The sequence below is a fragment of the Nelumbo nucifera genome, chromosome 7 (assembly GCF_055504915.1).
Source record: "Nelumbo nucifera cultivar China Antique chromosome 7, China Antique-T2T, whole genome shotgun sequence".
Lineage (NCBI taxonomy): Eukaryota > Viridiplantae > Streptophyta > Magnoliopsida > Proteales > Nelumbonaceae > Nelumbo > Nelumbo nucifera.
This window is the reverse complement of record NC_142655.1, coordinates 54746135-54818223: the sequence shown is the minus strand read 5'-3', so window position 1 is coordinate 54818223 and position 72089 is coordinate 54746135. Positions and strand designations below refer to the sequence as shown.

The window sequence follows — 72089 nt, the reverse complement described above, 5'->3', positions numbered from 1 at the left end:
TTTCTTCTCATTATTAAGTTATATTAATTAAATCCATACTTAATAAATTAATAATTTCAATAACATAAAAACTTACACATTTAAAATCTACCTAGCAAAAAATAGTATTTTCATTTACATGGTGGTAAGGAATTAAGTCGTTTTGGGTTAAATGGGTTAAGTCATGTTCCCACGATTAAATAATAAAATGAAAAATAAATAAAATGAAAAAATAGAAATTAAAAAATTGGGAACATTTTTAACATACATATTAAACAATAATAAGTATAATAAATAAGAAATGTTTTTATTAATGATGGAAGTGGAATGTAAAATTTAAAATCAATTAGAAATAAAAAGATTTTCCTATTCTCTCTCATTAAATCCTATATTTAAGATATATTTCTCTCATCATTAAATTATAGTAATTAAATCTATAATATTAATTTTAATAGTATAAAAATAAATATTTTGAAAAGTAATTTGAAAACAAAACCATTTTCTTCCCTCCTGGTGGTGGGCAAGCAATTCGACCATTTGGGATCAAATGTATTAATAAATAATGTCATAATGTCATAATAAAAAAATAAAATAAATAACTATAAAATGTAAGAAGTATTTTTATTAATGATGAAAATGGAATGCAAAATTCAAAATCTACCTAGAAATGAAATGATGCCATAGTCAAATAATAAATTTTTAATAATAAAAAATACAAAGAATCACAAAAAAAAGATAGAGAAAATTTTGGGCACATATCTAATGTTATATATTTATAAAAAATAAAATATTGGGTACATCTTTAATATTATGCATTCATTATATTGAACAAAAATAAGTTTTATACATAAGAAATAAATTTTATCAATGATAAAAATGTATACAAAATTTAATGCCAACCTATAAATCAAACTATTTTTCTTTTAGATGGTGGGTTAGTGGTTTTAGTCAAATGATACTATAGATAAACAAAAATTAAGTGTGATAAGTAAAAAATATTTTATATAATGTAAATGAAATATATAATTTAAAGGAAAACTTATAGTCAAAGTCGGTTGTACATTTAAAATTAGGTTGCAAGTTTGTCTAAAAACCAACAAAACTTTGACAACCAGCTCTACATTTCAAATTATAAAAACCCTTGCCATGTCATCAGAAGCTTATGTTGTTGTTGCCAACATGGAACTCTTAGTCCATGTTAGACAACAAAAAGCCTATATCAAAAATAGGTTTTCAATTCCTCTACCACTCTCTCTATCTCTCAATCTCCCTCCCTTCTCTCACTCTCACAATCATCTCTCGATCTCCCATTCCCTCCATCTCTCCAACTCTCTCAGCTTTAGTCTGTAACCAAATCATTCTCTCTCTCTCTCTCTCTTTATATATATATATCGTTCTCTCTCAATCTCTCTCATTCTTCTCCCTCACTCTCCCTCTCCGTCAATCTCCTTCCTCAATCTCTATCGTTTTTCAGTCAGTGCAAATTTCATAGCCAAGAGTTTCTTGTGATTTTTTTTTATCAAATTGGTGTAATGATTTTTGAACCATACTAAGTTGGTCTCATGTTCTTTTATATGATCTAATTAATATCATATAAGTGTGTAAGAAAATAAAAAAAGAGAGAGGGAGCGAGAGAGAAATTGAGGGAAAACGGTAAAAATTATGGGAGAATGAGAGATCAATTGAGAAAGAGAATGAGAGAGATTGAGGGAGAATGATAGGTAGAGAGAGAGAATGAGAGAGATTGAGGGATAATGATAGGTAGAGAGAGAATGAGAGAGATTGAGGGAGAATGATAGGTAGAGAGAGAGAATGAGAGAAATTGATATAGAGAATGCAAATATAGAAACCAAAAATCATTTTTATTTATTTTTAAATCACACAGCCGTTGAGTAGATAAAGATGACTCTGAGAGTGAGAGTGTGTGTGGGGGGGGAGAGAGAGAGAGAGAGACTAAAAACCTTTTTTTTCCAATCACCTAACATTAAAAGGGCAATTTCGGTATAAGTTTTTATTGTATCTAACATGGATTAAGAGTCTCATGTTGGCAATAGCCACATAAGCCTCCGATGACATGGCAAGGATTTTTATAATTTGAAATGTAGAGCCGATTGTCAAAGTTTAGTTGGTTTATGGACCAACTTGTAGCCTAATGTTAAATGTACAACTGACTCTGACTATAATTTTCCCTAATTTAAAATTAATCGAAAAGCAAAGCTATTTTTTTATCTAGATGGTGGGTCAACAATCCAACTTTTCAAAGAAACCCATTATGTCATAATTGAATAATAAATATTAAAAGAATAGAACACCAAAAATGAAAATGCATAGAATTTTGTCGAAAACATTTGAAGACATTTTTGATGTTATATATTAATCATATTAAATAAAAATAATTGTTAAAATAAAAGTTATTTTTATTTATGATAAAAATGCAATACAAAATTTAATAATAATAATAATAATAATAAGAAGAAGAAGAAGAAGAAGAAGCATTGAACAATTATTTTGTTATTTTGTTAATTTAAGTTTATTTTTAATCATATTGTTACTTTTGTTAATTTTCAATTTCTAATACGTATCGGCTGATGCAGGCCGATACGTGTCAATACTTTGAACCTTGAGCTATTCCCATTCCGTCCAGGGAGGAAGAGCTATTCCCATGGTTTAGAAACCTAACCTAAAAGGGTTCTTCACTATTAAAGCGACATGCAATCTTTTCAAGAAGGATTTAACTCTGGGTAATATGGCCATGAGACTGAGAAAGATTTGGAAGCTTAGATGCCCCCAAAGATCTAGTACTTCATATATCTAGTTTTGAAGGGTAAGATCCTAATGGGGTCTAATGAGTGATGGTAATTGCCCTTTTTAGTGGGAAGTGGAAGACATTAATCACCTATTCCTCCTATGTGAGGAATAGCACAACATTTGGTTAAATTTAAACAATATTGTTCCAATGCCTCAACAAAATGAACTCACCAACTAGTGGGTCAATATTGCAACATCAGGAGGGGAAATAAGCCAAAACCACATATTGGGAATGGTGGGGGTCACTATTTGACATATATAGGAGAGAAGAAACAAGAAAATCTTTAAAAGTAACTATATCCCATATCATGGATGAGTAGCAGTTGAAGCTATCGATGAGTGTGGAGACTGGAGAGTATATAAAAACTAGTCATCTATACATGGTTGAGAGTCATCCAGAAAACTCGAAATTTCTCATCAAATGGATTCACCGTGAAATAGGAGCAGTGAAGATTAACTTTGACGCTTCGTAGAGGACTGATGGTAAAACTGTAATTGGAGTCATTATGAGAGATGTATTTGGGAGGACAAAATGGCTTAGTTATTGGTGTATGTTCAATCAATGGAGTGGAGGCTTGGGTGGCTCTAGAAGCCTAAAGTGACAATTCAATATCTAAACTTTCAAAATATAACAATTAAGTACTCAAACTTTCAAAATGTGACAATCCAATATATGCCATTAATTAATTCATTAATCGGCCGTTAAGTGACATTTGAAAAGTTAAAAATGTCATTCGAATGTCATCTAGTTCTCTTTATCATCCATCCAAACATTGACAATAAAATGAACAGTCCCAAATTCTAGATTCTTCTAAACAGTCACCAACTTTTTTTGAATAGAAGAGGCTAAGATTTGGGATTGTTCAGTTTTTTTGTCAATGTTTGGATGGTTGTTAAAGAGAATTAGATAGCATTCGAAAGGCATTTTTGACTTTTCAAATGTCACTTAACGGCGGATTAACAGTATGGTTAACGGCAGGTACTGAATTGTCACATTTTAAAAGTTCGGGTACTGAATTGTCGCATTTTAAAGTTCGGGGACCAAATTGTCACTCAAGCCAAAGCATAAGATATTGATTAAGAATTTTTCCTTTTTTGATGAAAAATAAAAGCCCCGAGGGGGTAGCACATCCCAAGAATCAGCAAAACAAATTAGAGAGAGATTTGAAGGGAGGCTACATGGATTCAAATTAAGAAAATCCAAACTATTCTCCAAAGCTAGATGAGTGAGGAGGTTCGTCGCTAGATTTGCTTTCCGATAGACATGCTGTTATGAGATCTTCAGATTGAACTAGTCCACAAGTTCAAAAACAACTTGAAATTAAACTCCTTAATCACCATTACAGCATGGTGCTTTGCTGAAGGCAGGAGACGACCAACTTTGAGTCTCCTTCAGTGATGATGAAGCAACTGAACAATTGCCTCTCATGCATGAGGCATTGAAATTTATTTTAATGAATCCCTCCTTAGGACATTTCCAGAGAACGTATTTCCAAGACGTGCTTAGGATTTTACTTTACTTCCTCGTTATGTTGTTCCAGAATTCAGAACAACGCGCAAAGGCTCTGACGCCTTGTCGATTATTACATCAGGTGTAAGGGTGTTAATGGTATTCGAAAATCCGATTTTGAATTTGAGATTCAACATCGAATTGGATTCGGATAATTCGAATATTTAATCGGTTAAATTTGGATATTCTATTCATACCGAATAGGTAATCGGATTTGAATTAGGATACTTTCTGATTTGATTTGATAAATATTCGAATTCGACTGATTATTTAATTCTTATATATAATATATAAAATATTTAAATGTTTAATATAATTTATATATATAATAATTAAATTATATGAATAATTTATATATTTATATACTTTATATAAATAAAATATTTATTTTATATATTTATTAATTACCAAAAATAATTAATTAATCAAATCGAATCGAATATTCAAATATTTAATCAGATTCGAATTCGGATATTAATTTTCAAAATCCTTCGGATATCAAATTTTCTAATCTGATTCGAATTCAAATATTGTTTGATCCTATTTGAATTTGATCCGTTTGCACCCCTAATGGAGAGGTTTTGAAGTGTTACCAAAGGTTTTTTTATTCATGTTTTTCCAAATAACCCATAGAATAAAGGCATTCTTTTCGAGAGCTTGATTCTTAATGCAAACTTGGTACCCATTTAAGCTACACCACCATTCCCAAACACTAGATTCTGAAGTAGTGGGACTTTTAATCTCTGAGGGAACCAACCGCAATATTTGTTTAACAATCTTATACCTTCCAAATAGGCCGACTTAGATGTAAAGCATGGTTTTCAAAACCGGATTCGGCCGGATGGTCGGACTGGAAACATCGGGAACTGGTCAGGTGACTAGTTCCATTTTACTTCAGAACCGTTATTTTGCCAAAAAGTGCTTATTTGGTCAGTAAATTAGAATTAACCATCCATTCGTTTCGAAAGGTCAAATCGTTCGACCTAAAAACCAAACCCCTGACCAGTTTATTGTCCGATTCAGTTTTAAAAACCTTGGCGTAAAGTTACGGCTAGGACTGAGCCTCCAAATCACTTTGTCTTTAACAGAATTAGCTTGGATGAAGATAGTTTTAATCGAGCGCCATACTTGGGTGGGGACTAGAAGCGGATGGTGCCCTCTTTCCAGCACCCCCTTTCATGGTCACTAACATCAGCAACTCTCAAGTTAGAGTTCTAAACATCATTCCTTCGACTTGTTTTATACAATGGGCTTTCATTGGCCCAATTGTCTTTCCAAAAGCTGATATCCTCCCCATTCTCAACTATCCAACCAGTTATCTTTTTTAACAAATCCCTAGCTGAAAGGACACCTCTCCAGGCCCAAGAAATGCTTTTCTTGGCCTTAACATTCTAAAAATCCTCAATTTTCAAATATTTATCCTTTACAATTATTGCCCACAAATTGTTTTGCACATAATGAATTTTCCAACTTATTTTAGCCAAACTAGCTTCATTCCTCCATTGCAAGTTTCTAAGGCCCATATCACCCCATTTTTTGGGTACAAACCCTTTTCCAATTGATGAGGTGTATTGGCTTCTTACACTTTGAATTGGTCCACAAGAACCATTTCTTAATCCTATTAACATCTTCAATAACATTACTAGGAATTTTGAAAGATCTCATAATGAATTGAGGCATTGCAGTTATGGTTGAGCTGATCAAAGTTAGCCTACCAGCAAGCGAAAGGGAGTTTATTCCAACTTGAAAGCTTTGAAATGATTTTCTCATTTAAATTTTTAAAAGATTCCTTTGTGACCCTGCCATTAGTCACAGGGGCCCCCAGATTCTAGAGAGAATTTTTAGGAGTTTAGAAGGAATATTCTTGAAGAAGCAGACCACTGAATTTGCATAATTTGGAAATTGCTCGAAAACTCTTGCAAAACTAGAAAGAATCCCTTTGATTTTAATACAGTCCGAAATGGTTGATTTAGAGAAAATGAGACAATCATCTGCAAATTGAAGTATAGGGATAGAGGGACTTACCTTATAAATTTTATTAGCCTATGGGGTTGCCCAACTCTTCTGGCTCTCTAATCAGCTTCCTAGTGAGAGCCTCTGTTAGTATTCTAAGATCGCATTTGGCATTCCTTATTTTTTGGATAAATCAATACCTTGTATTTCGCAATGGTGAAAAATAGGTACCTTGAACTTTTAAAAACAAGCACATGAGTCCATCCATTAGTATTCCGTCAGTTAAACATCACATAATGTCAAAAATACCCTTTTCATGTATTTTTGAGATCATTCTCATGTAACCAAATCTCCTGACAATCACATTCTCACATCGATAACAAATAACATATTCAAATTTTCTTACGATGGCATTCATTGGTAATGATTTTACATTGTAGAATGATCTAAAAAATACACACAAAAGGTATTTTTGACATTATGTAATATTTAACTGATGGAATACTAACAGATGGACCTAAATGTTTATTTTTGAAAGTTTAGGATTCTCAAGTGTTGCAATTGAAAGTTGAGTACCTATCTATCACCACCCAAAGAGACAAGTCCTTAAAGTAAGCAATGTCAGCATAAAGGCGTGACTAGGGCGTAAATGGATTGAATTCGAACGAATGAGGCAATACCTAAATTTGAATCAAATTAGAAAATCTGATATCCGACGGATATTGAAAATTAATATCCACATTCGAATCTGATTAAATATTCGAATATTAGATTCGATTCGAATTCGATTAATTAATTATTTTAGATAATTAATAAATATATAAAATAAATATTTTATTGATATAAAGTATATAGATATATAAATTATTTATATAACTTAATTATTATGCATAAATTATATAAATTATTTTATATATTATATATAAAATTAAATAATCGATTGAATTCAGATATTTATCGAATCGAATCAGGTCATATCCGAAATCGAATTTGATTAACTATTCGATAAAAATAAAATATCCGAATTCAACTGATTAGATATCGAAATTATCCGAATTCAATTCGATTATGTCAAATATCAAATTTGAAATTAGATTTTTGAATACGGTTGATACCCCTAAGCGTGCTGAATTCCTCACGGCTGGATACCATGTTTTGTTCGCACACCTTTTTGCTTTCCGAAGGTATCTCCTACCCACACAGTCTTCTCACAGCCCTAGACACTGTAGGTGAGTATTAGACCTGTTCATGGGCCGGGCCGGGCCGGGCTTTTATTCATCATTAATGGAAATACGCTAGGCTCGAGCCCGAGCCCGACCCGACCAACGGGCCTTTAACTTGGGCTCGAGCCCGGCCCTGATAAAAAGCCCGAAGCCCGACCTAATAAAAAAATTACAATTTTCCCTATTCAAATTAGAATTAAAAAGTCAGATGTTTTTTTTTCCTATTTAAATGAACAATGGGCCTACAAGATGGTTTTTTTCCCTTTCTTTTACGTTTTAAAAAACAGTTTTACATTCTTAAATAAAAAAATTTATTCAAATGAACATTAATCACATAACCCATTTTAAGTCTAATTTTAGGTCGGTCCGGGCCGGGCTATTTTGACAAAACCCAAACCCAGTTCGAACTTATTGCGGACCGGGCTTTTTGGCCCGAGTTTAAGCCTGCGGGCCTATAAGGATGTTCAAGCCCGTCCGGGGGCCGGCCCGGCGGGCCACCCGGCCGATGAAGAGGTCTAGTGAGCATTGTAAATATCACTCTTCTCATCAATGCAGAGTTGTTCCAACTACACGGCGGTAGTGTCCTGTGGGCAGGGATTTGAGAAAAAGTTTGTACTTTGTAGGTCTCCTTTTATCGTTAATCGTTTTAAAACCCTACACACTCTTTCATCGTCTCTCTTGGAGCCTTGGGACTTAGGTTTATCAAACGATCAATTCTTTAAAGTTGCCGGCAAACTATCATCAACAGGAAACCCTCGAGGATTTTCCAAAATTTCAACAAAGAATGGTTGAAGAAGCAGGGACGGAAGCTCTAGTTGATGAAGATTTCCCTCTTTTCTCCCGAAATTTCACCCCCAAATCCTCTAAACAACAACCCTCTTCTGTCACCGAAAACCCTCAACTTCATTCTCACAAACTAGAGAAATCAACAAATCCCCAAAGCACTTCCTGCAGTTTCTCCGATCTGGGTCTTGCCGAATGGGCTGTTCAGACCTGCAAGGAGCTCGGGATGAAGAAACCGACTCCAGTTCAACAACACTGCATTCCTCGAATTCTCGCTGGGGAGGATGTTCTGGGTTTAGCACAGACTGGTAGTGGAAAGACGGCAGCTTTTGCATTGCCGATACTGCATCGGCTTGGAGAGGATCCGTATGGCGTGTTTGCATTGGTGCTGACGCCGACGAGGGAGCTGGCGTACCAGTTAGCCGAGCAATTTAGAGCTCTTGGGTCGTGCTTGCACCTCCGTTGTTCTGTGGTAGTTGGTGGAATGGACATGCTTAATCAGGCGCAGAAGCTGATGCAGCGGCCACATGTCGTGATTGCGACGCCGGGGAGGATTAAAGTCCTGCTTGAGGAGAATTCGGATCTTCCTGCAGTGTTCTCCAAGACCAAGGTAATGAATTGTTCTTAACTTTCTTTGCTTTCTTTAGCAGTTAATAGTTCATTGAAGGTATTATAGAAATCTTTGAATGTTTGCTTCTATTTTGATTTTCCTCAGTTTCTAGTTTTGGACGAGGCAGATAGAGTTTTGGATGTCGGTTTTGAAGAAGAATTGAAAGTGGTATTCCAATGCTTGCCCAAAGCTCGGCAGACGCTCCTGTTTTCTGCAACAATGACTAGCAACTTAGAAACATTACTGGAGGTTTCTGCAAATAAGGCATATTTTTATGAGGCATATGAGGGTTTTAAGACGGTTGAATCTCTCAAACAACAGTACTTATTTATGCCCAAAAATGTGAAAGATGTTTATCTCCTGCACATTTTGTCAAAAATGGAGGAGATGGGTATCCGTTCCGCCATCATATTTGTTTCCACCTGCAGGTACTACTAATCTTTTATAGTTTAATATTAATATTAATGCTAGTTCTAGTTTCTGCTGCTGTTGCTGTTGTTGTCATTGTTTAAACATTTTGTTCTACCATTTATGTTGTCTAAATCATGTCTTAATGCTTATAATGATAAATCTTATTTGTGGCTCTTGATATGATTGAATATTACACCTAGGTTTTTCCACCTTCGCCTTCCATTCTGGGGGCCATTATTTTACTCTTTTGGAGGATAAGTTGGTCCTTGGCAAGAACTCTAACTTCATGCATTAGTGATGTACTTTCATGTTTTATACCCATTGACATGTTGTTTAATGATGTGAACAAGTTCACCACGAAGACATGGAATAAGATAGTCTCTATATACATGAGGAGAACATGATAACAAACTGCTTCTATGATTATTAGCTTCATGCCATGCAATCTTAGTATCCCCAAAAACAAAGGACTCTAGACAACACTTAATCTGCAGAATTTGTACTCATACTTTCCATAACAATGTCTTCAATGATCTTACTCAAATTGGAGTAGATTACCACTTCCTAATGTTATGCTTTTTTCCAGATGAAACAATTCAGAATGGTTTTTCAGCCTGTATGTATTCTGATTTCTGAAAACTCTCCCATTTAATTCTTGGAGATATAATTTGCAGTTTTCAGCTTCTTTATCTACTAGTAACAGTTTTTCTGTTGGTTCTGGAAATTGCAAGAAAGACAGAAACCTGAAATGTACCACCTGTGTATTGGTAACTGTAAAAAAGGGAAAATTTTATAGTATGTCTAGTTTAGAAAGAAAAAGGAAGCTGTAAACAGAAATAGGAAGTGCAGTATCATGACACCAGTATGACTTGTGTGTATGTGTGAGAGGGGAGGTTCCTTTATTATGTCAAGAAAGTGGTTGCCATCATTTAAGGGCCGTTACCCAATATTGGTCTCCCATCTGTCCAGTATCTAGGGATGGATTGGATACAGATGATAACCTTGGCATTTTCTTGCATGAAGTGACTGCTCCCAGACCCAAACCTGCATACTCACATTTGTCAGCCCAAGATATTACTATTTGCTTGGTGCAATGGCCCCTTATGTCACCATATATAAAGTAATCACACCTCGCAAATTTCAGATGATGTATTGGATGCTTGGGATGCATGTTATATTCTTTAATATTAACTTCATGTTATCATGCCAATGACCCAGTAGTCAAGATGGTCACTTGGTGTCACTCCAAGAGAGGAAACTTGTGGGCAATCCTGTGGAACTGTAGGCTCTCTCTGGCATGACCAATAGGCCTCATGTGCACACTGTTCTGTCCCCAACCAAATTCCTATAATTTGTACTGACTCAACTATTTTAATACCAAAAACAGGTCACCATAAATCCTGCTGCCGGGCTGACTTTTAGATTGAATAATTGAATGGACACAATTCTGGAATTTGCTCAGTGGTTGAGGCAGAATAAAGACACAATAAAAGTAGGCAGTATAATTGGTGAAAATAGAAGAATCTATTTGCTCAAAACATCTATTTTTGCCTTTGTTTTTGTGATAAACAGGATTGCAGTTAATTTGGTCAGGGCAATAAAAATTAGTGATAGAGTTTTAAATTGTGAAATAGTTTTAATGATAAATTTCAATTCATCATTATAATGTGTAACCAGGAGTTGTCACCTACTGAGTTTATTATTGGAAGAGCTTGAAAAGACAGCTTCAGCTTTGCATTCATTCAAGTCGCAGTCTCTAAGGCTTGCTGCACTACATAAATTCAAGTCTGGTCAGGTTCCTATTTTGCTGGCAACAGATGTAGCTAGCCGTGGTTTGGACATTCCAACAGTTGATCTTGTTATCAACTATGATATTCCAAGGTTTTATCTTCTAATAGGCCTTTTTTTTAGTTAAAAAATTCTTTGTAAAGATGATTCTGTGATAGAACTTGTTCTTCTTTTTACTACAGGTATCCACGGGACTACATTCATCGTGTGGGACGTACTGCAAGAGCTGGCAGAGGTGGGCTAGCTGTAAGCTTTATTACTCAGGTTTGTAGAAAGAAGATGCCTGATTATATCTTTTGATGCATCCAAACATGGGAGAAGTTCCTTTTAGTATTTTTTTAGGCATTGTAAAATATGAAGAGCATTATAAGAATAAAGAGTTTTATACATTAGGGGGAAGTAAAATGGTACTTCATAGTAGTATTTGTGGATATGGGTGTACTAATATTTGCATAATTAGTATCTCACTTTTGAGACCTCTAATTTGCAGAGCGACATAGAACTTATTCATGAAATAGAGGCCGTCATTGGTAAACAACTGGAGCTGCTTGAATGTAAAGAGAATGAAGTGCTTGCTAATATCACAGAGGTAAGATCTTTACTGGATGGTAGCTAAAATATTTTCTGGAGAGTTGTTAGGTGATATTGATAAATCTTGGTCTGACTTGATTCTCTCTCTCGATCTCTTGATGAATCATGTTTTCATTAATTGTGTAACATCAAGAATATAAAGGTACAGCCCATTTATGGTAAGTAAATATGCAATGAGAAAAATATAACTTGATACATATAAACAAACTTAAAAACGTACACCAAATCAGTGATTTAAAAGGTGCGCCTAGGCGCACAGGCGAGGTGCATTTTAGGGTATGTGCCTCACCCAAGTCCTAGGTGCACCCCTTTCAAAAGGCACACGCCTGATTCAGTGATTTAAAAGGCGTGCCTAGGCACAACCCTTTCAAAAGGCGCATGCCTGGTGCCCTAGGTGTGCGCTTGATGTGCCTTGCACCTCAGCCCAGGCGTGCACCTTTTGAAAATTTCACGCTTTTTTGCTGCTTTTGAACCTAGCGGCTGGGCTGGGGGCTTTGCCCCCAGACTCCCATGCCACACTCCTCAAGGTAACGAGAACCCCCTATTTGCTAATGTTGTTCATTCATTCATTCATTGTAATAAAATATTTTCTTAAAAGGCAATTAAAGTTACAAAATCATTATTTATGGTGTGAAAACTAAGAATTTAAGACCCTAACACGGACTTGTTTGAGCTTGCTTCGAGGGGTGTGGTACAAAGGCGACTCAGAATAAAAAATGCAATATGATTTACATCACATTAGCTACTTGAAGTAATGCAATTAAGGAAAAAAGAGATTGTGGGTTTTACATGCTTAAAAAATGCTTTATATGTTTGCTTTTATTTTTAAAATTTCACTTGAATACGCTTTACATGTTATGTTTATGTATTTAATTTTAGATAATAAGTTTTTTAAAACATTTATTTTAAAATTTAAGTTTATATTTTTTATTAACATTGTGCTTTTTTTTTGCTTATTTTGTTTTTAATTTTTTTGCTTTTTTTTAATTTTCTGACATTTTTTTTTTATTTTTTTAGCGCTTTTTTTGGTATTTTTGTGCCTTTCTTCAAAAAGGCACGCGCCTCATCTTGTGCCTTGCACCTCAGGCGCAAATTGGCCCTTGCGCTTTTAAAACACTGCACCAAATACCAATAAAAAAGCCTTAAGGAAATGCATAAACAAGAAAAAAATGATAGAAGAATGCATGAACTATAAACAAATTAAAAGAAACATGCCATTCTCCTTGCAAAAAAAGAGGATCATAAATTAAATTTGATTGTTGCTCCACTCTGTTGAAGCCCATATGTATTGATAATTTGATATCCAAGAGTGCTTTGTAGCCACAATCTTCTGAAAACCAAGCCCTATGGTCAAGGCCTTTAATATGTAAGTATCCATAAATTAAATTCCTCTAATATGTCCGGCTGTTAGCATATCTATCGTTGAGCTTGGGAACACCAACTGATCGAAGATAGATTGAGTAAATAACCCTGAATTATATAGACAAAGGGACAATGCAGGAATAAATTATTTGCTGACTTGTTTGATTTTAGCAAAGCACAACATTGGTGGTCCGAATCTCCATTCCTTTCCTAATCGGATAGTCCCTGGCGAGGCATTTTCCCAGTGCAAGTATCTACTCTATAAAAGCAACTTTAGAGAGGAAGTCTGATGCTAAGCACCCAAAGGATTACAGATCTATTAGTTTAGTGACTAGTATTTATAAAATTCTAGTATCTAGCTGAAGTCTTGCCATTGAGAATTACAGTACTCCCTTATATAATCAGCCCATTTCAAGGGTCCTTTTTACAAGGCAGACAAATAACTGACCAAATTTTGATATCCAATGAATGCGTGGAAGAGATGAGGAGATCTAGGTGGGAAGGTTTTGTTTGTAAATTGGATATGTAGAAAGCCTATGACTTGGTGGTCCTTCCTAGAAGAGGTGATGAGAATGTATGGTTTTGGGGAGAGGGTGCAATTGGGTGATTTGCTGCCTTTTCTCTTGTCACTATTCTGTTTTGGTTAATGGAGTGGTTAAGGATTCCTTTCCAGCTTGTAGAGGCTTAAGGCAAGGTGACCCTCTTTTACCTTTCTTTTTCACTTTGGTAGCTGATATGCTTAGTAGATTAATCCTTAAAGCAGATAGGGAAGATGAGATAAGGGGTTGGAGAGTAGGGCAGTAGGCAGAAACAATGTTCCGGTTACCCACCTTTCAGTCTGCAGATGATAACATAATATCTTGGGGGGTGGGGAGAGATATTAGGAAGGCAAGTGAATTAAAGGAATTGATAAAAAAGTTCAAATTGATATCTTATCTGAAATCAACTTTGAAAAGAGTTGCATTGCGGGAATCAATATGGAGGAGTGTGAGATCTGTAAACCTGTTTCTCAAGGTAGGTTGGGGATCAGAAAGGTGAAGTTGTTTAACTTGGCACTTTTGGGGAGATGGTTCTGGAGATTTTTTAATGAACCACTCAACCATAGGAATTATGGAGAAGGTTAATTGCTGAAAAATATGGTTTCAGCAACAATGGATGGGATGCAGGTGGCTCACTTTGTCTCATGGATGCAGTATTTGGAAAGGCATGTACAGGGTATACCCCCATTTCATCAAAGGTATTTCTTATAAAATTGAAAATGGAAGCAGGTTGAGGTTTTGGGTCGACCCATGGTGTGATGACATTCCATTAAAAGAAAGGTTCCTTTGTTTATTATGGCCGAAGATATTCAGGCTTCTGTTGCTGATTGCTTTGTACAGGAGGGCAACAGAATAGTTTGGTCTCCTGCTTTAGGAGAAATTTCAACGATTGGGAGTTGGACCAAGTGGTAGAACCCCTTTCTTTGTTTAGGAACCAGCACCCAAACTTGAGGACTCTAGATGCTGGAAGTGGGCAAATTCTGGTAGCTTCTCAGTTAGGTCCTGCTATTTGGGTCTCCTTGTAGATGTTCAGCAGCTGTTTCCCTTCAAGGCCATATGAAGAGTATCAGCTCCCTTAAAAGTCATTTTTTTCTTGGGTGGTTACCAAGGAGAAGTGCCTCACCAAAGAGATGTTGCTGAGAAGAGGGTAAAAAAGATAGAGAAAGTGATGAGGGATTTTCTTTGGGAGCCAGAGAGGGTAAAAAAGACCTTTTAATTAAGTGGGAGTTAGTGTGCAGAAGGGGGGTGGTTTGAGTCTTGGGAATGTGGTTAATAAGAATGTTACACTTTTAGGGAAATGGCTATGGAGATGGCCTTTGGAGAGGAGTGATTGTGGCATGAGATGGTGGCAAGCATTCGTGGTATTTCTGAGAGTGGTTGGGATGTTGGTGTATAATGTTAGGCTACGTTGTAAGTACCTTGGAAGGCTATTCATGGTATTCTTCCTTAATTTCTCCACATCACCAAGTGTGATGTGCGCTTAGGAAATTCTGTTTGCTTCTAGGAGGATGTTTGGGTTTGTAATGTTGCCCTTAAGGATCTTTATCCCTCTTTGTATAAAAAAGATTGTATCTTGCTTATTAAAAAAAGGGTTGCATTTTCATTCCTCACAGTTGTTTCTCCTACAGGTTTGAATTGGGATTTTGGTTATTGCAGAGGGTTGAGGGATGAGAAGTCTGCTTCAGTGGCTGGGCTTTTGTTTACTCTTGGTAATGTTTATTTGGAGCCCCCTAAGCCAGACAGAATATTTGGTTCCTCCGCCCTAAAGGTTTCTTTTCTTGTGGCTCCCTTTTTAAGTCCCTTTGTCAGCCCCAAAATCCTTAATGTTTCCCTATTAAGGAGGTGTGGAGTAGGCCTATCCCCCCTAAAATCAATGCGTTCTGTTGGGAAGTGTCCTATAGGAAAGTAAACACCTTGGAAATGTTACAAAAGAGAAGACCGTTTCTTTGTATCTCCCTGAACTGGTGTATACTTTGCAAATCTAATGGAGATGATTGTTACCACTTACTACTCTCTTGCCCTTTTGTTGCAGCTATTTGGGATTGGTTCTTTTATTTGTTTGGATGCAGGTGGAATCTGCCAACGGAGGTAAAACTTTTATTTTACTCATCAACCTTTGTTTGGCCCAAGAAAAGAGGAAGCGTAATGTGGTGGTGTACAAGAGTAGTGGTGATTTGGACCCTTTGGGAAGAAGAAATGCAAGAATCTTCTCATAGAAGGAGAGAAGTAGAGGGGAAGTTTGGAACTGTGTAATGACAAGGGTAATATATTGGCTAAAGACTTTGGGCACTTTCACCAATTCTCATTTGATGATATTTGGAGGAAATGGTCGGTGGTGGCTGGTGGCAAGCAACTCCTCTAAAAAGGACAGGTTAAGCTTTAATGGGAGTTGTCAAGGCAACCCATGCTCCTCTAGAATTGGAGGGGTTCTTAGAATTAAGGATGGCATTTTTTTTTACCTTATTCTTGGGTCTTGTTGGAGTAGGAGATTCAATAAGGGTTGAATTACTCCCTGCAGTACAAGGAATCCAAATTGCAAATGAGCTAAGAGTAGAAAATTTGGTTATTGAAGGTGATTCTAACTTTTAAGGTGGTGGTGGTGAGATGGCTGATGGATCCTGAGTCTATCTCTTGGTTCTACAGGAATGAAATCAAGAAGTTCAAGTGGTTAACAAGAAACATGAATGTGAGATTACAATGGGTGGGGATATCAGCTAATACTATGTCTGATTACTTAGACAAGCAAGGGGCGGAAAGGGATAAGCTGTATTGGGCTCAATTGTGATTTTTTTTCTTCAGTTGTGATTTATTTTTCTGTCTCTTTATTTTCCTATTTAGGAGAGGTTGCAGCTCACGCCTCTCAAAGAGCTGTTTATAATGCTTGATTCTATTGATATTAATAAATTCCTACTTTAACTATAAAAAAGCAACTTTGTAGGGCATAAGTAATTCTAGGAACTCTTTGTAAATAAAGCTTGGGATTTTTGCATCCTAAATAATGATTTGACTGAGAGGATCCTACTTCAATTTTTATTAGTAAGTGTAAACTTTATTAATGATGATAAAAGAATGAGTTGCAAGTAGATATGTCAAGCATGAGCATCCCTCAATCTATGCTATCATCTGCCTCCTAACTGTTTGCATTACTTGTTCTTACAACCCCCCCCCCCCCCCCTCCCCAGAACAATTGATCCCTAGCTTGGGCAAAGCATTCGCCAAGAAGTTAGCTGCTCTTGGAACATAAGATGAGTTGTTGAAAGCTGAAATAGGTGTAGTACTGCAAAGGCTGAAAATGGCCATGGCACTTGGAAACTTATTGATGGAAGAGCTAGGTTCAATAGGCCAAGGTGATTTGTTGAAAGCTGGATGGTACTACAAGAGCTGAATATGGCCAAAGCGCTTAACTTGGAAAACTTTTATTGATGAAGGGAGGTTGATGGTGGGATGGATGAAGAACAACATGGAGGGAACATAGAATTACAGATGTGTAATGAGGGAGACTAGACAACTAGCAAATGGTTTGGCCAATGGTCTAGTGAAGGATCAACAGGGCAGAACTGTATTGTGCTTAGTTGTAATCTGGTTTGTTTAAAACAAAGTAAATGGGTTACGGGTGTGGACAGCCTGCTCTTAAGGGGTACTGAGTACATTATAAATATCTAATTCTTTTACTACATATTAATTAACTCTTTCAGTTATCCATATAAAATAATAAGTTGCTGGCCAGTTTCTTGCTAAGCTTCAGATTTCCTTCATGATGTATCCATCGTGCCACAATTCATCACCGTCAAAAATGGGATGGAAAAGTTTCTCCAATCTAGATGGAGTACTTTTTTCTTTGATTCAGAAGATAGTTTGATCTGTTATGATCAAGATTACCAGGGGAGGAAAAGAGGAAGAAGGTTCAAGGGAAAGGTAGTGTGTTAAAAGGAGGATCTATGAGGGTAGTTGAAAGGGTTGAGGGAACTCTGGAGTTTGTTTGCAACCAGGAGGATGTTGGTAAAGTTGAAGAGAGTAGTGCGGCAGGATACTGGGAGGACATTTCAAAAACTAAAGTGGTTGTTGGCAGGTTGGGAGTCAATCTGGGTCGGAAAAAGGAGTGTGATTTCAGATGGCTACACGGGTGAGTTAGTGCCGAAGAAAGATTGAGCTGCAAATAATTTCCAAATAGTGCATGTTACAAAAATCTACTAGAAAAAGGGAAGGAACAGTGGGAAGTGGGAACAAAATTCAGGTTCTGATCAAACATCAAAGAGACAGTTGAGGTTTGGAAGAAAAGAAACCTGGTGAGGCTATTCTAGTCACCAAAAGGGAAGTTTTGTAGAAATCTGAGAGTTTTGCTGCTAGAGATGTCAAAGTTGGCAAGAATTTAGGTTTGTTCTTTTGGGGGAGGTGTGGAGTTTGCTAAATGTACATTTGAAGCTTTTGAAAGGAGTAACGACTAATGAGGAGAGGCTAAAGAAGTTCGTAATAGGGGAAGGAGAAGAGGCATGGAATGAGGAAGAAGACGGTCAGGAAGAAGCTTTTTGAAGTAGAAGATTAATTGTTGGGGAGAAAATGAACCAAATTTTTCTTAGCAGAAAATGAACCATGACTAAAATCATAAAACCAACCCTTTTATATAAACAAGTTAAAAAAGTTTAGGTTTGGGGGGGGGGGTCCCAAAACCCCTCATGGGATATTTATATGCTTGGAATTCCACTATACTCGCAATGTCCATTTTTTATGGGTGTAGTTCTAACTGCATATTACAAGTTTTGTCTTATTGATTCACACATTGTAGTTTCATGACCTATTATTTATATTTGATTGCATTTTTGCTTCTCTTCATCCTAACTAAATGTTCCCAAGGTTTAGTTTGAATTGTTCAAGGACAGACGCAATTGCAACTGCAACTTGTTAGCATACTTAACAGTACAATCTACCTGTTGTAAAACTTTGTCTTAACCTATTTTAAATAAAATTCTTTTTTACTGATAAAAAACATACTTGACAGTACAAAATACCACACATTTTGCAGGTGTACAAAGCAAGACGTGTTGCAACAATGAAGATGATGGATGATGGGTTTGAGGAGCAGGAAAAAGCACGTAAAGCCCAAAAGCTGAAGACATTAGCTGAGAAAGGGTTATTGAAGAAAAGGAATAGGAAGAGAAAAAGGGAAAAATCTGCCAAAAGAAAGGAGTAAAAATTGGAAATTCCAGGATTAAATGAATTGCAAGATCAAGGATATTGAATGAAGAGGTAAATTTTAACCTATGAAAGAGCTTATGGGACCGCCTATAGGAGGTGAAGTTAAGCTCTGAGCCGAAGTTAACAGGAGCTATAGGATGAAAATCCTCTCGTATAGAAAGAAGTCTTCAATGCAAGACACCAAATCTATGGCAACTGTAAAGTAATGGTGAACCCTAAGCCATGATTGGATTTTTTTTTTGGGGTTGTGGCTTTGTTGGAGGGACCATGTATTTGATTCGTTGATTCTTCATGCATAAGTCTGCTGATTGTCTGCAGTCAATCAGATTATCAAGCTATTGATAAATATCTGTACATCTTGAGCTGGACATGGTCCCTATGGAGATTGAAGATCAGATAATTTGACTCTAAGACAGCAGAGTTGAGACAAGTTTATTTCACATGGACCTGTAATTGGATCGGGTGTGGGTTGAATTGAACTACAATCGACCCATTCAACCATCAACCCTTTTTACCACCTATTTGCGTATAGCCTAAATGGGTGCGATCCACTTCACTCACACTTAACCTAAATGGGTGGGGGTGGATTACGTGGATTGGGTCATAAGTTGGAATTGCTACCTTCACAATAGCTCTATTGATAATTTGATGCATCCTGTGTAATCTCAGCCGGCAAATTACTTGCTATCCAAACGGTTGGTGGCAAACTGAAATTTGAAGCACAGCCGTAGTAATGGGTAAGCCGAAGTAAGGTTCATTTACTAAAACACTCCCTATAATTTCATGTATTTATTAAAGGGTCAAAGACTTAAACCCCCATCGACTTCTCTCTTAAATACTGAAACTTTCATTCCTTCAAATTGGATTAAAACCTCCCTTGTCTGGTGTCGTCATCAAACAAATAGCTCCCCTCCAATAACCATCCATTCAGATCATTTTTACATGACCATAAGTGCCATTGAAACTTTAAAGAAAAACCCACTTTTACCCTTTTTGTGATCCTTTGCCATTACTCTTATTTGCTTGTGAAAATTTCAAACCGCATGGAACAGAATGAAAAACCAAAGAACGCCATTAGTGGAACAAAAGCCAAGTAGCCAACCGAACAGATGATCGATGACCATTGGTAGTAGTAGACTTATGTTGGGAACTTCATGATGGTAATTTGGTGAACCTGGTGAAGGTTGATTTGATGGCAGTGAGCACTTTAACAGCAAAGCTTGAAAGTGGTGCCTGTGAACAACATCAGTTGACTCAGGTCTGTATCAGTGGAAATTTGGAGTACCATTGGTGGTCTGTTGCAGCCTTGCAGGTAGGGTAGAGGTAGAGCAATCGAAAGATGATATATTAAGGTTTAGTTGCCTTGAATGGTTTTTGTGAGGTTGTGTTTTAATTTATGGGTATATTTCACTTTTTCAACTCGTTTGTTACATATAACGGTTGATGTATTTTTAGGGGGAGGTCTTGGTTCAAGTTAAAAAAAAGGGAGGTTTCAGTATTTACATTAAATTTTAAGGGAGGCTTGAGTTTTTTACCCTTTATTAAAGGGATTCTAGCGGATAAAGGGCAACTTTTGATATAATGACCAGAACAGTTTGCCTCTAACCTACAGTTTATGTTTTATTAAAATACCTCTATATTTTGCAATCAATTTATCTATTGACCTTTCATTAGATGGCAGGGGAAAATGATGGTTTTGACCCTATTGTCCATTTAATTTAATCAAAAGATAATAAAAATGATGATCATTTTTGGCCCCTAATAAAAATGACAATATCATTTTTTGTCCATTTGAATAAACAATCATGATACCATGTTCTTGAACATTGTCTACTCAGTGTAGGTGATCATGCTATTATTTTCTTAGTGAAAGGTTTTTTTTTTTTTGGTAAAATTAGTGAAAGGTTGATTAAGTAAAGAGGTTGTAAACTATAGGGGTGTATTGGTAAAGAAAAATTATAGAGTATTTTTAAGTAAATCCATGAAACTATTGTGTGTTTTGGTAAAACAAAGCTATGGGTTAGGTTTAAGTAAATCCATAAAACTATGGGGGCCGTCCTAATAAATGACCCCTAAATAAATAGAGTATGGGTCTCCTGCCTTCGAGAACTCTGCCCACGTTTATCGCAGCCACACATGGAGAACATCTCATCCTCTGCATAGTATTATGCAGGAGTAGGGGTGAGCATTCGGTTTTTTCGGTTCAAAACCAAAATTCTAAAAACCGATTTAGTTATATGATAAACTGAACCGAAACCGAAATATTTGAAAACCAAAAAAACCAAACCAATTTTTTTTCGGTTATTTCAGCTAGAACTGAAATATTTTTGTTTTGTGGTGAACTGGAGCTTGGAGCCTCAAGCCTGGAGCTAGAGGAAGATGCATTGATGCAGCGGCAGCCAGAGCAAGTCTTTTGTCAGCAGCAGAACCTGGAGCCTGGAGCAAGTCAGTCTGGCGCCTGGCGATGAAGATGGAGAACTGAAGAAGAACGACGACAACAATTCACCACTGGAAGACCAGAAGAGTGCAACGAAAGTCGGAAGTCTGAGTCTGCGACAGTTGGAAGTCTGCCTGAGTGTAGACTACAGAGTGCTTGGGGCTGGGACTGGGAGGACTCTTGACTCTGGAGTCTGGTCTCTGTCTCTGCTCTAGACTTATGGAGTCTAGAACTGGAACTCTAGAAGTGCCAAAGCGTAGCGGGCTGTGCATTGTGGAACTGGAACTCTGGAAGCGCCGAAGCGTAGCGGACTGTGCACTATGGAATTGGAACTCGGGAAGCGTCGAAGCATAGTGGACTGTGCACTGTGGAACAGACGACAAATAGTGGAAGGATCTAAAGGAAGATGAAGAGTTTTCCTATTTTGAGTGTTTTCCACTTTTCGTGTGTAATACACAAATTAGTCAAACTTTTACTTTATTACTCATTATGATTATGGGTTGGAAATTGGAATTGGATGTTCGTGTTCAATCTTCGATGTATAAAGTATAATTATTAATTAATTAATTAAATATTAATATAAAATTATAAATAATATTAAAAAATATAACTATAAAACTAAATCGGTTTTTTCAGTTAACTGATTTAACAAATTTGTTAACCGAAAATGAAACTCATAATATACAAAAACCGAATAACAAAACCAAATCTGACCGAAAAACCGATTAGACCAAACCGATAAAACCTAATGGTGCGTGATCTGGCTACTCCTAGCTGGAAGGCGATCCGAACTCCAATTGGACGGCGAGCTAGACCAATATGCAAAATAGTGGATTAGAGAACCCAGGGTAGCTAACCCGATAAGGTCACTTCGATGCTTAAGTCAGTACTTATGCTGTGAATGCGAGCTGAATGCTTGAGAGCTTGAGTGCTAGTGAGTAGAATAATCACGCGTACCTTTGCCTTGAGGTTTCATGTTTTTATATATCGGAGTAGTCGTGGGCCTTACGAAAGATCTCCGAGATCTCCGGGCTGTGTAGATAAGGTTTGTTCCATTTTTTAAGGAGAGCAGTATGTTGATAAGGTTTATCGTTTACCTCCGATTCAAGTGGTGCCAGGACAAGTTCTCATCGTGATCTCGAGAAATTTAGGATCCGTTGGGGAGACCTTTGGAGTCGGTTATATGACATTTTTGGCTCATTAGCTCTGAGCTGGCACTTCGATTCTTTATTCCCGAACTGTATTGGGTGTCGAGGTGTCTCTACGCCGAGGTGGTTTTTTAGGATGAGGTAGCTGGATACTCGAGCTCTAGATGTTGTGAACTGGGTCCACTTGGCTGAGTTGTCACTCCTCGATCAGATCGCACCTACGTATCCCCTTCTTACTAGGTCGTGCCAAATCACCCTTCATCAATTGCCCCTCACTCCTCGTGCCAGGGGTCCTAACCCAATGCGGGGAGTTCATGGTGAGTCCAGGTGGATTTGGCATGAAGTCTAGACGACTTGAAGGGTGAATCGTTGGTCGGGCCTGTTCAACCACCAAGCTCAACCATGAAATGACCTAGGTCACATCTCAATCACGCGCGGATGTCACATTGTTTATAAACTCTGCGGATGTCAAAATACGTGCTAAATTGATTTCAACCTCGGGGGGTGTGCAATCGATTTCTCTAGGAACCGTCGGATCGTGTTGATGTTGAACGTTGATTCCCGGATATACTGGCTATAAATAGGGGCCAAAGGGCCCATTTTCTTTGCCACAAGTCCGCAAATCCGCAATCTTTGAGGTCGCACTCAAGTCTTCTAGTTTGGTATCTGCCTTTTCTAGGTCCGAGGTCACCTCTTTTACTTCGGTCTTCCTTTTTGGTGAGTCCACCTTCCTTTTCTTTTTCCTTTTGATTTCGTTGTCCTTTCCTTTAATATGTCTAGCCTTAGCGTAGATAGCTTTTTAGACAGGAGCGGCGAGTCCGCTAAGGCCAATGTGGGTACCTCGGCTCAGACCGTAGTTCCTCGTCCTACCGACTGAGGACGCGGTCCTCAATCCGCCTGGGGTGAACTCACCTCGGCGAGAGCGAGAGGCCTCTGGTAACTTGGCTTCCACCACACACCAAGGTCGGCTGCCAAACAACTTCGGCCCATCGATAATGACGGCAGACAGGATCCTAGCCTTGGTAACCCGGTACAGACTCCCTAACAACCTTGTATATAGCATCCCCTTAGGCAACTTTCCTTGGGATCATGATCACAACGATATCGTGATTTTCGAGGAGCAGCTCGTAGCCGGTCTTCATCTTCCACTTAACCCTCTTATAATCGAGATCGTTAAATTCTTTAACATTACCATAGACCAGCTACACCCAAACTCTATCCGTAATATCGTTGGGACCATTTCACTTTTCCACAACTACAACCATCCCCTTGACCTCGATGTCTTCTCTTCGATCCTTTCCATTAAGAAAAATCCGTCCCGCGTTCTGCCCGAGCATAGGCGAACTTACTACTTGTCACCTCGTCCTGGATACAAAATGTTGCACAAGCTTCCTAATAAGGTCCCGACCTAGAAGAGGCGTTACTTCGTGGTCTGCAACACCGAGGGGTGACCCTTCCCGACTCATTAGAGGGCAGCCATCCAGGACCCCGATGTTAGACTGGACCTGAAGACAAGGGAGGAGGTCCGATCTTGGGTAGAGCTCGGCCTGAAGTTCGAATACTTCATGACCGAAGAGAAGCTCGTGCATGCCGGCCTAAGTCCTCCTAGTAGGTCGCTATTTGCTGTACTTTTTCTATTCGCTTTACTTTGGTACTGTATCTGACTTAGCTCATTTTTATCGCAGCTACCATGGACAACATCCCTATCGATGAGCTCTTCGGGAGCATGAAGAAGGGGAAGAAAAAGAAGAGAGCCTCCAAAAAGGCTCACGTCGAGAGTGAAGTAGCCACAACTGAGGCTGCCATTCCTAAGCTCGAGCATCCACCAATTGCTTAGTAGTCTCCCGTAATCGATCTGGTTGAGGAGGATTCGGGCAAGGCCACCCCACCCCGCATGCCCGAGGAGGCTACATCTTCAAAGCCCATCCCAACAACCACCACTTCTTCGGGCACAGATGCTCCAGTTCAGAGCATTTTGACTTCAAAGTTCGGCCTTCTCAAGAGCAAGGATGCGGTGTTCACTGAAGAGGTTGCTCGTTGGGCCGACTTGCTAGTTGACCAGCTCGGGGCCCGAGCGACCACACACTGTATGGTGGTATGTTCATGAAATTATCTTTCAAATTGTATTGTACTTAGATTTTTTGTATACTGATACTCGTTTTCTTCTCTTGGCAAGTGAACTCCTCCATCCATGCCTTGGCTTATCAGCCTGAGGTGAACCTGAAGCGGGCTCTCGAAGCCGATGAGTCTTCCCGAAATGCCCACGCTGAACTAAATTTAGCTCGCAACGAGATCAACCAACTGAAGAACGACGTGCGAGCTAAGAATGAGCTGCTAACTCTACTGATGTTAGAGAAGAAGGAGCTCGATGAGCGTGAAAGAACATTGAAGAGTGAGGTCGAGAACCTCGAGGCCCATGTGAAGGAACAAACCGAACTACTGCTTCAGGCGATGGAGGAGGCCAAGGTTAAGGCTATTGAGGTGTACAAGTCCTCAGTGAAGCTTCAGGAAAGGATGGTCGAGGCAGGGACAGTGGGTTACCGCAAGGGGTTTAAACTCAGCAAGTGGTTGACCCGACATGAATTTCCCCACCTCGACCTCAACACCATAACCATGTCGAAGATCACCAAGGAGATGGCCATCGAAGCTGCCAAAGATCCGGACTCCAAAGCAAAGAGTGATGTCGACCTGCTTGACGAGGAAGAGGAGACCGGTGCTGGTGAGGACCGTATGGAGACAGATCCTCCTGCCGAAGTCTCCAATAAGGATGAAGAGCTCCATACTGATTGAAGCCTCTTTTCTTGGACCCTCCTCTTTTTGTAATGCTCAATGTTCCGAGCCTCCGAGCTTGGTCAATTGTAATCTCTCTCTCTCTCTCTCTCTCTCTCTCTCTCTCTCTTTTGCAATCTTTGTGTGCAAACTTTTCTAAGTGTAGATTACTCCCGAGCTGGCGAACTAAACCAAATAGGAGTGAACTTTTTTCTAAGTATAAGTTACTCACGAGCTGGTGAGCTCGACACTAGTATGAATGATCTAATTGCCATTGTATGCCAGGGCGAACAGACACTATAGGGTACATACCCGATCTATCTATACTTGGGTCACTCATTTGCCTAAGTGTTGGTTATCCCTAAGTGCCGAGCTAATGAGCTTGACTCCAGGTGGGATTAACCTTACGTTGTTGTACGCCGAGGTGAATTAGACATCGTAGGGTTTGCACCCGAGTTGTCTATGCCTCATAGGCGACTAAGACTTGTCTGCTTATGCCGAAGAGGCGACTAGGACTTGTCTGCCTATGCCAGAGAGGCGATTAGGACTTGTTTGCCTATGACGGAGAGGCAACTAGGACTTGTTTGCCTATGCCAAAGAGGCGACTAGGACTTGGCTGCCTATGCCGAAGAGGTGAATAGAACTTATCGTAGTTCTGAGGCCTTCTGTCAGCTCGACACCGTAGCCCTTAGGCTTCTGGGAGTGACTCACAGTCCTTTCTCCAATCGGTCGTCTTTTTCAACCAGTTCGGTGGTCACATAGACTTAAAGAATTTTTTTCTTGGAGTTACAAGTTCATAGGTAGTACCTTCTTAGGTTATCGATATTCCATGCTCGAGGTACCTGCTTCCCTTCCAAAGTCTCGAGCTCATATGTGTCTTCCCCGAATACCCGCTTTAGTCGGTAAAGACATTCCCAATTCAATCTGAGCTTACCTACGTCGGGCTCAGGTACCATAACCTTCCTGAGAACCCGGTCGCCGACGCGGAATTGTCATTTTCTGACCCGGGCGTTATAGTACCGAGCTACTCTTTGTTGGTAAGTTGCAGTCCGAATGTAAGCCAAGTTTCGTACTTCCTCTACCAGGTCTAGGTTGGTACAGAGCTCGCCATCGTTCATTTCCTCATCATAAGCCTCCAATCGTAATGTGGAAACCTCTATTTTTGCCAGGATCACCTCTTCTGTACCATACGTGAGGTTGAAAGGGGTTTCACCCGTCGCGGTCTTAATAGTAGTTTAGTAGGCCCAAAGGACGCTGGGTAGTTCATCCACCCACAATCCCTTGGCTTGAGCTAAGCGAGCTTTCAATTTGCGAAGTATCGCTCTGTTAGTTACTTCTGCTTGCCTGTTCGCTTAGGGGTGTGCCATCGAGGCAAAATTTTGTTGAATCCCCATCTTGGCACACCGGTTTTGAAACTTAACATCTTCGAACTGCTTCCCATTGTCGGATATCAACACTCGAGGTAGTCCGAAGCGACATACTATGCTTTTCTAGAAGAAATTCTGTATATTGCGGGTTGTGATCGTTACCAAGGGTTCGACTTCCACCCACTTCGTAAAATAATCTACTGCTACAACCAAGAACCTCCTCTACTTTGTTGCTGTCGGGAAAGGACCAAGGATGTCGATTCCTCACTGTGCAAAGGGCCACGGGATGGTGAGGAATTTCAAATCAGCATCTGGTTGATGGTGAATGTTGGCATGCCTCTGACACCTGTCACACTTTTTGACGAGTTCGGGTGCACCTGCCTTCATTGTGGGCCAATAATAGCCTCGCCTTAACACTTTCTGTGCGAGAGCTCTGCCCCCCAAGTGTCCACCACACAAGCCTTCATGGGTGTCGCGAAGTACATGCCCAGCTTCTGAGGGTCGCAAGTAGCGTAGGTAAGGGAGCGTGAAGGATCTTCTGTATAACTGTCTGTCTATGAGGACGTACTTAGCTGACTGGCGCTCTACTCTTCGTGCCGCATTGCGTTCTGCAGGTAGGGTTCCATAGAATAGATAACTCATGAGTGGGTTGATCTATATCGGTTCTTCTTGTGATACGGGAACAACCTCTTCTGCCCCCCCGAGAATGCTGGAACGAGGTAAGTCCTCTATGTACACAGTTCACATGGTATTGTTGCTCTTGCTAGATAGTTGCAACAAGGTGTCAGCCTTATCTCGGGCCTTGGAATTTGTCTGATAAAACAGGAGACGAAGCTGCGCCGGATCACTCTGACTTTGGCCAAGTAAGCTGCCATAATGGGATCACGGGCTTCGTACTCACCAATGATTTGGTGAACCACTAGTTGTGAGTCGCTACATACAATGAGGTGCTTTGCTTTCATTTCCCTGGCTAAGGTTAACCCGGTGACCAACACTTCATATTCTGCCTCGTTGTTCGATGTCTCGAATCTGAACCGGAGAGCATATTCCAACTTCACCTCGCTTGGGCCGTACAATATCAGTCCTGCACCACTTCCCTGCTGGTTGGACGAGCCATCAACGTGGAGAATCCAGGGCTCCTCGTCCCAGGCCGATTCCACTCTGACTAGAACTGGCACCGCACAGGTTGATGCTCCCGTCGTGTGAGCGAGCTCGGCCAACTCGGGGGTCGCTGAGCTGAATGTGCACTCTGCTACAAAATCGGCCAAGACCCGGGCTTTGACTGCTGACCGAGGCTCATACCAGATATCGTATTCGCTCAGCTCGATGACCACTTCGTTAATCTTCCAGACACCTCGGGCTTGAGCATAATCTGCCTTATGGGTTTGTTGGTGAGAACAACAATGGTGTGGGCCTGGAAGTACAGGCGAAGTTTTCGGGCTGCTATGAACAGTGCGTATGCTAGTTTCTCGATCTCCGGATATCTAGTTTCTGCATCCTGCAAAATTTTGCTGACATAGTAGATGGGTCATTGGACCCGGTCTACTTCTTTGATCAGTATCGAACTAACCACTTCATCGTACGTAGAGAGGTATAGCTTTAACACTTTCCCTTCTTCGGGTCGAGTTAAAACAGGGGCCGTGCCTAAGTATCTTTTCAGCTCATCAAAAGCAAACTATCATTCTTCAGTCCATTCGAAGTCCTTATTCTTTTTTATAGCTTTAAAAAAGGGTAAGCACCGTTCTACCGATTTGGACATGAAGCAGCTCAGGGCAGCTATCCGGCTAATCATCCTCTGAACCTCTTTTATTTTCCGGGGTGCTCTCATATCTAGAATGGCTTTTATTTTGTCTGGGTTCTCCTCGATGCCATGTTGGTTGACTATATAGCATAGAAATTTACCCAAAGTGACTCTGAAGACACACTTATTTGGATTTAACTTCATGTTATATCTTTGTAAAATTTGAAAAACATCTTTTAAATCATTCAACAAAGAATTTGAAAACTGGGTCTTCACGACCATGTCATCAACATAACATTCTACTTTATTGCCGATTACCGACTAAAAAATTTTATTTACAAGGAATTGGAATGTTGCCCCAGTATTTTTCAATCTGAAGGGCATGACCTTGTAACAGTATAGCCCGAGCTTAGTTATGAAAGTGGTCTTCTCTTCATTAGCAGGATCCATCCTAATCTGGTTATAATTGTAATAGGCGTCTAGGAAGCTCAGCAACTCATGTCCTGAGGTCACGTCCACTAGGCGGTCGATCTTGGGTAGCGGGAAACAATCTTTCGGGCAGGCTCTATTCAGGTCAGTGTAGTCGACACACATGTGCCACTTGCCATTGGCTTTTTCACCAGAATCGGGTTAGTCACCCAGCTCGGGTAATGGAATTCCCTGATGAAGTTTGCCGCGAGAAGCTTCTCAACCTATTCATCGACTACCCTCCAACGTTTCGGGGCGAGGTTGTGTTTCTTCTGCCTTACTGGCCTGACTAAAGGGTCAGTATTAAGTTTGTGAGTTATAATGTTTGGATCAATCCCGGGCATCTCTACTGCGGACCAAGCATAAATATCTAAATTTTTAAGTAAGAAACTTACTAGCTGAGTTCGGAGTGGTTTGCTGGTCGAGGTACCGATCTAAAGGGTCTTGACTGGTTCGACGGCGGAGACTGGTATGTCGACTGTCTCTTTTTTCGGGGCAACTCATTCGTCGACACTCCACTGGTCGCTCAAGCTTGGCATCCTCTGCTAGCTTTGCATTTCCTTTTAGGGCAACCACGTAGCACTTGCATGATTCGAGCTAGTCACCTCGCACGACTTCCACTCTATAATCAGTTGGGAACTTCATCGCTAAATAGTAAGTTGATACTATCGCACGTAGAACATGTGTGATGGGCCGACCTACTATGGCGTTGTAGGGGGAGGGAGTCGCGACTACCAGGAACGTGTGCTCAAATCGCACGTTGTTTGGCCACGTGTCGAATTCCATGGGTACTGTGATTCGACCAAGAGGTCTGACCTCCTCGCCGCTAAACCCTACCAAAGGAGTATCTGTTGGTTTCAGGTCACTCTACTGTAATTGTAGTTTGTCAAAAGTCTCCTTGAAGAGTATATCTGTTGAGCTGCCTGAGTCTACCAATATGCGTTTTACCTCGAAGTCATTAATCCTTAGCTTCACCATTAAGGCATCATCGTGAGGGTACTGGATCCCGCGCGCATCGTCCTTAGTGAAATAGATCGATTCTTTGAGTCAAGGTCACTTTGGCGGGTCCTCCCCTTCATTCTCTAACTCGTGGACCGAGGTCCTCCCAGCTACTGATGTACATCCGGCGATGATGGGCCTGCCGGTGATCATGTTAATTACCCCGCGGATCAGTCTTTCCTCTAAAAGCTATCGCGGTGGCTGCTCATTCTGCCTATTGACCTCGGGGCCATTCCTCCTTTGGTCCCCCTGTCGATCTGCTTGTCGATTGGCTTGTGCCCTCTCTTCTCCCAATATGAAGTTATTTAGGTATCCGCAGCAGATAAGTTCATCGATTTCGTCACGGAGATTCCTGTAATTCTCCGTGCTGTCCATGATCTCGGTGGAAATGGCAGTAGACATTCGGGTTTCTTGTTGCCGGGTCTCCCCTTAGCCTAGGAGGTCATTTGATGAAGGAGGAGTCCTTAATAGCCTATAAGATCTCTCTTCGCTTAGCGTTCAAAGGTGTGTAGCTCGTTCTCTCCACAGGTGGGTCACCTGGCTTGCGGGTGCGCGAGGGGGACCAGCTTCTTGACTTGCTTCTTCCCCTTTTCAAGGACTTGCTTTTCTTCCTTTTCTGCCCACCATTGCTCGTTCCTTCATTCTCTCTCTTCCTCTTTTCTGGCAGTGGGTTGTCGATCTTTTGGTTGATCTCCTCCTCGGTATCGACGACTTGATCTGCTAACTTGAGAAATTTGGTGATGTCCTTTGGTTTGTTAACTACCACATGCCACTTAAACTCTTTATGGGTGATTCCTTTCTTTGCTGCAGTGAGTCGTACCGCCGGGTCGAGGTCCGATATCTGCAGGCAAGTATTGTTGAAGCGCTTTATATAACTTATGATTGATTCTCCTTCCCTCTGAACCACATTCAGAAGGCTTTCCTGCAATTTCAGACACTTCTTGTTGGTAATGAAATGCACAGTAAACAGGTCGGCAAACTAGGACCAACTTTTGATGGAGCCTGGCGCGAGGTTCCAATACCAAGTTCGGACTACCTCTTAAACGTAGTGGAGAAGGCCACACACATGCAGGACTCATTAGCCCTAGCTAGGTGCATCTGAGACTGGAAAGAGTCCACATGGTCGTTGGGGTCAAACAACCCATCATACTTGTCTAACGAGGCATCCTAAAATCTTTTGGCATTGGTGTTGCCAAGAGTTCGGGAGACAGAGGGGATGACCGGCAAAGTAGTGGAGGTGCAGTCTTCATAGCCACCGAGCTCACTTCTTCCTCTCCTTTGGCTTGCTCTTCTTGCTGGCCTGGCTTCATCGGCGGACTATCTCTGGCCGAGGGGCGGCGTGTCTTATGACGCCGCCACTGCTGCTTCTTCACTGGCTCAGCGTTGGTGCTACTGACCTCAGTCTGGTCTAGTATTTTGGCATTATCGCGAGGTAGAGCCTGATTCCTTCTTATTGGATTCTCTTGGTTGTGGGGCTCGAACTCGCTATCGCGAGGGACAGATAGGTATTGTCTCGAGTTTGCACCTCGAACTCCAAACTAGTTATTATCTGCTCGCTAGCCATCACTTTCCTGTTGGGAGTACCGAGGCGGATTGGACCTGTTGGGCTATCCCCGGACCTGTTTATGAGATTTCCTTGCAAGACTATAGGAGAGTGCTGACCATCTCTCCTCCCACGGGGCAAAATCTAACCCTTGAGAGGAATCGGTACTTGTGAGGTCTCTTCACCCCGATGGGGAGATCGACTGATGTTCTGGTTGGTTTCAGGCCAATTCGGGTTTTGGCCTTGACGGGGCCCTAGTTGCCGGTGTGGAATCGACTGCTGGTTCGGCTGTAGTGGAGGGAACTGGTGCTAATACTGCTGGTACAGGTAGTACTGCTGGTACTACTAGAACTGTAGGACCTGCTGCATCTGGATTTGAATTGCCCAGGCGCACTAAACGAGGTCATGGAACTGGGAATGCCCGATTCTGGGGGAACCACAGATGGCTCAGAGAAAGTCGTGCCTACCACTGGGGGAAGTGGAACTTTCACTTGCGTTGTGCTCTGTGGTGCGGATAGTGACGAGACTCCGGTCACTGTGAGCGGAATAGTAAACTGGTCGATGCATACCATAGGGCCTTGGGGGAAGGTTGATTGTTGAGCTTACCCCCCGGTGACGTTCATTTTGATACTTTTTCCAGTGTGGCTGGAAGATGCCATTGAGGTTGAGATTGAGTTTGAAACTGTAAAGAGATAGGGATGACCTTTCAATCGTTTCCCATAGATGGCGCCAATTGATGGTGCGCGATCTAGCTACTCCTAGCTGGAAGGCGATCCGAACTCCAATTGGGCGGCGAGCTGGACCAATCTGCAAAATAGTGGACCAGAGAACCCGGGGTAGCTAACCCGACAAGGTCGCTCTGATGCTTAAGTCAGTATTTATGCTGTGAATCCGAGCTGAATGCTTGAGAGCTTGAGTGCTAGTGAGTAGAATAATCATGCATACCTTTGCCTTGAGGTTTCATGTCTTTATATACTGGAGTAGTCGTGGGCCTTACGAAAGATCTCCGAGATCTCCGGGCTGTGTAGATAAGGTTTGTTCCGTTTTTGAAGGAGAGCAGTATGTTGATAAGGTTTAGCGTTGACCTCCGATTCAGGCGGAGCTAGGACGAGTTCCCATCATGGTCTCGAGAAATTCGGGATCCGTTGGGGAGGCCTTTGGAGTTGGTTATGTGACGTTTCGGCTCATTAGCTCCGAGTTGGCACTTCGATTCTTTATTCTCGAACTGTGTTGGGTGTCGATGTGCTTCTATGCCGATGTGGTTTTTTAGAATGAGGTGGCTGGATACCCAAGCTCTAGATGTTGCAAACTGGGTCCGCTTGGCTGAGTTGTCGCCCCTCGATTAGATCACGCCTTCGTGTCCCCTTCTTGCTAGGTCGTGCCAAATCACCCTTCATCAAAACCGAAACCAAAATTTTGGTTCGATTTTTTGATTTTAACCAAATTATGCTCACTCCTATGCAGGGGGTGATGTTCCCAATTTACCGGGGATAGTGTATTGTGGATAAGCATGGGCAGAATTCTCGTGGGCAGAAGATCCAGAGTCAAATAACAAGTATTGAAGGTATGGACAAGTGGCATGGGTGGACAGAACAATGCCGTTTAGGACCTATGAAGGTAGTTATAACAACCATTAAAAGTCTGAAAATTATAAAAAATAATTTTTATATATAAAAAACTGATTTTCATTTCAAGAAAGAACTATAATATGATCCAACATTGATTTAATAAGCTTTCTTTCAAAAAAAATCATTGATTTAAGAATAATTTATGTCAAAAATAATTTTTTCTTAAGTTTTAGAAAAAATGAAAATTAGAAAATAATTATTTTATATATTGTAAATGATTTTCATGGTAAAAGAAAACTACAAGAGGGATCTAAGCTCATTGATTTGACAATGGTTTGATTTTTATTGTCACGAATTTTTAGTAGATCGGAAGTTCAAACATTGTTTTAAATATTATGAATAAAGTATTGTATGACCTCTTCATCTTCTAAATTTTTGTTGTTGTTGATTTTATACTTTATTAAAATGTGCATTTCTTTTACATTTATACTTATTCAGTTGTTTCAACCTTAGATGTAACACTAACAATGTATTTATGGGGTTTGCAAGAGTGTGGACTCATTAACGCGTCAATGAATTGGTTAGATTCATTTGTTAGAGCAAGGATGGAAAGAGAAAACCTTGGATAGGAACCAGGCCTAGGGATTAGAGCAGCAAACCAAATATCTTGTATTATTACTACTTACTATCATGGGCAGCTTTATTTACGTTATTTTTGTTTAAGATTCAAAGTTTTGATACACCCTGAAACGGCACAAAAGATTATTGGCACTTTGAAACTTGCGTCCATTCTTTTTTATTTTTCAAAAATAGGTCAGGGGTAGGGGTGTCAATTGGACTGGATTTGGTCCAATCTGATCCAGTCCAATCCGATCTAACCAATGAATTATTTTAAACCATTTTGGACCCGTCCAATTCAAGGTCTGGACCGTCCAATTTGTTTAAATTTGTTTTAATTTAGATTGATTGTAGGGGAATCTTCAGGCAGCTCCCCCTTAGAAATCGAAATCTCGGTGTTTCATCACCAGTCTTCCTTATTTTAGATGTTGAAACATTCTCAGATCCCCCTGTGTTTTCTGATCACCGGCCATGGACGGCACTCAATGTTCACCATTCGGGGGAAGCTAGAGCGTCGGTTTACTGTTCACCATTTGTTGGAGGCACCTTGCGTTGACCGTTGAAAGGATGCTCGAAGCTTATTTTAGCGGCCGTTGGAAGGTTTCTCAAGCCCCTGCATTCAACTGCTCTAGAGGTGGTTCCCCCGTGTTTCCGGCACGCCCGCTGTGTTTTCGGTTCTTTCTGGTGGTTTAGCATTATTGGCTACCCATGCATTTGCTGATGCTGCTTAACCATAGGCAATTTACTTTGTTACATTTTTTTCCTTGGTTGATTCCGCAAGGACCTCTATAAATGAATATTTGAATGTTGCTTAGTTCAGTGCTAATGAAAATGAAGTTTTTTATGTTGATTATGATATGGATGTCGTTACCGTGGCTTATTAAACATTTGTAGGTATGAATAGCCAACGGAGTGTCAGGAATCAATCTTCGAGAAGTTTGCAGTATGATACTAAGTACTGCTATTGCAAATGGAAATGCATCTTCGAATTTCAACAACTCGAATAACCCGAAGAAGTTGTTTTATAGTTGTTGATTAAAATCTGAGATAATATTTTTAGTGGGACGATATTATTTGTTAGCATTGATATAAGGCATGTATATTGCTAGTGACATGTGTTGCACTTGCAGGAGCAGGTATTGGATAACCCAACGACTGAAAGCGATTTTGTTGGCGGTTGCAAATTTTTTGAGTGGGTGATCCCTCGATGTTAGTCGGAAGAGGTTACATCGGAAAATAGTCATGGCGATGTTCTAAGACGCCTTGGAAATGTGGAGAGAGTAGTTGATGTTTGCATAAAGCAGATTGAGTCCATGAAATCAGCCCACGAGTTAGCTACTGAAAGGATGGCTACAATTAGGCAACTTGTTTTTCTTCTTGTTGTTATTATTCTCCTTACATTGGTCTTTTGGAAATAGTTTATCATTATTGGTGAATACGTAGGTTCAGTGTTTTAACGGTTGAGTTAAAAGACTCCCCCCCCCTTTAGTTTTCATGTTGGTGAACTATTTTGGCGTCTTATTGTTAAGTTGAACTTTTAAATATAAGTATATAAACATAAATTGCTTAGAAGATATTTTTTTGTTGACGAAGAAATATTTGTAAACTCATCGAAGATACCTTCTGGTAGGAGGAAGAGAAGCCTAGGCTTATGGGGAAGGCTGACAAAGTGGCCTCTAGGTGCTGCTACCATTTCTGAGAAGCGGTCCCGGAGGGAGGGGGGCGTAGGGGTAGACGGGCGGCAGAACCACCTTCATGGGGTGGGGAGAGGTCTCTTGGATGTCCATAGAGGAGGTGAAAATTCCTCGGGCCCGGGCCATCGAGCTGATGGGAAAACGGAGGGTATTAGGATGCTTAGTGGGTCAATGGTAGTTGGAGGGTGTGGGTTTCCGTTTCCCACTGTCGGCTCGGGTTGTCAGGCCAATGGGCAACCGGAAGGTGTCAGGATGCTTGGTGGGTGAGTGGCAGTTGGAGGCAGTGGGTTTGGTGGCCATTGAACCCCTTCACACCCACCGGAACAGCCTCTGGGTGATTCTGCTAATTCCAAGAAGAGGTCCCGAAGGGGGGGCATGGGGGTAGACAGGCGGCGGAACCACCTCCACGAGGTGGGGAGAGGTCTCTTGGACGTCCCTAGAGGAGGTAGAGACTCCCCATTCGGTCCGAGACGACGGGCAACCATAAGGTGTCGGGATAATCCGTGGGTTATTTAGTGTAGACTGTCCAATGACTCGTGAACCAATAGACAAATGCATTTACTTTCATTCGACACCCATGTCAAACCATTAACCCAAGTGTACATGCAGTTGGGCCATTAGGGCATGGTACTGGCTTAAAAGCATTCCACAACAAAAAGTAAACCTAAAAAAACAATGGTTAAGGGAAATTTCTAACACTCTAGGCTTTCAACTTTGTTGGACCTACCCCTACTCAATGAGTGCCTTGCATGTGCTCCTATAGTGTCCTGTATTACCACATCTCCTGCAATGAACTTCCCTTCTCCCAATAGGCTGGGACTCAATCCGTTTGGTCCGGGGTTGGCCCGGTGGTCATTTGGTCTTCGGTGGGTGAAGTGTAGCAAATGATGAAGTATCAATATCTACACTCATAGATGATGACATGGTTGTTGAAGGCAACTCATCAGAGGACATAGGGTGTATCGATTGAGAGTATATGATCCTTTGTTTTTCAATCGTGTAGTACGGGTCAACAAATTCATACACATTCCACCCCACGTACGATATGGCCATGCATGCATGTGCACATGGGAGGCCATTCATTTGCCGCTCCTTGCACAGACACATCTGCTAGTCCAACCGGACGGTATATTGCCTTCCCCCTTCTTGACCTTGAACTCATGAACAAACGCACGGACAACCTAGAACTAGATGCTATTGCAAATTGTCACGTGCAACTTCTCTTTGATCCTTCTCCCGATCGGTGTTGTGGAGTCTCGGGATTCGCAATGTCACCTACAAAGGAGTTCCATCAATTTCAACCGAAATGTGTTTAGCATGATCATTATAGGTTGGACTCGATAATCTTCTCACAGAACCATGGAATACGTGAGTAAGAGTCACCATCGCTGCCATTGATTAGAACCTTTGCGACCTCTTTCCCACTCCACGCCTATTGATATGTTAACTGCAAGGCATAGTCATGTTTGATGTCCTTCACGATATATGTTGCTTTGTATGATGGACTATTTCATACCTTCTCAACAAAAAGATTTCCTACAAACTTATTCGACCTAGGAAGATTTACAAAGGATGATGCACCTGCGGTGTGGGAGTGTTGAGGTTGGTACTTTTGCACTCAGATCATAGGCCCTCCTCCTAATACACTAGCACAAATTTCCCACTGATAGTTGTCCATACTACATTGTGCATGAATGCGTGTCTTGTCGCTCCTTTTATATGTATAGGAAAATCTATGGGCTACGGAGTATTTAGACAGGGTGGTTCGAAATGTAGCCACGTCTTCGAACACTTGGTTGACTCCGGTTATGAGACCATGCCACATTGTTGATGCCATGCTACCGCTTTCAGATATACCATTTGAGCCAACACACATATGCATGCTTTGGTCGTCATCGGAGTCGGGTTCTCCGTAATCATTCGAGCAATTCACATCCCCCGCTGGTTCATTCAATGAGACTGTGATGTCCGAGGATATGGTGTTGTACCAAATAAGTGTATGTATGTCACGTTGGTGCTGAAGTCTTAGGGTGCATCTCTACTCACACTGGATTGTGTAATCTATCTTCGCAACGTGTGGGTCAATCCCAAAACGCCTACAGATGTTCTACATGAATGAATCTAATTCTGCGGTCTAGTTTATAATAATGCCAACTGATTCGCCATTAAAGTTGCAAATGCATAAGATTGACTTATCCACCCTAGGGTCTATATGTGTTTTTGAATGGAAGGCACACCTACAGAAAAAGATCGATACCATCAGTCATAACTATTCATGCAAAGAGAAAATGGGGGAAGAAAACATTTAGATGAACAAACACAATAGTGTATTAGCCGAAGGATATGTGGACCGCCAACAACCTTGGTGGTGAAGGGTTGTGCTTATGAGATAACTACTTCTGATGGGGGGGGGGGATTTAAATGAGAATAGGGGATGTGTAGACTTTGGTGGTATGAGGTGCAACCCAACAACCAAAGGGTAATCTGATGTAAAGGAGGAGTATTGCAGCATGATGCATGTTAGACGGTTAGTGCGATGACCCTTCGACAAACATCACCATAGGCTGGAGGTATAGACCGGACCTAGGTAGTGCTTCACCCATGACTTGGCCGCCCATGCATAGCGACCAAGGCAAACATAGCGTGATGCAGCCTAACGACCAATGGCCACTCAAGTGTAAATGTAAAGGATATTGGCGGTACGAGGTGCAGCCTAACGACCAAGGGATAATTCGATGTAAAGGAGGAGCACTATAACGTGATGCATGTCAGATGGTCAGTGCGATGACCCTTTGATAGACATCACCATAGGTTGGAGGTATAGACCAAACCAAGGTAGTGCTTCACCCATGCCTTGGCCGCCCATGCACAGGGACCAAGGCAAGCATAGAATCGGTGGGAGGGCAGTGCAAGTCAATGACCAATGGCCACTCGAGTATAAAGGAGACCGGCGGTATGAGGTGCAACCCAATGACCAAGGGATAATCCAATGTAAAGGAGGAGCACTGTAGTGTGATACATGTTAGTCGGTCAGTGTGATGACCCTTCGATAGACATCACCATAGGCTAGAGGTATAGACCCGACCTAGGTAGTGCTTCACCCATGACTTGGCCGCCCATGCATAGGGACCAAGGCAGGCATAGAATCGATGGGAGGGTGGTGCAGGTCAATAACCAATGGCCACTTGAGTGTAAAGGATATTGGCGGTACGAGGTGCAATCCAACGACCAAGGGATAATTCGATGTAAAGTAGGAGCATTGCAGCGTGATGCATGTCTATCGGTCAGTGTGGTGACCCTTCAACAACCATCACCATAGGTTGGAGGTATAGACCAGACCTAGGTAGTGCTTCACCCATGACTTGGTCGCCCATGCACGGGGACCAAGGTAGGCATAGAATTGATGGGAGGGTGATGCAGGGCAATGACCAATGGCCACTCGAGTGTAAAGGAAATCGGCGGTACGAGGTGCAACCCAACGACCAAGGGGTAATCTGATGTAAAGGAGGAGCACAACAACGTGATGCATGTCAGTCGGTCAGTGCGATGACCCTTTGATAGACAGAGTAGGCTATTAAAACATCTATAAATGGGGTGAAAATATTACTCTAATTAACATACTTCACATTCTCACTAAATGGTACTGCATTAGGGTCCAACCCATTATTTCTCAACATTCTACGAAGCCTATTAACTTCATCAGGAAGTGCCTCGTTCTACTTTCTTATCGAATCATACTCTTTGGCCTCTGTACAAAGTATTTGATATTCCATAGATTCCACACAAGATTTGCAAAATCCCTTAAAAAATCAAATTAGAAGTAGTTTAACAAATTTCAACATTAACAATAAGTTAACTTGTATATAAGTCAAAACATGTATGCTACGCTAATAATAACTTTTGCCCACACCAACCGCACCCGTGACTAGCATCCTCTCTATCAGAAAATGGTTCCTCACCCACACTATGGTCCCCTCGGTCTATAAACTACATATGAACACCAAAGGTTAATTACTACCATGTACTTGGATCACATAAAGGACTCCACTGTAAAGAAAAAAAATATCATTAATTCAACCTACACAACCCTCTGACCGAACCTTCACTAAGGCCATCTCCTTGCTAGTAGGGTTCAAAACCTCAATAACCTATAACAAGTTTATAAATCCATATGAGATCTTCATTTTCCACAAAACTAAACAAATAAAAACTATAAACACCATAAGTAAAGGAACATAAGTGAGAACCATTTCTGACCTAGCTTTCTTCAACAAATCAGCTCTCTTCAGCTTCCACTGATACCCATGCTCCCCCACTTAAATAGACAAGGACTGGCATCAGGAACTAAAGGACTGAATAGCGTTGTGTGCTTGTAAAGCCATGCCTACAAAAAAGAAACCAGCCAATAAGCGATCATTAATTGAATGAGATTAACATAAAGAGTAAATAAAAAAAGTGAATGCCATTCACACTAACCATCAACACAGCGCTGCATCCAAATAGGCAGCCGCTATACGAGGATGATCCTCCACTCGATCCAGCACCACAACGGGAAACAAACTGATCAAGACCACCGACCAAGAATTCATGTACGCGTTTACCCCAGGCATAATCACTAATACGTTGTAAATCATCAACATATCTAGCCCAGAAGGATCTCACCATCGAATTGCCTTGGGGAAACAACACATAACCGAATAAGAACAAAATAATCAGCTTCACCACCTCCTCAATGTGCTCCTCACCATCTAACAATGCAATATTTATTAGCCTACGCCACACTAGATCCAACTCTGTAGAGGTAGAGTGATTTTCATCAAAGCCAAACGATTTTTGTAACAATCCACTACCAAGAAGGCCTTCCGGTAGGGCAACTGTACTATCCGACAAGTCAAGACCCGTTATCAAGGAAACATTAGCCTCATTGAATTGCATAGTCCTTTCACCAACTATAAAGCAGTAGCTAGTCGAGTTCCACAACTTTACTAGAGAACTCAAAAGGGACATCTCTACAATCACCTATGGCAGATCCAAGAAGTGTCTAAAGGGAGTCTGTTGGAACCTTCTCTTGTGCTCCAAACTTAGAAACAAACTCTGCAACATCTTCCGAAATCATTTCGTGGAGCACCTAGTCCTAACTTTGTCACCTTACATTTTCTTGTCGGGAATTTAACACCCTAGTAACAAACTAAGCACAGTGTACCATTTAAATTTCATATAAACAATGACAAAACTCAATTATCACTCAACAAAACCAAGAAATCAACTCCCAACAACAAGCCAAGAAATCAGCAAAACCAAAATAAATGAAATATACAATTAATTCGAAATGGGGAAGACGTTGTAGCTCTAGTGATGGGAGATGAAGATCCAGTGATGAAACGACTTTGAGAAATTACCTCCGGTGATGAGAGATGAAGCTCCGATGATTAACGACTCTAAAAATGGGGAAGACACTATAGATCCGGTGATAAGAGATGAAGCTACGAAGCTCCGGTGATTAACGGCTCTGAAAATGGGGAAGACGTTGTAGCTTTGAAATGGGGAAGATGTTGTAGCTCCGGTGATGAGAGATGAAGTTCTAGTGATTAATGACTCTGAAAAATGGGGAAGATGATGTAGCTTTGGAGATGAGAGATGAACCTCTGGCGATGAGACGGCTCTGAGAAATTAGCTCCGGTGATTCGGCGATTAACAACTCTGAGAAACGGCTCTGAAAAATGAAGAAGAGGTTGTAGCTTCGAAATGCTGTAGGTTCGAAATGAGGAATAAGGCGATGAAAAGACGTTGTAGCTTTTCATGGAGCTCCGGTGATCCTGTGATTAAGGGCTCTAAGAAATGACTTTGAAAAATGGAGAAGAGGTTGTAGCTTCGAAATGCTGTAGGTTCGAAATGAGGAAGAAGACAATGAGAAGACGTTGTACCTTTTCGTAGAGTTGCGGTGATACGGTGATTAACGGCTCTGAGAAATTGCTCTAAAAATGGAGAAGAGGATATCGTAAGTTCGAAATAAGGAAGAAGACAATGACAAAGACGTAAAATTTTGTATAGGGGTATAACGGGTATAACACTAAAGTTATGATGACGTGGGGGGGGAGCCAAAACAAATTTCGGATTTGTTGGATGGGGTGGCATGGGTTTCGATTTCCATACGTCCTTAGTTGAGATTTTGATTTCTAAGGGGGAGTTGCTTGAACAAATCCCTTGATTTTAACCCAAACCTGGTCCATTGACACCTATATTCTCATCTTCTATCAATGGACCAGATATTGTCTCAATCCAATCCAACCCAATATAAATTCATTATGGATGGATCAGGTCCAATCCAATCCAATAAATATTTTGGACCATTAAGTCTGAATTGGTCCAATTCAATGTCTTATTGGTCAGTCCAATTTGTCCAAATTGTTTTTAGTTTGTATTGGATTTGAACTGAATGTAATATAAAAAATAAAACATATAAAAAATTACAAAAATATATTAAAATTAAGAAAATCTAAAAATTACAAAAATATACCCTTTTTGCATTGAAAAAACACTTTTTGTAAAAGTGCTTTGATAAAAGTACTTTCATAAAAGTGCTTTATAAAAGCACTTTCATATAAGTGCTTCTATAAAAGTATTTTCGTAAAAGTGTTTTCGTAAAATTTCTTTTGTAAAAATGCTTTAATAAAAGTACTTTCGTAGAAGTGCTTTTATAAAATCACTTTTGTAAAAATGTTTTTGTAAAAGTTCTTTCATAAAAGTGCCTTTACAAAAGTGCTTTTGTAAAAGTGCTATTATAAAAGTACTTTCATAAAAATGCTTTTGCAAAAGCACTTCTGTAAAAGTGGTTCCATAAAAATTCTTTTGTAAAAGTGATTTTATAAAAATGTTTTCATGTAAAAGTACTTTTATAAAAACACTTTCGTAAAAGTGTTTTTGTAAAAATGCTTTTATAAAATTGCTTCTATAAAAGTGCTTTCATAATAAAAGTATTTTTATAAAAGTGCTTTTGTAAAAGTACTTTTCATAAAATTATTTTTATAAATTTACTTTCATAAAAGTGATTTTTATGCTATCTTTGGTTTTGATTGATTTCAAATTAGACAAAGGTTTGGCTTGATGATCGGATTATTGAAAACTTGGTTTAAGTCCAATTCAAACTAATAAGAATATGAACAAATTTGTTTTAGATTGACCCAATCCAATAATTATAATGAACCGTTCAAATCTGATTTAATAAGATTTGGATCGAATTGGATCCAACCCCAAACCAGTTGATTAACACCCCTGAAATAGGTCCAACCCCAAACCTTTCTGACTTTAATCCACCAATGCGATACATATCGGCTAAATGATATTTTGAACCTTGTTTTTGTTCTAGCAAAACACAATATTTGCTTGCATTATAAAATGCAAGGTATGTTTTCACTATTTCTACGTTTAATTTGTTAGCATGATTGGGCACAACATATTGAGAGGTGAAGTGCAAATCCTACGTATTTTATTACTAGCATGAAAAATTAACATTGGTTCCACACAAGATTCAAAGTATCGGAAACACTATGTGTATCGGAAATGCAAATTTAAGAGATGTATCGGGATACACCTTGGATACGCATGTGTACGGACGAAAAATTAAGATACACATGAAAACACATGGAAATGCTATAGATATTCTAATAAATCATAAATAAACATTAATATCACTAAATATAACACATAAATGAGCTATTTATGCATAAAAATAACATGTTCTAATGGGTTTTATGAAGAAAGACATATTATAATCAATAAACGGGAGGTCGGGAACAAAAACATACTATCTAATTATGGACATTATAGATCAAGTAATTATTTTGCATGTTTTATTCTAAAAATTAAATTAAAATTAAGAAGAGTAAATATATAACAAAAAATTGAATGGATTTATGGATATAATAGATGAAATAATTATTTTGCATATTTTATTCTAAAAATTAAAAAAAATATATCAATGTTTTAAAACATAGAAGCATTCCACTACCTAGAAGCGTGAAGCATAGTTCAGAATGCAAGACGCGTAAGCCTCTCGAATACAAGGAGATGAAAGTTTCCTTAAGAGGAGGAAGGAGGAAGGGGGGATTTCATTTTTTTCTTTATCTTTAATAAAAATATTTTATAATAAGAACAATAAAAATGCATAACAATTGTTAAAAGAGGGATCATGCATAACAATTGGGCTACATTGAAATGGGTGATAAGGGGGTAGGGGACAAACCAAAATTGGGCTACATCGAAAAGGGGACCGCCCCCAGTCAAAGGGGCAAGGGCAAACGACTTTCTTTCCCCTTATCTTTTTTAACATTGGCTGAAAATGTAAAAAAAAAATTTGAAAAAACATATTTATTTTCGCTCTTTTTTTCACAACCTTGAAAAACTTATTGAATCTTACAAATTTATAGATGTTTTGACAAATTTTTATAAGATTTGAGTCTTTAGAAAGGTTAAAAAGCTTTTTAAAGGGTTCGGGAAAGAAATAGGACTTCTAAAATGGGTTTAAAAGCCATCTTTTGAAGAGAATTTTATTTGCGATTCCACCACAGTAAAATCGTACTATATCGGTCAATACGCTACTGTATCGGTAGCATATCAACCAATACAGTGCCGAAACGCACCGATACTCAACATTACAGGCACGATACGGCCATAACACAGCATCGATACAACGAATAGATATGGCACATTCAATTTGGTACCATATACCATGCCAAAAACTTGCCAGAACGATACATATCAACCGATACGGGTCGATACGTAACAAAATTTTGAACCTTGGTTCCACAGCATGCTGAGCACCCATCTGCGTTCAGCTAATACTTCATCCGGAAGAAAAAAGGGGCGGACCAAATTAACTGCACTCACATAGTCCCACCATAAATTGATTTTCCCAATTTTTCATACAAGTAACTTTCTCACCTAAGAAAAGTTTACCAAAACATTATTGAACAAAATTACCCTTTTTAATAATAGAATTTATGGGTAAAAATGATCAATTATTTAACTTACCTGGATAAATTTAACGATAAAAAAACACAGGTAAATGCATTTACCTACTAAACCAGAAAAAAATAAACGGAGCCTAGATATCTAATTTCTTATTGACCTTATTTGTTACCTGGATATTCTGGCGTAACTTGAAGAAGGTGATTAGATATTTAGATTACCAAGGCTTACCCAATCAGGGATTCATGAAAGGCCCACACCGTGCAGGTCTCCCAGTGTACAGCTCTCTCCTGGATCGATTAAACAGGACTTGATTCATCAATCAACAAAACTGTAGCCAATTCTGCCCAAAGCTTTCCAGAGATGGCAACAAGGGATCTTGATAACACAAAAATCAACAGGTTGATCTACAATAAACTTCTATGACCACTGATGATGTGTAGTCACATTGATAATGGATTAATACAAGTGCAATAGTTGCTCATTCTACTCTTCACGTCACTAAAAGACCATGAGAGCAGACGATATAGTTCCCCCTCCCTCCAAACTTTCTAAAATCGCCCCACTCACTTTTGATACTGTCATAAATACTAGTGATACAATTATAGTATGGTAGATACAACCAGGATTTATCAAGAACCTTTTACCATTAAATCCACAATAAAACAGTGCTAGTCAATACAGCAACCACCAGGTATTGAAACTCCCATATGACCCTTACCTTAACTTCCATCAGGCATCATTTTGCTGCTGTTGAGACTGTTGAGATTGTTGATGCTGAGGTTGAGGTTGTGGCCATGGCATGTATGCCACGGGGGGGCGAGGCTGTTGGGCAGCATAGAGTGCTGCTGCGGCTTGATCCACTGGTTTCCCCATTATCATCCCAGGGGCTCCGACCTGGTGTGGTGGAGGGACATAGTAGTATGGGATAGAGTCAGCTGGTGCACCCACTGCTGGTACAGCTGCTCGGGGGATCCCAAGGCCCTCCTCCTTTAACTCATCCCTTGGGACGATATCAACCAAAAAGTCAAATATGTCTGTCCTTGTAATGGCTGCAGCAATGTCATTCTTCTGCAGTGTCCTCCGCTTGTTCTCCTCTGTGTGGATCCATGAGCGCAATGTCAACTCCAAGATGAACATCTCACATGCTTTTGCAAATACAACTGGAGCTTCTGCTGATATCATTCGTACATCCTCATCAGCCTTCATTATCTTCTTGATCCTAGCAAGTGGAAGGCTATGGTTTTTGAAGTCGGTCGTTTGCTCAATCTCCTGGATCTGGTTCGCCCAGAAAACCTGAAGTTGCTGTTGTTGTTGCTGCTGCTGTTGGTGGTGAAAGTGCTGGGCCTGCTGGTATGCAAGCTGATGCTGGGAAGCAGAAAACGTAGTTGCTGGCTGAGTTGCTGAAGGAACAGCTACTGCAGGAGTACCAGATGCCACCATTGCAGAACTCTGGTAGGTAGGGGAAGTATAAGTTATTTGGGCTGCACTTGTTACAGCTCCAGCTGAAGGCTGCTGCTGTGACTGCTGTTGCTGTCCAGATTGATCCATGGATTACTTCTACTTCCTTTGCCCAGTTCAACTTCGCTCCCTCATCACATGACTGGAGAAATTCCACACAGTATGGGCTGAAAGAAGATACCAACATGATATATCAATATTGAAACTTAATGAGATGCCTTAACTGAGCATGCCCCTGGCATTTGTTGAGGTTGGTCAATTCAATTAAGAAACCAACCAATCAGCACCAAAACAAATTTGTTTTTGCAATCAAGCAGGACCTAAGACATATAGAACATTGCACGAATCATTGGACACTAGAGATACTTTGTATGGTAACTTTTGGACCACTTTCTTTTATGTGTAATGCTCTTCAATAACGTGGGTAACTCAGGCTTAAAGGTGGAGGTTCGAAATCCTTGATTGGATCATAGCATCCACTAAAGTTAATGATGCAATCAGCAATACAAGGATATGAAAAACCATACTCAGGAGTCAGGATTAACCGTGTAGACATAATGACCTGGTTCTGAGCAGAGATGAGGAAACATATTTCAGGTGATTATCCATTCTTTTTTGGCCATGAAAACCAGAGAAGTGTCTGGTGATCAAGAAAAATAGAGATTTCTACTTATCCCTATCGTCATTTGCCAAAAACAAAACTACTAGGTTTTTTAAGGGTCTGGTTCAAGAATAAAAAAAAGTTGGTAGAAAGAACCACGAAATAGGAATCAAAAGTATATCAGACAAGGATGAACAAGGTAATATATTCAAGGTCAAACATAATATATACGTGTACAGAGTATGTTCAATATGGGAAACATTTTTGGATTTATAAATAATAGCAATTGTTTGCTAGTCCAACAACAATGTTAAACTCATAGGCATTGACCTAACCCTTCGGCTAATAGGGTTCCCTTTTGTGTGCATACTTTTCTCTAATTCTTAAAAGAAGTTCTTGTTATTAAATGAAAAATAATTCTTGCAAATTAGCAGAGCAACTTTCAGTTAGCATTTAACCAAAGCAACGTCATGCTTTGACGTTGTGTTGTCCTTTGGTTTTTTATTGTTAATATTGGACTTTATTGTTTATGAAGGAAGAATGTTATGTACAATGCAATCGACTCCCTTTGTTGGGTTGGCCTTTACCACCTAGCCCTCCCTTTGATTTTAAAAACAACTTTTACAAATAGCTTTCATTTGTTACCTCCCAATATATTTGTTCCCTATTTGCCCCTTGTTTTGAAAGTGACTCAGCCACACAATAACCATCTTCCTTGCTGTTTCCTTGATTTCTTTGAGTGTATGCCTGTGCTGCCATGTTCCTTGAGCATCATTTTTTAACCAGCCCATTACAGTATTGGAACTTCCCTCCATGATTATATTCTTCATATTCAGTCTTTTGCCCATATTCAGTCAAGATACTGCTAGCATCTTAACTCTTCTAGATCCCCAGCACCAATGGGTACTGAAAATATTACTTATCACAACCCCATGGCTGTCTCTAAATACACCTGCAATGCCTAGATTCCTGAAACAGCACTCATCAAAATTTAGTTCAATCTGATTCCAAGCCAATGGAATCCACTCCTTCTGTATAATGGTCCTCCTAGAAGATGAACAAGCTAACTAAGGATATCGTTCTTCATGTAAGGTGCAAAGATGTCCAAGGTTTTCTATGATTGCTTCTTTTGACAGCTTCTTCTCATTAAAAATTATTGCATTTCTTTCTTCCCAAATGAACCAAACAAATCCCTGGTACACCTCCACATTATCTTTCCTCTTCTCTTGGGTGGATTAAAGAGTAACGCCAAAGAACAAAAGATGCTGTAATTGAATCCATTGCAGTAAAGATGGCACACCAGGTTAAGATATTGGACACATTATCTAACTTTCAGGTCAACAATATCATTAGAAGATGGGAGTAGGTGGCTGCTTCATCTACAACCGGGGCAAGGATTACTGTTTATTGGCATCTACCTGGAAGATACCAAATAAAGCTTACTTTGATGGGTGTGGGTAGATTTGGTATCACCCTAGCAATGTATTCTGGCCCTATAAGTGTTGGAAACTTCATTAAAGCTGAATTGCTAGTAGCATTGCAAGGCTTTAGGTTGGCAAGAACCTTAAAGAAATATGCTAGTGGGAGGGTACTCGAGAGTGGAGGTGAATTGGCTAAATGGGACAAGGACAAGAGCATAGGCAGTACTGGCAAATATTAAGGGAAATCAAGAATCTACAATCTAGAAAGGGGGAACTATCACGATTACATGGGTACAAAGATTAGCCAATGGGTTGGCTGACACTTGAGAAAAACAAGGAGTACATTGGGAGCAGTTGTTCTAGCCTTCTAGGGACTATTAAATGCAGAATGGAAGTAAAAACTAAGATTTTGTCGCTGGAGGTGCTTTAGCCATTTCTAAAAAGGGTACAGGGCAGATTGTAAATACCAACTCTTTTATTCAAATTAAATAAGACCTTCAGTTATCCATCAAAAAAACACAAATGAGGACAAAAAATGTTATTCACATCTCTGTGTGAGGACCATCTGCAATAAAAGAGAGCTAGTAACCAATCCCAAATACTGGAGGTGAGGGGCAGGATAGGAGATTAGCAGATGGAATGTAGTTTTCCCATTTGTATCATACGGAAAGAAACATCTTTGTGCTGATAGATACCAGTTAGGCCTTCTCTTTTGCAAGGCTTCACATATTTTAATTTTGAAAAGGAATACCCTCCAATATAACTCCTGAATGAAGGAGGTAGGGGGGAGTTGATCCAAGCCAGATGGATCTAATAGGAAAATCCTACGAGGAGATGGGGAAATTGAGAAGCCAAAGATCTCCTGAGTGAAGCACAAGAGAAGGAACCCAAAGAAGTGGCAGTCCAAATTTTAAAATCAGGTTTAGAGATTTTAAAATCCAGGGAAATGGATAGAAGAGAAGGAACCCAAAGAACTTTTGCACAGAGGAACTAATCATTTAAAGGTTTGTCCCCTTGCCAACATTTGCCATTATGGGATACGAACCTAACCTTTTTTTTTTTTTGCACAAAGTGGTTGCTCTCAGACTCAAACCTATTTGGTAGCAAACAGGCCCTCCCAAATTTCATTCTAAACCTACCTACCAAATTTCATTGAAAAATTCTAATCCTAGACCTGTTTTCCTCAATTTGAAGCCTTCCACAATTAGTGGACCAACCAGAACTTTTGCAATTAAGCTCTATTAACACTTCTTAGCCTAACCAATCTCTAATCTTACTACTTACATTTTTTTCCTGAACTCTATTCCAGTCAACCAATACCTTTTAGACTTGGATAATAATCATTGCCTGAATGCTAGATAAAAGAAACTACAAACCTGAGGACACCCAAAGCCCCAACTCACAACCAGCCCAATACTATCAAATATAAAATTACCATCTTGCATAATAAAAACCCAATATAATCGCTTGTCTCTCCTATTATAGCAGTATTATTCATAGCAAAGATTCTATTCTATTGTAAAAGATTTCACAAGATATTTGACCATCCTTCCAATATTGACCCCCAACCACCAATGCAAAGTACTTGCACAAGATGCACAAAAAACCTCAATTACTAGTAACAGCCTAGATGAAAAAATATTGACAAGGAGCAAGTCATCTTGGAGACCATCCCAACCAAGTTAGATCATAAATTTTGAATCTTGTAGGGCTGCAACCTGAGAAGGCCCAACCCAAGCATTTGCATGGGTTAGGGTTGAATTTTTGGGCTTACACCTTGATACTAATAACAGCCTAGATAGAGAAGATTAGACAAGATGCAAGTAATGTAGGAGCCATCCTTACCAAGTTACACACAAACACCTCAGTTACTATGGATTCAGATTGTTGACATGGAAGGGAAAGGAGATCCAAACAACAAATACTCTTCATTTATATAACATGTTCATCATCTGATGCATATATTCCACTGTAAAAGATTCAAAATACCATTACCAATATTTGCTACAATTGGAAATTCCTTCATCTCAAATTTATGCTCATACTGATCTATGTTGATATTCAACAGAATTCTCATCCTCTATTGAAAATTTCTTTCTTCCTCACTTGGTCTTGAAATATCTAGAGCTTTCATATGCATGTTTCAATTTTTTTTTCATCATTTATACTAGGGATGATCATGGACCATGCCAGGCCAGGCTTGGACCAGGTTTTTCAGGGATATAAGAGACTTTTAAGCTTTCCCAAGCCCAACCCAGCTCGTACCCTGAGCCAGGTTGGGCTTTCCATCCTAAGATCTTAGGTACCAACCCCAGCTTGCATTATGTGTGGGCTCAATGCTGACCTGGGCCAGGCTTGGAAGAAAACATTTGCCCTGGCCTAGAAATTTCCAAGACAGGCCAAGCCAAGCAATGTGGGCCCGAGCAAAAACGAGCATCCCTAATTTATATGCATGCCTCAAATTGATTGTCAAAATTGAACTGATAGTACAATTACATACAACTGGGCAAGATTGTGAGCAACTTCAATCACAAGGTTAATGTGAAAATCACCTAAAAGAGGGCTTGTAAAGGTGGAAACAATAAGACACAATAATAAAGTAATTACTTGGAACAGAGAAATACTTGATTAGGAATTTAATATAAGAATAACTTGAAGAGGAAAATCTCAAAATCTAATGCTTTTATGATGGAAAATTTACAATATAAGGAAGAGGACAACTTCAGATATGGAAAATTTGCATCTCATCTTAATTCAATAAGTTAAACAATATGACATTTTCCCCTTTAAATAACTTCAGATATGGAAAACTAAGACCTTGACTAGGATCAAGGTCTTAATGGAATCTCAGCAATAAGGATCATGGAATCAAAAAAGACAAATGAGAGTGACTCTTATAAAGAACTATTCAATTCAATAAGTTAAGCAATATGACATTTTCCCCTTTAAATAAGAATATAGACCTAGAAATCGGATCATATAGTTATCCTTGTTGGCTACAACTAATACTCCTGAAGTACAGAAAGAAGTGAAACTCATCATCATCCAAGCCTTATCCCAAGTTTATGGGGTCGGCAACATGAATCCTGCCTTGCTATTACATTCTGTTTAATGTCATATGTATTGTTAAATTATGGGCATTTAAATAATTTCTAATTACTTTGACCCATGTTCTTTTTGGTTTACTCCTAGCCCTTCTAGCCCTTTCAACTTGCAATAGATCAATTCTTCTTCTTTTTTTCCTGATCAATAACAAAAGCTTTCATTAAATTGATATAAATATTAATTACAAGGAGGAGAGATAAACTATCTTAACTCCCCGGGCAGGGTCAAGAGTCCCCAGAAAAATAATAAAACAGAATTACAAAAGAGCCCAGAACATAGATTCCCAAAGCTCCCCTTGCTTGGCCAACCCATCAGCAAAAGAGTTAGCGGATCTCTTCACCCAACTGTATGTTACTTCCATATCTTTAGCCAGGCACTTGAAGTTTTTCTTTTCATTGCTATAGTTCCACAACCCAGTTTTGTCTTATTTCAGCCACCCTACTACCACCTCCAAATCACCTTCAACCACAAGCCTCCTTATATTCAATTCCTTTGCCCTTCGGACTCCTTCCAATACTGCAAGAATCTCAGTCCTGAGGGAATCACCTACACCTATTGAGCCTGAGAACATGGCTGAAACATTCCCATTCTCATCCCTGAATACCCCTGATACCAGATTGCCCTGGGTTCCCTCTACTACTGCCATCAAGGTTCAGCTTTATATAACCAGTAGGGGGAGGGGTCCAAGAAGGACTTAGCCCAGTTCTAACCCAGGCAGAGCTAGCAATCTCTTCCCACTTTCTCAGCAATTCATCTAGAGTGAAATCAGTAAATAAAGCTGAGGACTTTAGTCAGTGTGCCGCCCTTAAGTGCAACGGATCAATTCTTCTTACAGGTCCTAACTTCTAATTTCAACTGAATACTTGTAAACTTATAACTTCTGACATACATGTAAATTAATAACAATGTAGGTTTAAGTATGACGAAAATATAAACTATTCCGACCACTTAAATAAACACATAACCTTTAGATCTTTTTTTTTTTTTTTTGATAAATGAGAGTAGTTTTATTAATTAAATTAAAGAAAGTACAATCAGCCTAGGAGGAGGCATGAGATGTTACCTCCCCCATAACCTTTAGATCTTATAAAAGAAATTTATGTTTTTTATTGGTAACAGAAAACATTTATTGATTGTGGATAAGGAATCTGTAATGTACAGAAGTATCAAACAACCCAAGATATTAGGCTGGGAAAAATCCACCTAAACCAAAATTTTAATTTACATTATAAGCAACTCCAAAACAATTGCCCATGTTTACCCCTTGCTTGCCTGTGGCTATTCCATTTACCGGTCCTTGAGTGCAAGAGAAAGTGGCATCCGTTGCATTGACCAAACTCCACATGGCTAGATATTCTTTCTTCAGCCAGCCTACAACTACCTAGCATTCCCTTCTACCATCAAATTCAAGCATTTAAATGTCCTAGACAACCTTACATTCAAGAGTTGTATATTAAAATCAGATTATGTAACCAAACGAAGGTTTCAAACTTTACATTTAATGTAAGTTTTGCCACCATGGAAGAGGAATTAGCACATTAAGATCAAAAGAAAATCTAAGGAAACATAATGGAAACACTAAAGTTTAGAATGGAATTTAAGAAAATGAAATTACCATGCATGATGTATGGCACTCAGCATTATAACTGAAAGGAAATCATTTAAATAGAACAGGATTAATAACAAGTAGCATATACTGTCATGCCTGTTTGAAATAGAGATCCATGTTATACAGAAATAAATGGTCCACAACCTGCCAAAGACTAGGACTGTATCCAGTCTACCCCTCCCAAGACCCCAGATAGATGGGACCAACATTGGGTAATAGCCTTAAATAACAAAGAAAGCCAAACTGTTAAGACACAAATAAGGGGAACAGAGGGACAAGTGTACAAGAAAAGGCAACATCAGCCTTTAAGTAATGTAACTGACAGCCAACCACTCGAACAAACTAAATAACAAACTGGACAAGTGGAGAGGCTGATATAACAGAATTGTAACGGAAGTATTGTAAATAAGGGAAGGAAGCCAGAAGAGGAGGTATTGATTTTGGGAATTCAGTCTCTCTCTCTCTCTCTCTCTCTCTCTCTCTCTCGTTTCAGGAGGCAGGCTTCCTTGAAAAGCCCTGAGTTAGGCAGTTACCTAACACACACCCTAAAACTATGAAAGTATAGCTAATAACAACTTCCAAGCAGATGATTTTACATGCTCACATAAGCCTAAAAGTCTTTACTCAAGCTTATACAAATTGACATGATATAAAGAGGATGCAAGTAACGAAGCCACACGACAATTTAGATACAAGGAGCTATAAATCATTTGTCAGATTTTCCATCAATAGATCTCTGAGAAAGAGCAGAGTTGAAATCCTTACTTCATAACCTTAAACCAATACCCATAGTTGTCAAGGCAATAGGCAATTCTAGGGGACAGTGGAAAACCTAGTTGCCTAGGCACCTAGGCAAAATGGTTTGACAAAAAAGACCACTAAATTTTAGGTCAGCTTCTCTTTCTTTCTCTCTCCCCTCAAATCCTCAGGTATTTAATGTTTTACCATAAAATAAAACATTAGTACATATATATATTAAGATTTATCAACAAACATACTAATAAGATGCACCCATGGTAATAATAACTATCCACCTTGTAATTTTTCCCATTAGGCATGTGCTTAATCATTTCAATGGGTGTTTTTTAATAAAACTCAAGGTGTTTAGACTAAGCACCCACCCCCCACAAGGCCACCTTGTCACCTAGCACCACCTTCACAACTATGCCAAACACATCAGTTGTTGTAGAGCAGATAGAGGTCACAGAAGGTTCATAGGTTGTTATTGGCTGGTTCAGAGATAATTCTAAGGGAACTTGGATGTACTGTCATCATATTATCAGAATAAAGTTATTAACACAAGTTCCATTTTCCATCCTATACATTATAAATTCATTTGATCCGGTCACTGACCAAAAGAAATTTGAGGTACTATTAATTTCACTAGAATATAATCAAACCATTTAGGACATCGTATGCATACTGATAGGTGGGATGAATCCTGACCATGGATTGATGCCAAATCAACAGGCAGGATGTGGTTTAGGGGGGGGGGGGGGGGGGGGGGGTACTAGTAGACTATGGGGGCTGTAATTTCAGAATTCTGCACTGGGCTGCAGTGTATTTCATTTTAAAGTAAGATACGTTTATGGATATTCACCATCACTTTAAAAAATCATCTAGGATGGCAGCAATAACGCTGCTAGATAGCCATAAGATTAGGAGTTGCACATAAATGGATAATATATCCCTGCATGCTTGAACAGGAACTTGAATATAATATTCTGTAGCTCTTTTCTCCATAGAAGTAAACTTTTTTTTTTATCCTTATGCGTAGAAGCAAACTTTATAGATCAACCCTTCAAAGACCTCATATAAAATCGTAGGATCATCCTTCAAGTAATCCAGCAAAATTCAAGGGGGGAAATCTTTGGTTGTTTCTAAGTTCTCTTAACCAAAAAGAAGACATTTAGTGGTTCTTGTATTAAATTAATAGAAGGAAACAAAGCAAGCAACAAAGTTCAATTAATCAACTTGGCAGAACCCTACAAAACTCAGAAAATAAAGCATGCACAGAATAATTCCACTAGAACAGGTTACAAGAGATAACATGAAAGGGTCCTAGAAAATGCTGTGTTAGAATTGAAAATAGACCTACTGATCAAAAAAAAATGAAAATAGGCCTTATGGCCTCTTGCATGCTCCCTTAGAAACCCGGCTACGACTATAGAATAAATGAGTTATATAGAAATCACCAAATAAAATAAAATTCTGTAGCTTTGAAAGTTCTCAGTTCACCACCACTAGAACCCAACTACCCCAAGCCATTACAAATCAAAACCAAGACAAGATTCAAAATAAATGACTGTCAGAGTTAAAAAAAAAAAATTAAGAGAAAAGTGGACAGGAACCATGCTGCACTCAATTTAATTAAAGTTAGAATCCAAAGCAAAGCACTGTAAACAAAACCCTAGAAAGTAGAAACACATGCACATGTGTAGTGTCAACACGTTAAAGGAAGAAAAATAAAAAAAAAAAAACAAGCCAAACCAAACACCATGCGAAATTCCAGAAACAAAAGAGTACCATGCGATATTCCATACACCATTGACTTACCGAAGCTTGCCCCGAGCTCTCCAATGGAGAAAACCCTAAGGAGAAAGAAGAGAGAGAAAGAGAGAGAGAGAGAAAGAGAGGAAGAGGTGTGGAGGGAGAGTTCTAGAGAAAGACAGAGGTGGAAAGCTTTTGAATTTAGAGTCGGACGGAGGGGAGGAGGAAGTTGCAGGGAATCGGGTACTTAGGCCACGTGTCGTATAGAGAGGAGTGCTGACAGAAGAGAGTACTGTACTAAGATTTCCACGTGGACGAATCTCAATGGCTCTTTTTCATGAAAAAAGATGCTCCGTTTTTTAGACAGGTTGCCGTAAATGTCTCTAAACATACGGAGGGGAAAAGGACATGACTCATTAGAGTTCAGTGGCATTTTGGTGAAAATGGGTAGAGCGTAAGGGTGATTTAGTCTTTCCATATCTTTGCTAGTATTACCACGTGCAAGGTGTGTGGCTCAGCTGAGCGAGACACTGCGGACTAGGCCACGTGCAAAATGTACTCTGATCTTTCTGGTATTGGGAACTGTGAGGTCCTCACATGCATATCTCACCATGCATTGGGAACATCTTCCATTCTCCCGTGTATAATAACGTATAAATACGGGCCAATGCATGGTGAGATATGTCTGTGAGTTAAGGCGCCCTGTGTCATGAGCACATCGGGTCTCATCTTTCTGTTCAATTCTGGGTCCCATGAACCACTTCACGTGGACCATACACGCGACAGCTTTAGATTCCAGCCAGGAGAAGTTCTTCAACAGCTGGACCACCGCAGGAAAAATATTTAAGAGATATTATTTTCAACGACCTTATAAATTATGATTTTGAATTCAGTATATAAATTTTTAGTTATTATTAGAGGTGTAAAGTGGGTCATGCCAAGCCGGCATGGTATGGCTCGTGGGTGGCCTATGTAAAGTGCGGGTCGTGCTGTCCTGGCCCACGGGCCATTATGGGCTAGACCCGTGGACCGAGCTTTGGGTCAGGTTGGACTGTACATTGGGCCAAAGTTATTTATTTAAAAAATTGATAAAAAAACTTAAAATTTTAATTTTATATGAATTTTGTGTTTACAATTGCTTATATATACAATAATTAAATAAGTTAGTATAATAAAATTAAAAAATATATATTTATTTTATTAATATATTATATATTATTATATAATTATAATTATATAATATTATATAAATATATATAAAATATATATATATGGATCGTGCTAGGTCGAGCTACGGGTTGGATCATGCCGGCCCATGGACCTAAAACCCCAGGCCCAACACGGCCCACAGACCATTATACCGAACCATGCCGGGCTTATTCAAATTCGTATCTGGCCACAGGCAATATGACCCGATTTACACCTTTAATTATTACACATAAGGGTTCACGTTTTAGTGCCCGTTTGAGAGGGCTGAACGAGCGGAGGGACTCCTCGCCTTTCGAAGTCGCGATGGAGATGATCTTGTGTTTATTATCCAATCATCCCGACAGCCTCGAAAGCATTAGAATCAGCTTAACTGAATCTTCACCTCAGCCAGTCAGCCCTCCCAAATGGGCCCTCGTTAGAAGAATTGCCAGCCGAACCACCCTAAGGTTTTTCTTGTGACCCGGCGTGGACTGAATTGTTGGACCGTCTTACCCACAACCCAATGTTCCCAGTACCTATATGGATTAGTGGACCAATCCGATCGGATAAGAAATCCGGTGATCTGAATTCGATAAAAATCCATCAAATTTCTAAAACTATGATTTGATTTGGTTATCTTATTAGATATCTGATAAGATTTGAATTGTAAATAAAAAAGTTGATGATATAATATAAAAAATATATTATAATATATAATATAAACATATGATACAACCTAAAGTCCAAGCTACGACGAAGAGGATAGTTGTGACCAAGGTTTTTAAAATCAATCTAAATAACGAATCGGTCATATTGAATGGCTCATTCTAGAAAAAAATAAAAATGGTCAAAATTGTTGAACAGTTTGAACGGTTCAACTTCTTGGGCCAGCGATTTATTGACTAAATCAATGTTTTTTAGCAAAATTCGGCTTTGAAGGAAAACGAAATCAATCACCTAACCGGTTCCCAATTTTTCCGGTCTGACCATCCAATCCAATCCGGTTTTGAAAACCATGATTGTAACAAGGAAATCCCTTATTGCCATGAGACCTTGGCAATTATCAGCTTTCCGCAGTCAAACTCCCAAAGTGCAATGACTAAAGAGCCGACCACCTAGCAAATACCTCGTTGATCCCTTGACGCCCATATTGCTCTCTAGATTCCACCAACCACCCGTTTCCATTTTGATCTTAAGCTTGCTTGATTTATCAATAACCCCTTTGTTTAGTTATTTTGGGCTATTGATTAAGCATCAATATTTGTATTACTCTTCTCTTGTCACTATGTAAACAAGATCAAGCTTTGAATTGAACAATTCTTGATTTTGAATACTAAGAGCCTATTTGGTTCTTTGGAATAGGGGTTTGGAATAAGAACTGAAATGGATTATTCCAATTTAAATTGTTTGGTTGGGCGGAATTGGAATCCCATTGATGGATCAAGGAACGAGTTATCATTCACACAAGGCAGCTTAATGCGTGATGAACCAAGTAAAGTTTGGGGCAAAGAAATCTCGTTCTCATTCCTAATGGATGATTTTAAGGTAAAGGGTGATGATTTTAGACAAAATTAGGTATTAGAGGTGTCCTTATGGGGGACTAGGAATTATGAGGGCTCGAGGTCTCTTCCCCCTTCTCGCGTGTGAAGGAGGAGAAGGTGGAAGGAGGGGGGTCATGGCTATAAATACCCCTCAGCAGATGTAACCAAGGACATATGTGAATGGTAGGTGAAAGGGGTTAAAGAAAATTAGAAATGCTTATTATTCATGTTATGAGGAAAACATGCCTCCCTCGGGTCAAATTAAGCCAGGCCTGACCCGGTCCTTACACAAGAGAAAGAGTGCCCAAGGTGGTCGTTGTTGTAGAAGAGCTAGATTGGGTTGTCACTTCCGGTTCTGGTTCCCAAGTGGCCTCTTAGATCCTGTCATGTGCGCCAAGTAGGATCGAACCCTGACATAGCAATATTATTTGAAAATAAATTTTAAAAAAAATAAATTTACAATATAAATTATTTTAAACTAGGAAATTTACTATATATATAACCTGGTCAAGTTGAAAAATTATTAAACCAAAGCTAACCAAAAATATTAAAAAACCAACCAGCTCGGGTCGAGTTGGTCGGATTGGCCAGTTTCATCAATTTGATGAACAACCACACTTGAGCCTTTTCGCTTTATTCACATCTCGGTCAATGACTGACATAGGTAAATGCACTTATTCAATCAAGTGTTTCTTTGGAAACACTTATTTAGATAAGAGCACTATCCAATGTTCTTTATTCCCTAGGTATAGGTGTACAATGACTAATTTCTCAAAAAAGTGACATTATTGAAGGGACAATATTCTTCCATCAAGTATTAGCAATTTTTTGTGCATACAGATAAGTAATTTATCCAAGTCTGAGCAATGTATTATTTCCCCAGATAATGGGACCCACTAAAACAAAAAAAAAAAAGAACGTGAGTTTATTTCTTGTCCATGGATCCTAATACCCTATCATGCATTTAAATTTAGAGTAAATTGTGGCAAAGAAACTCCCTCCAAATTCAAGGGCAAGTGTCATCTATGTGCAAGTGTGATTACAAATGCAGAAAATAATACATTTGTAAATGCATAATTTCATGGATGCCCCACATATATTGATGCATGTGCACGGATATAGGCCGACATCATCATCAATATCTAAGATTAATCCCAACTATATGAGGACAACCACAAGAATCCTATTTTCCCATACTGATGTAGGTGCATTCGGCTGGCCTATACAAGGTTGACGTGTGTCAAATGGAGGACACCCACATAGGCTAACCATGAGGATGCTCAGAGTTACCTGACGAAGACTAGGCAGATCCAATCGTAGGGCGCCGTGTGTGGCAGAACATCTCGCCAGGCCCTCATATGGCTCGCATTTGGACCATCCGAATCCAACTACCCCTTGGCAGCTCCGGCTATAAATGCAAGGCACCCCCCACAAGGTAAGGGATGGGAATGCACTTGAAACCTTTGTGATCTCTAGTGTTCTCCCACTCAGGACTTAGGGCTATCTGAGACCTTGTCTGGACCCCCTCGGCTCCAAACTCTTCACTTACCTCGTGTACGTACTAACTTGATCGTCAGAGTCCTCGCCTCGGGTAACCACCCGAGGCCTCTGACACCCTCTCCCTTGCAAGTTCGTCATTGTGGGAACAACACCTCGTCCTCCCTCGAACACCCTTCTCGGTACAAGCCCTCGGCTTCTATAGTACCCGAAGGAGCAATACGCCTCGGCCACCAGTCCTCGGCCTTGGCTTATCCCCTCGGGATCCTCAAAGCCTTCGGCCTTCCCTCGAAGCTTGGGAGTGAAATTACTTTGTTGCCCTCAGCCAAACCAAGCATCAACAATTGGTACAGTCCATGGGAACTATTGCTAAGGCGATCCCTCAAAACACTACAAACTCGAGATCTCTTAAAGTTTCAAACACCACAGTATGAAGGGCCAAGAACCCCCAGAACCTGGTCGCGAGCAAACAATTCCAAGCCACTCTCGACTGCCTGGAATACCTCACGCAACGCGTGGAACAAGCCACCCCCAGGTAGGAGGTCCCTCCCGAGGCGACCGCCCCATCGGGGTGTCGAAGGGTCAACGTGAGCATGTCAAGCCCCAAAGGGCCGAGTCCGCCGAGTCTGGCAGTAGCCAACCCGCCACGCCCAACCGAAGGGGGGAAGAACTAGTGTGGTCCGAAGACAACCGCCAACCTTCTAAGCAACATCATCGTCGCTAGAGGGATAACCCTTGGGATGAGGGTGGATACATCAGCCGTCGTAGCACCCACTCAAGGATCGAGGGCCGATGTCACGCCTCTCCCACGTCGGTCTCAGACCTCCGCGACATCCTAAACGACCGCCACGCTAGACGGGAGGCGCGAGGTCTTGTCTTAGAGCATTCTGAAGTTCATGTGGATCCCCACCATGCCCGCGAAGATAAAGACGGGTGGCAAGCCCCACCCAACCTCGGATTGCTAAGTTGTGAGCCAAGTTCAGGGTCGTCAACAACGAGCTCCGCCAAATCCGAGAAAGCCAAGTTGACGCCTCAGCCGACCAAAGCAATCCGACAGGGAGAATGGATGCCTTTACCCCAAATATCATCTCTGAGCCTCTCCCCCAACACTTTAAGGCCCCTACATTGGAAATGTACGACAGGACCTCGGACCCTGATGACCACCTAGTGAGCTTCAGAGCGCACATGATACTTTACGAGTATTCTGATGCCTTGACGTGTCGGACTTTCCAAGCCACCTCCAGAGGAGCCGCCCGTCGTTGGTTCTTCGGCCTCGACTCATCTCCTCGGGACCCTCAAAGCCTTCAGCCTTCCCACGAAGCTTCAAAGTAAAATTACTTTGTTTCCCTCGGCCAAACCGAGCATCAACAAATACCATTTTATCTTATACCAGATGCCTTATTAAATTATGAGTGATTAAATCACTTCTTACTATTTCAATATATGTCGTTGTGGTATTCTTCTAGCCCATTCAACTTGCAAAAAATCATTTCTTCTTATGGATGTTGTACATGGTTTAAAATATGATGTTTGAAAAGAAAAAAGCTTTGAAAAAATACTTCTGAAAATTGGTATTCGATGTTGCACAATCTGGGCACTCCTACCTGGCTGTGACTTGGCTTCTAACTGGGACTGGCGGCACCTGAGAGGAAGAAGAAGGTGAAGGATTCCCAGGCAGTTCTCCCGGTGGGAACACTCCAATGGCTAAGTTAGAACTGGAGAAATCCCAAAGGACGAACAGACAAGGCAGGGGTGGCGGGTGCAGGCTGCTACTGCAGGGTCGGGGTCCTTTTATACCGGAGGTCGGTCACATCAGGCATAACCGCCACTGCCCTAACCATTACTGACAGGGCAGGGGTGGCGGGTGCAGGCTGCTACTGCAGGGCACAGACTCATCAGGCATGCCATGCCTTTCAGAGACGGCAGGTAGAGCGCCGCCTGGCAAGGGATCCGAGCACTGCCACCGGATCCGGTAGGTACGAATGTCAAGCAAGCACCGATGTTAGGCAGATCTCCCTGCAGTCCTCCGAGCTACTGTGCACTGAACCACCTAGGGCAGGTTTGCCTTGCACCGAGGTGTCGTAGTACATCGAGGTGCCCGCACTGGAGGCGAGCCTTAAGCAAGTACAAGCAGAAGTTTCGAAGGTGTTGTCCCGAGGTGTTTCTCCCTCAAGACAGCCAAAAGTTGGGGTGCTTCCTTCTTAGGAAGGGAGAGCTTGGAGTCCCTTAGGAGGAGCTCGGATCGCAAGAGTCGCTCGGGTCCCTTTGCATGGGGGAGCTCGAGGTGCTCTACCCTCAGGTTCGGGGCGAGCTGGGCCTTGCTTCTCGATGAGCTGTCACACCCGCTGAGTCGTTTGGCCGAGCCTCGGCAAGCTCATTGCGCCAAGTGGTGGCCAGGCTATCACGCTGAATTGTCACTTATGCCAGGTCATGTCCACGTGTCCCCGTGCTACGAGGTCGGGCCAAAACACCCTACATCAGTATTCTTTTTTTTTTTTTTTGCTTTATCTCATATCTAAATGTCGAGAATGTTAAGCTGACATCTAAATGTTGAATGCTCAATATGATTACTTTACAATTTTGCCCCCCATAATTGATTATGAGAATAAACATTTATGGTGATTATAATTAATATTAATAAATCAACATTAATCACTATTTTTATAAGAAAATTAATATTAAAAGCAATAATAATAAAATACTAATAAAGATAATAATCATTAAATAAAGAACAATAAAATTCATAAAATAATAAAAATAATAGTTAAAATAATTCCAAGATAACTAAACATTATTAAATAAGAAAATAATAATAAATTATTATTTAATAATAAATAATTAATTAAATAAGACCATAATTAAACAAATAATATATACAATAATTAAAATAATGGTTCAAAATGATTAAACGATTAAGTAAAAATACCAACAATAATTTAAAAATAAAGTAATTAGATAAACTTATAAAATAATCATAAATATTTTTTTTAATTAAAAATAATTAAAGAATAACAATAATGTGGTTATTGTTATAATAAATATTATTATGCTTATAAATAATATTTTATTATTATTAAAGTAATATTTTAATAAAGTTTTAGTATAGTAAGAGGTATTAAAAGAAAAACCTATTGCCTGATCTTTTGACTTTAAGGCATTAGAGGTTGAAAGCAAAACAAAAGAACAAGGCTAGTCTACTTTGTCTCATTTTATCTTCTATTAGAGCTACACCTAGGTTCTAAAGATTTCATTTCTGACCCTATGCTTCTTGCTTTTTTTCCTTCATCTATATCATTATAAGCATTTCTGTCACACATATTTTTTGGTTGTCCCACACTTTGCACCATACAACATTGAATATTGCAAACCTTACAACTATTTTATAAAATTTTATTTTTAACAAGTGGTATTCTCTAATCACATAACACTCATCCCACCATTTTGCCCATCCCACTCTAAATCTATGTGCAATTCCTCCTTAATTAATCTCCCCTAGGGATGGCAATTTCTACCCTACTCGGCGAGTACTTGCCCCAACAGGGAGGGTTTTTTGTTTGAAAAAAGAATTTTGGTGGGGATGGATAAGGTATGTTATTAGGCTAAACCCAACCTACATATCGTTGAAACACGTGAAATTATGTATTAGGTGTTGAGTTTAATGATATTTTAAATTTTATGTGAAGATAATTTATAATTTAGATGGTTTTTGCATGATTTAATCAAATGATTGGAAAACTTGATGTTTATTCATGTTACTTGTTTATTGCTTAGATACGAGTTATGGACCCAACCGACCTACCCTACTTGCCCATCCTCAAATGTAGGAAGGGTATAGTTAGGTAGGGTTTTGCATTTTCATGTACGGGGGAGAGATTGGATTTTGAAGATCCAACCCGCTATAGGTTTTGGGGAGGGTACGGATTGGGAGGTCTAGAGAGGCAAGTAGGGTCTAGAATTTATAAAACCCCACCTTGAACCTATCCCATTGCCATCCCTAATCTTCCCCTTGTTATGAATTATCAAATAAAGTTGACAAAAAAAGGCTGCATTAACTTCTTTGGTTTCCAATCCTAAAAGTGCCCTAATTTGCACTCCTATTGTTTTCAAATTTACATAGCATGTATATGTTTTAGTCCTACTTATTCTAAACATTGTTAATTTTTAAAGGCTTAAGCCTTGAGGCTTGAGCAGATTTTGCCTCAAGGCTTAAAACTCACAACTTTGGAGTAAGGCTTAAGCCTTTGTCAAAATAAGGAGTAAGCATCAAGTGGAAGAAGACTTCAATAATTATGGGTCAAATAAAAAGAGTAAAAAATAAAAAAACCAATATCTATTAGGTCCCATTCGCTTTTTGGTAAGTTACTTACCCGGGTAAATACATTTACACAGGTAAGTGTTTCCCAGGAAAGACTTACTCGAGTAAGTGCATTTACTCATGTTCTTTTATTTTCCATGCAAACAAGACAATGACCATTTTAGCCGTAAAAACCCATTATTAGAAGGGGTATTTTTGTCCCATTCAAGTATTGGCAACTTTCCCCCAAGGTGGGAAAGTTATTTACCCACCTAAGATGGGTATCACTTACCATACCCAGGAAAATAAACTTTCCCTGGTCCCCACATAAATCTGAAAAAAGAACATGAGATTCTTGGTCAATGGGAATCAAAATCCCATTGACCAACTTTCCCCCCTCTCAAAATCCAGAAAAAGAACCCCCCTTAATTTCTATTATGATGTATTGGTTTGAAAGAAAGGGTGGGGAAAGGAAGGTTAAAGTTGTTTATTTTCTTTCTAATTTTTGGAGGACCACCAATCTAATATTCATTATTATATGGATGATTCTTTCTATGTTTTCTTTCTTCTAAATTGGTTATTTGAATAATTTTAAAACCTTGCATTTTGAAACACGAATATATAAAATGTTTATAGTTGTTAGTTGATTAATTATTGCATATGAGTGTCTATTTTATGGATATTTGCACCTTCCATCATTCTAACTTGTTATTTTATATGTTATTTTTATCATTTATAAACTTTAATTAATTTTCTTAGTTTTTCAGGCTTACACCTCACCTAGGTCATTTCACCTCAATTACATTTAATTTAATCATTCAATAAATTCATCAATCAATAATACAAAGTCACCAACAAATAACATTCATGCATCATGTGACTTCTTCCTGAATTTGTTTAGTTAATTTATGATAATTAATACAATTGACATTGCACTTATATAGGTGCTAGTAAGATAAACTTAAACCTAAAAATAAATAATGTACATTGTAAAGTGTAACCCATGACCTATTGTTTGGGTCAAGGGGGCGATGGTTTAACTACCAAAATCAATGGGTTTAAGAGTAAAGGCGGGTGAGGAGTTAATCCAAACCAAAATCACAACCAGGTGGTGGGTTGAATAGTCCAATTACAATAGGTTGAAACACAAGTTTGACAATGTGAATTGTTTTGTTTTTCAATTTGCACTTCCTTTTCTCACTCTATCTCCTTTCTATTTCATGTATTCTCTCTCCCCGTTTTCTCTCTCTCATGTTTGTTCTCTTCACTTCTTCCAATTTCTCTCCTCTTTATCTTCCTCTCCCCCCCCCCTCTCTCTCTCAAATTTATCTCCACTTTTCTCTCTCACCAACCCTCTTTCTCCCTCCCATCGCCTCTCTCTCTCCAATGTCTCTATTCTCTCCACTGTCTTTCATGTGTTTCTTGCTTCTCTCCTCGTCCTCCTCCTCTTCTTCTATTTTTTTCTCTCTCTATTTTTTTAATGAATTTTATTTTTTTTTTGGAGAAAATCAATGATGCCAAAAGAATATCATACCAAAAAGGCTTTAACCAATCAAAACCTCCCATGAATTTTAATAAAACTCACTTGATTGGTTCTTACTTTTATGATACCAATTGATTGGTTATAAGTGCTTCCGGCATCATAATCGAACCCTTTTTTGTGTTTGTGTCGAACCAACCAATTAAGGAGATGTGGCAATACAGAAAACACATAAAATATTCTGTTTTCTCAATAATATTTATTTCCATAATTTCAAATGCTCAAATGGGTCAACATAGGTGGATAAGATTGGATCTTACTTATCTTTTTTGTCAAAAAAATATTGAGTCCAATTACTCATTTACCCCACATCCATGGTAGTATGTCATGCCAAGAACGTTTCCAATAGCACCTAACACAACAGCCAAAGGTTTTCTTGGATTACAACCCATCTATATACAAAATATATAGATCATCAATTGATGTGGGTGTTTGATAGATGTATTAGTCTTCAAACTGCGCTCAATCCATCCATTTGCCACTCCTTAGCACAGTCAAAGTATCGATCGATACACCTAATACGCACAAACATGTGTACGTATCATGTGTTTCTATACCAAATAACTTTTTCCCTAAAACTGATTAGGGTGTCTGGTCTTAGGCCTGTCTACCCCCTAAAAGTAATCAAATTAAATAGGGAGAATGATGATTCAGCCCAGGGTCAGAATTTGTAGGCTCAAAATACATTTAGGGTAGGTGCCAGTTCGGAATTGATACTAATTCACAAACGAATATGGATACATAGAATGTGGGTTTTTGACCTTTTGAATCTTTATAGTTCTGCAGTGAAAATCAGAAATCTGCATTAGGCCTGTCCGTACTTCTCCGAATTAAATATAAAATATAATATAATATGTTTGATAATGTATGTATTGTATCAAAATTTTAAAGCTTAAGGACGACTAGATTATCCAAATAAAAAGAATATTTGTGGGGCATCTCTCTCATTTTCCTTATAAATTGGATGGGTTGAATCTTCTTTATCCTTAAAAATTCTTTTGAGTGGAAACTGCATAAAGAAAGGAGGTTGGTACATAGCGTCTGCTTAACGCATGTACTCCATCATCCCGGCATTATCCACATGGTGGACTCCACACTTATGTATCCTGTTAAGTTTATGAACCCTAGAAGACAAAATTATTGTGACTTCACTATAAGGTTAGGGAAGGGGAAAGAAAACAAAAAGAATAAGATTTAGGGATTTTTTAATTATTATATAGTAAAAGATTTTTGGCATTAAAATATATATTTTAGTAGGCAAGGTGCCTTGTTTGTATGCTTTTTAAGTTTTTGTCCCTTTAAGTTCAGTTTGTTTGTCGTTAAAATCCAAAATATTGATACATCTCGATACGCCGGAAGAGCTGCATCTATACTTTGAATAGTGTGACTTTTTAGTTTTTTTTTTTTATTTAGAGAGGGGCTCATTTTTATATATTTTAAAACCTCTTAAAATATGTGTATGAGCCTACAAAATATATGATGTATCCCCCGTATCAGATGTATCATATCGAAATTTCAAACTTTTTACCGTGAAATTTTCATTTTATTTGCATTCGTGTAAATGCAAGGGTGTGAAAGTGTATTGAATACAAAATCTGGTTTTCTTTTACTTCAGATTTGACTTTGCTTATTTGTCTGTGAAAAGCAAAATTCTATGATCCCCCATTTTATGTAAAGGAGAATGGAGGAAGGAGGAAGGCTAATTAAGAGGTAAGAGGCAAAATTAGAAGCGCAAATCATAATTAAATAAGAAAAATAAAATGAATAAAAATCTAAAACGAGTACAAAATTTATATCTGATTCAAATTTGCATTGCAAACAAACAGAACTAGGATTTTTCGAAACATGGATGACGACATTTCGTTCAATTCTGCTCAGGCCAGAAACAAAGCATCACTTATTTATTATAAATATTTGTAGACCCATATATTTATATTGAATATAATACAATATTATTTAGTAGTAGGCCCCCAAATATGGCCAGGCCCAATTTCCAAACTTGTATTTCCGGCCAAGGGTGTGGGCCCCAGCCAGTTGTTAGGCCCATTCTATGCCAATTATAATACGTATTAAGGCCTCACTCATTTTCATTTATTTGGGTACGTGATTTTATATAGACAAGTGTTTTTTAGGTAAAATTTGTTTGAATAAGATAGGCCTCGAGGAAAGTATCAGTTATTTCGATAATTGATACTCTCCAGAATCATCATTTACTGTAAAACCTCTAAATACCGAAAAATGAACAGGGCCTATGTTTGGATTGGAGTGGGAAGTGGAGTGCTTTATGGAAATGGAAAAGGATCTGTGAGACTTGTTCTACCATTCAATTCGGGAAGAGTCATTTTCGATTTGAAAATAACGGATTTTCAGAGTAATAGAATGAATGTGGGTTAGTCATTCTCATTATCCTTTGAACAATGGAATTTGTTGTCACTTTTCCACTTGCACTCCACAATCCAAACACTTCTTTACATGTGTAGTGCTCCACATGATCACCATGTCTATGCTGTCATGACTCACGACGAAAATATGATAGTGAGATACATATATTACAATTACAGTGAACATTGCATAGAGAAAACTAGAAAATTTGAAAGAAGATGCTTGTCAAGAAGTACCATGGTTTTAAAAATCTATCCGAAAATGGAATCATTCTGGCCATCGGTTTCTGGATGGACGGTTGTATCATTCGGTTCGAATGGACAGTCCATTCTGATAATAAAATTTAAAAAAAATTAAAAATAAAAACAGCTAAAACCGTTAAATGGCTTGGCGGGTCGACAGTTCGACCGTCCGGGTTAATGAGTCGTTGACTGATTCAACGGTTTTTGACCAGTCGCTGAATTTACACTAAAACAAAACTGATTGCCTGGACAGTTCCCAGATTGAATAGTCTAACTGTTCCGGGTCAACGATGGATCAAAAACCATGAGGAATACTCCACCCAAAAAACAGGGAAAAAAATCCATAAGGCGCATTGTTGGATGTAAGTTTTTGGATGCCCCAAACTATTCATGCATCAAGCAAATAGTCCCCATATGGCCCATATCTGAGGTCATGAAACATTATGGTGACCTCCATGCAACCCATATACTAAGTCACATGAATAGACCACACCATGACACCAAGTTATCCACATACTGTTATATGGGCATATGTTATGATCCTGTATAACTTGTTTATAAAGTCATATGGTTGTCATCATCAACACCATCATCATCTAAGCTTTGTTCCAATTAGATGGGGTCAATTATATTATGGGTGTTCAAATAATCATTTCTTGTTGCTTCCATCCTAACCCTTATTGGTCTGCACATTATTTTCACTCTTATCATGGTCGAAGAAAGTGTCTAAACCACCTCTTGATTTTTCACATTTAAACACTAACCCTAAACTCTAAACCCCTAAACCTTAAACCCTAAAATCTGCATGTAAAATGTATTTGATAGGATGCATGCCTTCCAATCAGGTAGGAACCAAGTATTTTCTTTTTAGGTTGCCCCAAGGTCATCTGGCCCCTTCAAGTTGTATGGGATCTTTTTATTTTTTATTTTTTTCAAACAGGAGATCCAGATGGTTTTATCAAGTCACGCATTCATACACCAAAATCTTCCATGTTTTCAGTAGGTGACATGGATTTGTCAATAAAATGTGTTCATCAAATATTTGGAACATTTAACGTTCTGTGCAAATTTTTAGAAACCCATTAAAAATGGTGCCCATCTCTGATCCATGTATTAATTAAGAAAACCACTTTGGCCATCGTTTCATACTATTAACTTTTATAAATTAAGGAAACCACTTTCAATATAACTTAGGTGTCATATGTCACGTTTTTTTAAAAAGATTTTTCATCATTCAAATGGCCAAAAGATATATTGAGCTTTGGATTCTTGTCTTTAAAGATAAAGACCATTTAGCAAGTGGCCTGATCCATTGGATTTTTGAAAAACACACTTAGAGACTATTTATCACATGAAAAGATCAGAAAGCTTCATTTAAAGCTTCTCAAAATTTGATATTTTTTATTTTTTCAGATCTTTTTGTGCATGTGTCTTGTGGTCTTGCCACATTTTTGTTAGCAAACGGAAAAATACCAATTTTCTGTCTTCTAAATTTGGTGATTTTCTGTCTTCTAAATTTGGTTCCATTCATCAGACTAAAATATCACAGCTCCTCCATGATCAATGACCTTATAAGATTCCATCGATGATCTATTCTGAGTGGCATCCATCTTAGCTAATTCATGGGCTACTCTATGCCACTTATAACTAGTTTTTCTAACCATTTGCATAGGCAATCGACCCGGAGGATCAGCAATATTGACATCTAATAGAATATCAACCATGTATTTTGCATCACTTTCCACCCAAATAGTAGAGATGCTCAAGTCCGACATGGCCCCAAATGGGAGTTCAAATCAGCCCCACCCCCACAACCTCCCACAGCACATCCTCACCATGTATTGGGAACATCTTCTTAATGACATCATCATTTTTTGTATTATTATCGAGAAATGTTTCCAATACATGGCAGAGATGTGCTGTAGGACGTTGTGGGGAGTTGATTTGATCTACCCAAATGATCCCTTTCCCTGAACAATCACCATCAACATTCATCTTAATCATGGCATGTTTGGACTGAATTCCCTCAACTTTCTTTTCCTCTCTTCTATCAAACCAAACACAGACTTAACTGACCTCCCCCAACTAGTTGAGGACACCTCTCTATTGTAAACTTGCACAACAGACTTTCCAACCTACACTTTTGGTTTACCTGGTACCATCTCGAAGTAAATGGAGTATTTCTGTTTCCAAAGCAATTCTGCTTGTTGCCTTCTACTAAATGGAAGGTCAGAGTGTACCAAAGTCAATACCAGTGCAACCCACAAATCTATTATATTCTTGTTTATCTCTTCTTTCTTTTCTTTTTAGATACTCTCTTTTGAGAGAGAGAGAGAGAGAGGGGTCCCCCAAAACAAAAAGGCTTTAGCCATATTCCAATGTGGAATCCATCTATAACTTCCAAGGGTAATTTCTTCTTGTTTGGAATTTGTATGAGCACACATAAAAGAGAATTTGCTGATCATGACATATAAACTATATGAATATGAATACATGTAGGGAAGGACAAAAAGGGAAAAAGGATGTAAGTGTAGTCCAAAGAATATGAAAAGTGCTGGAATCTGGTGCATGTACTAGACATGCTTTATCTAGTTAGAAAAGTTGTTGCAGTAGCAATGGTTGTGCTAATATCACAGCCACTGCTCAGAACAGTTCTCACAAGCTAGGTGCAGTAACTCAAAGGTGAGCTCACTTAGCACCAAGCACCAGCCACTAAGGTGGAATCTAAATCCAAGGAGATATGAAGCAACACAAGAAAAAGATTGAAGCTACCTGGAATTAGGACAACCTCTACTTTCTGAACCAATCTCTATCCAGTGATGTCATCTGGCATGTTAAATGGTTTAGAAGGAAATGAATCCAACTCTCTCAGGCACAACTCAGATGGGTTTTATCAAAATTCACAGGGGCTTTGATTAGTCAGAGTTCTTTTCTTTTCCCTGAAAAGGAAATGCACATTCTCACATAGATTCCTTCATGATCCATGTAGAAAATTCTCACTTCAATATCCTCCATTTTCATGACATTGGGCCTGTACAAGTAGAAAATGGGCTGGGCTGGGCTGGTATGGGTTCAGGTTATTAAGCTTATTTCTCTCTCTCTCTCTCGATTGTGATGCTAATTGATACCAGAAAGGCTTTGACCAATCAAAACTCCATGTGATTTTTGACGAAAACCCACTTGATTCGTTATCACTATTATGATGCCAATTGATTGGTTATAAGCTTTTCTGGTATCATGTCTTTCCAGCATCACAGCGGAACCCGGAAGAATCTGATGCTGAACCCATATATATACCAATTAAATAAATCTTGTATTAGAGTGGCATTAAAAGTTGTCATAAGGACTGATACAGGAACTATTAGATGCAACCCCTAAAATTTATCTTAAGCTTCTAAAAGTTCTACATCCACATTTGTATTTCATAAACAATAAGAAATCAAATGGCTTCTAATATAATTTTATAGTTTGGCACACGTAAAAGCCCTTAAACCAAGCTTTTTCTTTTCTTTTCTTTTCTTTAACATCTAGCAAACAAGAAGAAACCAAAAGGAAAAAAAGTTCCCCTACCTTAATCTAACTAATTGGACCAACTTGTTTTAAATCAAATCTCAGTACAAACCCAAACAAAATCCAACTAGACCAACTCAATTTTGGGTTGGGTTATATTCTGTAATTTTGTGAAGTTTTCCAAACCAGTTTAAGTGTAGGGTTTATTTCTCCTACTCTGTTTAAGTTGTTACTTATTTTTGTGTAATTTCAAGAAATTAAACAACATTTCTAAATAAATTAAATGTTGGAGGAGTTTTGGTCGATCAAAACTCACCCATGAATTTTGATAACTACCAGCTTGCCACGTTTATGATACCAGTTGATTGGTCAAAAACTTTTCAGATATCATATCTTTCCGATGTCATAGTCGAACCCATTATTTATATAGGGCTTATAAACTAAAGAAATAAACCATTATGAGCTATGCATAGGTTCATTGCCAATAACTCTTTAACCATATAACTCCAAAAAGTTCAAAAAACTCTTACAAATTAAGCAGTTTAGAAGAAACCAAAACATAAAGAAATCATTTCCTTTAGATGGAGAAGGTTGTAATATAAAAGAACAATTCTAAATAAAATTAAAATAGTAAATATATCTGAACTTTATTCCAAGATATACCAAAAACTCCATATAATTTTAATCTTGCTCGTCAGTCGTCACACATATATTTAAAATTCTTTGAGACTTATGCCTCACCTCTTTTTTCTTTTCTTTTTTTTTTCTTTTTCTTTTCTTTTGTTCAAGTGGTTGAACCTTTAAACCATTTGAATCTCAGCAAGCTTCTTCAGTCGTGACAAAAACTATTAACAGATCAAGGACCAGTCAAACCAAATGGTTGAGATGTCTCTTGTTCATAATGGGAACCGTTCTGTGTGGGTGAGCAAATGGATAAGTTCTACCCGGAATAAATGAAAACATTATTGAACTGGCCTCAAGCTGACCCCACCCAATCTCTTACTTGGTAGGGTCCCGTTCCAAATTTTTGGAACTGACTTCCACCCAAGCTGGTTGCAGGGTCTAGGGGCTTAACCTACTCAAACCAACCCAAAAGACTGGCCTTAAAACCAAATTTATCTTAAAATAAATTCCAAAAC

At 39.3% G+C, this 72089-nt stretch overlaps 3 protein-coding genes across 7 annotated transcripts; 1 reads left to right on the top strand and 2 right to left on the bottom strand.

Moving 5' to 3' along the window:
* The first annotated feature begins 8027 nt into the window (after window positions 1-8027).
* Window positions 8028-19159, top strand: RH36 (RNA helicase 36). Its single transcript, XM_010262273.3, has 6 exons — window positions 8028-8866; window positions 8972-9294; window positions 10955-11158; window positions 11248-11329; window positions 11556-11654; window positions 18578-19159. The coding sequence occupies exons 1-6, from the start codon at window positions 8258-8260 to the stop codon at window positions 18743-18745; spliced, it is 1485 nt and encodes a 494-aa protein (XP_010260575.1). The 5' UTR covers window positions 8028-8257; the 3' UTR covers window positions 18746-19159.
* Window positions 19160-38896: 19737 nt separating this feature from the next.
* Window positions 38897-41467, bottom strand: LOC109114851 (uncharacterized). 4 transcript variants are annotated; one of them, XR_016078771.1, is made up of 5 exons: window positions 41027-41467; window positions 40502-40815; window positions 39573-40196; window positions 39360-39486; window positions 38897-39250 (listed from the first exon to the last, which is right to left on the bottom strand). XR_016078771.1 is itself a non-coding variant. In XM_088892086.1 (5 exons), the coding sequence occupies exons 3-4, from the start codon at window positions 40107-40109 to the stop codon at window positions 39388-39390; spliced, it is 630 nt and encodes a 209-aa protein (XP_088748212.1). In that variant the 5' UTR covers window positions 40110-40196; window positions 40502-40815; window positions 41027-41467; the 3' UTR covers window positions 38897-39250; window positions 39360-39387. The 4 variants fall into 4 exon arrangements, 1 of the variants encoding a protein (XP_088748212.1); XR_016078769.1 differs by having other exon boundaries at window positions 39579-39775; window positions 41027-41425; XM_088892086.1 differs by having other exon boundaries at window positions 39579-40196.
* Window positions 41468-44477: 3010 nt separating this feature from the next.
* LOC104599653 (nuclear transcription factor Y subunit C-2-like) lies at window positions 44478-54981 on the bottom strand. 2 transcript variants are annotated; one of them, XM_010262271.3, is made up of 2 exons: window positions 54823-54981; window positions 44478-45697 (listed from the first exon to the last, which is right to left on the bottom strand). In XM_010262271.3, exon 2 carries the CDS (start codon window positions 45618-45620, stop codon window positions 44802-44804), a length of 819 nt encoding a protein of 272 aa, XP_010260573.1. In that variant the 5' UTR covers window positions 45621-45697; window positions 54823-54981; the 3' UTR covers window positions 44478-44801. The 2 variants fall into 2 exon arrangements, with proteins under 2 accessions (XP_010260573.1, XP_088747485.1); XM_088891359.1 differs by lacking the exon at window positions 54823-54981 and adding an exon at window positions 54793-54815.
* Window positions 54982-72089: the final 17108 nt, after the last annotated feature.

Excerpts from the sequence above, each read along its gene's own strand:
- RH36 (XM_010262273.3), top strand. The coding sequence starts at position 8,258 with ATGGTTGAAGAAGCAGGGACGGAAGCTCTAGTTGATGAAGATTTCCCT. Across the intron at positions 9,295-10,954 it reads ATATTTGTTTCCACCTGCAG|GAGTTGTCACCTACTGAGTT; the intron begins GTACTACTAATC and ends ATGTGTAACCAG. Across the intron at positions 11,159-11,247 it reads ATCAACTATGATATTCCAAG|GTATCCACGGGACTACATTC; the intron begins GTTTTATCTTCT and ends TTTTTACTACAG.
- LOC109114851 (XM_088892086.1), bottom strand. The coding sequence starts at position 40,109 with ATGTCCCTTTTGAGTTCTCTAGTAAAGTTGTGGAACTCGACTAGCTAC. Across the intron at positions 39,487-39,578 it reads GATGCAGCGCTGTGTTGATG|GCATGGCTTTACAAGCACAC; the intron begins GTTAGTGTGAAT and ends TCTTTTTTGTAG.
- LOC104599653 (XM_010262271.3), bottom strand. The coding sequence starts at position 45,620 with ATGGATCAATCTGGACAGCAACAGCAGTCACAGCAGCAGCCTTCAGCT.